Source organism: Gorilla gorilla, chromosome 13 (genome assembly GCF_029281585.2).
Source record: "Gorilla gorilla gorilla isolate KB3781 chromosome 13, NHGRI_mGorGor1-v2.1_pri, whole genome shotgun sequence".
NCBI lineage: Eukaryota > Metazoa > Chordata > Mammalia > Primates > Hominidae > Gorilla > Gorilla gorilla.
The window spans coordinates 89,525,694-89,594,384 of NC_073237.2; the positions used below are offsets into that span (position 1 = coordinate 89,525,694).

At 53.4% G+C, this 68,691-nt stretch overlaps 3 protein-coding genes and 1 long non-coding RNA gene across 12 annotated transcripts in view; 2 read left to right on the top strand and 2 right to left on the bottom strand.

Moving 5' to 3' along the window:
- Positions 1 to 1,135: 1,135 nt before the first annotated feature.
- On the top strand, positions 1,136 to 27,509 carry SUSD3 (sushi domain containing 3). 4 transcript variants are annotated; one of them, XM_055349899.2, is made up of 7 exons: positions 1,163 to 1,276; positions 10,532 to 10,581; positions 11,482 to 11,595; positions 18,195 to 18,383; positions 20,245 to 20,392; positions 21,867 to 21,998; positions 26,908 to 27,509. In XM_055349899.2, the coding sequence occupies exons 3-7, from the start codon at positions 11,547 to 11,549 to the stop codon at positions 27,116 to 27,118; spliced, it is 729 nt and encodes a 242-aa protein (XP_055205874.1). In that variant the 5' UTR covers positions 1,163 to 1,276; positions 10,532 to 10,581; positions 11,482 to 11,546; the 3' UTR covers positions 27,119 to 27,509. The 4 variants fall into 4 exon arrangements, with proteins under 4 accessions (XP_004048324.3, XP_055205877.1, XP_055205874.1 ...); XM_004048277.4 differs by lacking the exon at positions 10,532 to 10,581; XM_004048276.5 differs by lacking the exons at positions 10,532 to 10,581; positions 11,482 to 11,595 and having other exon boundaries at positions 1,136 to 1,276.
- Positions 27,510 to 33,839: 6,330 nt separating this feature from the next.
- LOC109028277 (uncharacterized) lies at positions 33,840 to 38,194 on the bottom strand. The gene is made up of 3 exons (XR_002007291.4): positions 37,729 to 38,194; positions 34,371 to 34,472; positions 33,840 to 34,078 (listed from the first exon to the last, which is right to left on the bottom strand). It is a non-coding gene; the product is annotated as an uncharacterized lncRNA (long non-coding RNA).
- A 362-nt stretch (positions 38,195 to 38,556) lies between these two features.
- CARD19 (caspase recruitment domain family member 19) lies at positions 38,557 to 55,675 on the top strand. 5 transcript variants are annotated; one of them, XM_004048278.4, is made up of 6 exons: positions 38,567 to 38,761; positions 50,080 to 50,222; positions 52,974 to 53,127; positions 54,285 to 54,344; positions 54,610 to 54,681; positions 55,384 to 55,675. In XM_004048278.4, the coding sequence occupies exons 1-6, from the start codon at positions 38,755 to 38,757 to the stop codon at positions 55,497 to 55,499; spliced, it is 552 nt and encodes a 183-aa protein (XP_004048326.1). In that variant the 5' UTR covers positions 38,567 to 38,754; the 3' UTR covers positions 55,500 to 55,675. The 5 variants fall into 5 exon arrangements, with proteins under 5 accessions (XP_055205880.1, XP_018889711.1, XP_018889713.2 ...); XM_019034167.4 differs by lacking the exon at positions 54,285 to 54,344; XM_019034166.3 differs by lacking the exons at positions 54,610 to 54,681; positions 55,384 to 55,675 and having other exon boundaries at positions 38,560 to 38,761; positions 54,285 to 54,603.
- An 8,249-nt stretch (positions 55,676 to 63,924) lies between these two features.
- NINJ1 (ninjurin 1) overlaps positions 63,925 to 68,691 on the bottom strand; it is a 13,206-nt gene continuing 8,439 nt past the window's right edge. For both annotated transcript variants that reach the window (XM_004048279.5, XM_031014766.3), the window contains 2 exons: positions 67,515 to 67,678; positions 63,925 to 64,659 (listed from right to left, as the gene is read on the bottom strand). In XM_004048279.5, coding sequence (XP_004048327.1) covers positions 67,524 to 67,678 — 155 coding nt within the window. In that variant the 3' untranslated portion in view covers positions 63,925 to 64,659; positions 67,515 to 67,523. The remainder of the gene's footprint in view (positions 64,660 to 67,514; positions 67,679 to 68,691) is intronic.

Consider the following 68,691-nt stretch of genomic DNA (forward strand, 5'->3'; position numbering starts at 1 on the left):
ATCAGGGGTGACGCCAACCCTGATGGCGAAAGGGGGAGGGCCCCTCACGTTTCACACTGAACCTCAGCTTTGGAGGGCTCGGAAAGCAGAGGCGGGGAGGGGCTGCCCTGCTGGAACCCTGCTTCATGGTCCACCTGAACATCCACTCTCTTCACGGTCACCTGCCAGGCACTCTGGAGCCAGCCTGGCCCACTTGGGCCACCTTCTGCGCTCCTGGAGGCATGCCTAAGCCAGCCGCACTGGGCTTCTGCTGCCACACATTGCCAAACCAGGGCCTTTGCACCTGCTGTTCCCTCTGCCAGGATTGCCTTTGCCAGCTCCACAGGAATAGGCATGGCTCAGGTGGCCTCCCACAAGCAGCCCAAGATCCAGGATGTCTGAGGCCTGACACCACACCCCACCCTTTGGTGGCTGCCTGGGCAGGGGGCTAAGCCTGGGTTGGGTGGGGTCAGAGGGAGAGAAAGAGCCCGGATCACAGCTCTGGGCCTGCTGCAAGTGGAGCTGGGTGGGAAGGGGAAGCCAGGAGAAGGGAGGCCTCCCGGTGTGTGTGGGCCCTGAAGACAGACCTCAGGGCTTTCAATCCTGTTTCCCCCAACCGGGGGCCCCTCAGTGAGAACCGAAGACAACAAGGGCACCCAGACCTCAGGGTGCCTCAGACGGCCTGGCCCAGTGAGAGACAGGGAAAGAAGGCTGGGTCCACACAGGACTCTGGGGGTGAGTGGGGTATGGGAGGGGCAGGCCGGGGAGGCGTTTTGCTGTTTGCTCTTTGGTACCGGCCGAATCCGGCACCCTGAGAAGGCAAAATCCTGCTCAAAAAATAAAAACACAGAAGCACATGGAAAAACCACACTAGGAGTGGAGGTGAGAACAGGAAGGGATGGGGGAAGGGTGTTGGGCAGAGGTAGCCACGCGTGCAACGCCCCGGAGTAGCAACACTTTCCGCTCAGCCTGCTGCCTTGGCCCGCTGGGTATTTGGTCTCCCCAGGGGCCCCCGACCCCCGCCCCCAGCCGGACCTTGGCCCCAGTCCAACGTGTGGGCGTGGTCTGTAAGTTGCATGGAACCGCCCCTGGGCGGGCGTGGAGGGCGGGGCCTCCCCGCCCCTCACCCAGGCCCAGGCCCAGGCCCCGCCCCCACAAGCCCGGCTCACTCCCCTGGCAGACCCCGCCAAGCGCCTCGGAGCGCGCAGGATGCGCTGGGCGGCCGCCACCCTCCGTGGCAAGGCGAGGCCCCGGGGGCGGGCCGGGGTCACCACGCCTGCCCCAGGGAACCGCACAGGTGAGGGCTGGGGCCGAGTGGCCGCGTGCGGGGCTCTGCGCCCATTTCACAGACGGGAAAGCCGAGGGGAGGGGGTCGCGGGGCCGCACAGCCGTGGGTGGGGGCCACAACAACGATCTGCCCCGAGGATGAACCTCCTCGACCCTCCGCCGGCCCAGCAGGCGCCCTAGCGGAGCCGAAGCCTGGCAGCGAGCAGTTCGAAACCAGGCGGCTGCACGCAGCAGCCCGCGCGCCCGTTCCCGAGTGGCCGCGGCGCCTTGGTCCCGGGCGTCTGCGGACAGCGCGGCCGGCCAAGCCTCTCCACGCCGCAGGGTCCGGGCCCCTCCGCGCCCCTCCGGGGGAAGTCGAAACCGGCCTCACCTGGCGGGCGGGCGGCACGGGGGCGGGAGGGGGGAGCCGGGAGCCCTCTCTGCGCCTGAGGGAGGTGTCATCTTCACGATTCCTTGGTGACCAGCGCAGCTCCACTTTACAGATGGAGAAACTGAGCCTGCGAGAGGGGAGTGGCTGTCCGAGGTCACCCTGTAGCCAGGCTTGGGATCGCCTCGGCTGTCTCGGAGGAGGCTCAGAGGCCTTTGGAAGGAAGAGAGGCTGCTTTTTATTTTACTTTTAAGTGTTTGAATTCAAGAATGTGCTTAAAGAGCTTTCTGCTCCCGTGCCCAAGTCTCCGGGGTTCGAATGCTGGCCTTGCTCCTTGAATGATTCTAAAGTCTAACCCTTTTAGAAACGGAACCAAACCGGAACTCTGGGTCTCAGATATCCCAAAAGCTTACTTCCGCGGCCACTGCCCACGAGCGTTAGGCCTGAGGGTCCTGGGCGTCTCAGGCATTGCGGGGCTAAGGCTCTGCGCAGGAGGAAGCTGAGGCCCGGAGTGGGGTGGGCTGGACCAGGTCACACTGTCAGGCTGCAGCCCCAGGGAACTGGCAGGAAGGTGGCAGGAGAATGGCTTCCTCTCACAGATGGGGAAACTGCGGCTCAGGGAGCTAATTCAACGAGCAGAGGTCCGCAGCTCAGCCAAGTGGGCGCTGAGACTCGTTCCTGGCGCTGGTGGATTTGGTTTATTTAGTTTGACTCTGGCAGCCTAATGTCCAGAGTCCCTAATTTGGTGTTGGGGTGATGAGCACTTTTGCTCCTGTGTTTGAGCAAGGCCTGCCCAGGGCCTGGTACTGCCTGAGGAGCCCCTTCTACTGGCACAACAGCCTGGGGGCGTGGGTGCCAGTGCCCTTTGGATAGCCTTGACTTGCCCAAGGTCAGCCCAAGGCCAGGGAGTATCTGGAGGCTCTGGCATATTTGCATACAAAATGCTGTTTGCCTTGGAATTTGTGCTGGGAATGGAGCTTAGTCTGGCACCCTGTGCTCTTGTTCATCCTGCCTGGCCCTGGCTCTGCCTCTGACCACCATGACCACTTCCCAGGCACTGGCCCCCTTGTTGGAGTTTTGGGTTAGGATCCCCCCCGTGACCTGGGGTGAGTCGCTGTACCTCTGTGCCTCAGTTTCCCCATGTGCCCCAGTTTCCCCACTGTATACCTGCCCCCAAGCTTGTGGACAGGCCCAGTGGAGCCCGGGGAGGGTACTTGTTCTGGTGCAGGGATGATGCCATCATCTGGACTCCATCACTCCCCTGCCATGTGACCTCAGTTTCTTGCTCTGTGAAATGTGCTGCGAAGTTAGAGGCTGGGGGTTGGGAGCCTTTGGAGAGGATTTGACACTAAAACACCACTGACCAGGAGTGGTGGCTCATGCCTGTAATCCCACACTTTGGGAAGCTGAGGCGGGCGGATTGCTTGAGTCCAGGAGCTCGAAACCAACCTGGGTAACATAGCAAGACCCCGTATCTACAAAAAATGCAAAAAAAAATTAGCTGAGCATGGTGGCATGCGCCTGTAGTCCCAGCTATTCGGGAGGCTGAAAGGTGGAAGGATTGCTTTAGTCCAGAGTTTGAGGCTACAGTGAGCTGTGATCACCTCACTGCACTCCACCCTGGGCAACAGAGCGAGATTCTGTCTCAAAACAAAACCAAAACCAAAAATATAGCACGGGGATGTGTGTTTTTCCTACCATCTTTAAAATGGGGCCATTACTACTGGTTTTCCTAGAGTGGATATGAAGAGCACAGTAGTGTGGACAGACTCGTCTTCCTGAGAGGCAGGAAGTGGTCTTCCCTCATCTCCCATGAGCGCCCTGGGAGAAGGGCAGGGCGCGGGGGAGACTAGCTCAGAATAGGAGTTTATCATGTTTGTTGTATGACTGGCCCCTGGCCCTGCTCCCAGGTCAGCCCCAGCACTCCCTGATCTGGGAGATTGTCCAGGAAAGCAGGGTTCCAGTGGCTGTAGGTAACCCCCCTGGCATCCCTGGAAGGGCCTTGGAGGAAGGGCCTGGAGAGGGGGTAGCAGGAGGCATGCTCTGCTGGTGCCTTCTTGGCTTCACCCCTGAGCTCCTGCCCCAGAACTGGACTGTGTCCATTTTACAGAGGAGAAACTGAGACCCCATGAATGCCTGTGTAAATCAAAGCAAGGCAGACACGCCCTGTGATGCCTGGCTATGGCCTCCTGCCACCCATTGGCATCGAAAGAGCTGCTGGTAGAAGGCATAGGTTCCCGGACCCTCGGTTTTCCACCAGGGATGTGGGAGTACATGTTCCTCATTTGGAATTAGCCCAGCTCTTTTCTGGAGGATTGTGTGCTTTCCACATCCTGAGGCCACCCTGCTGCTCAGCCTGGAGATGGAAGGCAGAAGTGGCTCTGAAGCCTGTGCCCACCCTCCATGTGGAGGTGGGCTCAGAGAGGGCAAGTGACTTACCTGAAGACACACAGCCAGGGCTGTGGGACACCCACATGTAGTGTTGGGGCCAGGCCTGTCCCCACTGCCAGGGTCTTGGGGGTCCTGTTCTCAAAGCACCTCTATGTGCAAAAGTCACCCCCTTTAAACTCTGAGAAATTCCTCCTGAAGGTTCCTGTTTCACATTTGGGGGAACTGAGACCCAGATTGAGGTCACACAGGGACTCACTGGCAGGTGGGGATCGAGTCTAGGTGAGACTGGGTTCAGCAGCCTGCCTCTATCACTCTCTCCCACAGCCTCAGCCAGCATAAAAGGGAACATAGTTACTTAATCCCATAGCAGGCGAGGTCAGGGTATAGGGGCTGTGTGGCGAATCCCAGGAGGGAGGATGGAAGGGCCGACCTGGGTTCCAAGGTTCCAGATAAAAGATTAACAAGTACGGATTGTTCTCAGACGCCCGGCTGGCCTCACAGGCTGGGAGGATGAGAACCCACCCGGTCAGGCTTGCCCCCCTCCGTACATAAGGCCAGGGAGGGAGGAAGTGCAGCTGCAGCAGGTGGCCAGGCAGAGGCGCAGGCGCGGCATGTGGGCTGAGGGCCGCTCAGGCATCACACAGGTGTGGCCCTGAGGTACCCATTGGTCCTCTCCACCTGCCCCTGAGCCGTGGGAGGGCCAGGCAGGGCCTCGTGTGTTTTTATTTTGTATCTTGTTTGCATCAAATCCATTTTCTGTTGTTTTTCCCTCTTCTTTAAGATTTACATGCAAAGGGATCTAAAGGGTGCCAGGTAAGAAATGCCCCAGCACTAGGCTGGCAGACCAAGGGCAGCCACAACCATGGGCTGGGGAACAGCAGGTGGGTAGGATGGGGCTGGAGGGCAGGACGGATCCAGAGAGGCAAGGCCTCTGCCTCCAGCTTTAGGGAACAGACATCCTCAAAGACAGCTGGGGTGTGGGGTCCTCTGCATGGGTCAGGCACAGGAGGGCCATCTGCAGGCAGCTGGGAGTTCATGAGTATTTGAAGCAGGGGAGGGGACAGGGGACAGATGGGATCTGCCTCTCATGCATCAGGCATGGGGAGGGGCTCAGGAGGTCAGTGAGGGGTGGCCCTGGGTTCCCTGGGAGTCCGGGAGTCTCTGTGTGAGCAGGACTTGGCTCTACAGTGGTTAGGGACAAGGGTGATCCACCAGCTCCATCCTCATGCCTTGGTGATTTCTTGGAATGTCCCTGGGAGTTGGGTGCAGGTAGAGACTTTGTAGACCATAGCTCCTGGCACTGTGCTGCCTGCCTGCCCCATCCTGGCTGTGAGTTCCCTGTGAATCCTACGGAATCCTGGCTGTGAGTTCACTGTGAATCCTATGGAAAGGGCTACCCCAAGGGGACAGGAGTCCAGCCTCCTACTCTTGGCACTGCCATCGTGTAGCCAGGGGCCTTGGGCAGGTTTGTGGGCCTCAGTTTCCTCATCTGGAAAATGGAACCAGCCCAGAGAAAGTGTTTCCTGGCCTCCCAGGCTCAGGAAAGGAGTACAGGAGACCCCACTGGTGCCTGGAGGGTTGAAGGTCCCCTGTATGCTGCAGACCTTGGGGATCAAGGGCTAAGGGCTGAAGTTTCCCTGGGTTCCATGGACCTTGGGGATTGAGGCCCAGGGCCCCAGTAGGGCTCATGTCCTGGGCTGCTCAAGCCCTGACCTAGGGAGTGATCCTGTGCACCAGATCCTGCTCCAAGATCTCCATAGGGCAGTCCTGCTCCTCCCAGACCCCAGGCGGGCAAGTCACCAGTTTTGCAGACGGGGAAGTTGAGGCTGAGCCAGGTGAGAAATTCAGGTCCAAGACCTGCTGCTGGGAAGGGTCTTGTCAGAATCAGACCCCAGGAACCTACTGGTTAGCCCTCCAGGAAGCCTGCCCACCCAACTGGGGGCTAAGAGGGGGCATTGCCGGTCAGTGGCTTCTCTTTCTGTGGCCCCTGCAGCAGGAGAGGCCACAGGAACATGACTTTGCCTCCCTGTGCCCTCTTAGCTGAGGGCTTAAAGGAGGTTGGACCTCTTGGCCACCCTGAGGAGGCAGGTCAGGGCTGTGAGCCTTGAGCAAGGACTCACCCTACCCTCCCTCCTACCAGTTACTTCCCCCAGACCCTCTGCTTGACTTATAAAGGAAAGCCATTCCAGCAGTGCACTTACATTAGGACCTGGGCATGAGACCCTTCTGGTCAGCTGGCTAGAAATGCAGGGTCTGATGCCAGGACTGCATTTAAGGCCCCCCAGCCCCACCAGGCACCATCCTTCTCTGCTCATGGACAGTTGGGCTGGCATCAATTTTACTGGGCTTGTACTCCAAATAGTTCTATACTTTTGTTTGAGTTTTAAATTTGACGGCGCATCCCGGACTTCTTGTAGGTCAGTGTTACCTCGCTGGCTGGTCCCCTTTCTTTGGTTGTGGGTGGTGACTTCACCTTTTTTTTTGAGACAGAGTCTCACTCTGTCAACCAGGCTAGAGTGCAGTGGCATGATCTTGGCTCACTGTGGCTTCTGCCTCCTGGTTCAAGCAATTCTCCTGCCTCAGCCTCCTAAGTAGCTGGGACTACAGGCGCACACCGCCACGCCCAGCTACTTTTTGTATTTTTAATAGAGACAGGGTTTCACCATGTTGGCCAGGATGGTCTTGATCTCCTGACCTTGTGATCTGCCCACCTTGGCCTCCCAAAGTGCTGGGAGTACAGGCGTGAGCCACTGCACCCAGCCGACTTCACCCTTTATCCCCCACGTCTGTGAGGCTCAATGATGCAGGCAGGACAGGCTCTGGGGATGCTGGGAAGGGGATGCTGGGAACAGCTTGCCTGCTGTTGATGACCACCTGCAGTTGCTGTCTGAGGACAAGAGCCCTCACTATAGCAGAACCTGGCGGCTGAGAACACAGGATGTGGCTTTTGGCAGATGAAGTGTAAACCAAGACAAGACCTTGGTCGACCTCAGACATAGCTAGGTGAGAGCCGACTGGTCAACCTCAGACATGGCTAGTCATGAGCTCCCCACAGGGCTCAGCACAACACACGGGCGGGCAGGGGGAGGAGCTGCTCCTTCTAAAACACACTTAGAGGAAGTCAGCTGTGGAGGTGGCCTTGCTGGGACGATCATCATTTCATCCAGTCCTCGCCCCACCCTGCCTGTTGTGGTATTTGTAGGTGGAGACACAGGCCCAGGGTGGAGAAGTGACTGGGGTCTTCTGGAAAGGCCGGGCCTACCCTCAAACCCAGGTCCTCTGGCTCCAGAGCTGGTCCTGGCTGCCTCGGGTGCATGGGAGGCCCTGGCGGTCACATCCGTCTTGTTTGAGAGAAAGCTATGTCCCCGCGGTGACACACAGTCTCAGTAGAATAAGTCCTAGGGATCAGCCCAGTGCCCAGACAGCTCAGCAGTGGTTAAATGTCTGGGTCCTGGATGGGGAGTGGTATGGCCACCCCTTCCCTGGGACCCCGGTGGGTGGGAAGGGGATGTGCCCAGGGGATCAGTTACATGTCAGCAGTGGGGATGCTCAAGGTCTTCCCCCAGCATTTTTCTTTTGAACGTGCAGCAGAGTTGAAAGAATTTTATGCCTGGACACGCACCAGCTTGATTCTACCCTTCGCATTTCGCTGTGCCTGCTTTCTCATATCTGTCTCCATCCCTTGGTCCACCCCTCCAGGCATCTCATTATTCTAATGAAGTTCTAGTTTTATTTTTAAAGAATGAATTCACGTTCATCCATTCATCCTCTCACTGGGCAGACACTCAACCAGGCGCTGTTGTGGGTGCTGGACACACTCACCCTCACCAACCTCCCCTCCCATCCGCCAACGGCTACTCCCAAACTTCTGGCTGGTGGGGCCTCCTCTCTGCAAGGGCCGCAGTGGGCTGGGAAGCCACAGAGGAATGCAGAAGTCGCAGCTCTAAATTAAGGACTGGGAAGTGTTGGCTGCCTGGCGGCCCTGGGGAAGGGGCCACGTGGCCAGCCCGTGGCTGCCCTGCTGTGTCTGCCAGGGCTCCAGAATCCCATAGCCACCTCCTTGGCCAGAAGGACAGTGCATATCCAGATCCCAAGATCCTGAAAAAGCAAAGTGGTCCCTGGCCCTTGGGGAGTGCTGATCACGACTCTTGCTTGTGAGGTGAGGCTGCCAGTCCTCCATTCCTTTGTTCTTGCATTCATTCATTCACTCATTCCTGCACTGATGTCTGCAGATATGGAGCATGGTAGTTGATGGAGAGCCCAACCCTGGAGACAGAATTCAAGTCCTAGCTGTGCCACTGGGAGCTAGGTGACCCAAGGCCAGCGAGAGTCAGCCCAGGGTTATAGGAAATAGCCCAGGCCAGGGGTTAGAGCTGTACACACAGGTATGCTCAGCGTCAGCTGTCATCCGCCCAGCATCCCTGGGAGGTTCTGCCTCCTGCTGATCTCAGTCCTGCCCACCCTGCCCTCCATCCACCTGAAGGGCAGGGCAGCTCCTCAGGCCCTCCCCACTCTGTGTACCGCCCCTAGAAATTGTGCACCCCTCCCCTGCAGCCTCCCCAATCTGGAGGGCTGATCTTTTTAACCCTGACAGAGATAAGAAGCAAAAAAAGTATCTTCAGTTGCTTTTTCTTTTTTTTGGAGATGGAGTCTCCCTCTGTCGCCCATGTTGGAGTGCAGTGGCATGATCTCAGTTCACTGCAACCTCCACCTCCCAGGTTCAAGGGATTCTTCTGTCTCAGCCTCTTGAGTAGCTGGGACTACAGGCGCACGCCACCATGCCCAGCTAATTTTTGTATTTTTAGTAGAGACAGGTTTTCACCATATTGGTCAGGCGGGTCTCAAACTCCTGACCTCATGATCCACCTGCCTCAGCCTCCCAAAATGCTGGGATTACAGGTGTGAGCCACCGTGCTCGGCCAGGTATCTTCAGTTTTAAATGTGTATTTCTTTAATTGACATATTTTCCCCCTGATTTTTTAAACAGCTTTACCGGGCCATAATTCACATACCATACAATTTACCTTTTTAAATCATAGAACTCAGTAGCTTTTGTACATTCACAGATATGTGCTACGATCACTCCAGTCAATTTTATTTTATTTTATTTTATTTTATTATTATTATTTTTTTTTTGAGATGGAGTCACTCTGTTGCCCTGGCTGGAGTACAGTGGCACAACCTTGGCTCACTGCAACCTCCGCCTCCCGGGTTCAAGCGATTCCCCTGCCTCAGCCTCCTGAGTAGCTGGATTACAGGCATGCACCACCACGCCCAGCTAATTTTTGTATTTTTAGTAGAGATGGGGTTTCACCGTGTTGGCCAGGCTGGTCTGGAACTCCTGACCTCAGGTGATCTGACCGCCTTGGCCTCCCAAAGTGCTGGGATTACAGGTGTGAGCCACCATACCCAGCCACTCCAGTCAATTTTATAATATTTTTAATCACTGCATAAGAAGATCCCATACCCCTTAGCAGCCATCTCCCAGTTTTCCCTTTCCCCCAGCTTCTGACAACCACTAATCTGCTTTCTGTCTCTGGATTTGCCTATTTTGGACATTTCATGTGAGTGTCATCATATGACATGTGACCTTTTGTGTCTGACTTCTTTCACTTAACACAGTGTTTTCAAGGTTTATCCATGTTGTAACATGGATCAGCACTTCATGCCTTTTGATGATTTAATAGTACTCTGTGGTGTGGATAAACCACATTTTGTTTATTCACTTATTGGTTGACAGACATTTAGGTGTTTCAGCTCTCTGGCCATTACAAATAATGCTGCTGTGAACATTCGTGTACCCATTTTTGTGTAGACAGGTATTTTCATTTCTCTTGGCTGATTACCTAGCAGTGGAATTACTGGATCATGTGGTAATTCTGTGCTTAACTGTTTGAAAAACCACCAGTTTTCCAAAGCTGTTGCACCATTTTGTTCCCAAACTAGTAGCATCTGAGGTGCCAGTTTCTCCACATTTTTCCTAACACTTCGTATTGTCTGTCTTTTTTTTTTTTTTTTTTCTTGAGACGAAGTCTTGCTCTGTCCCAGGCTGGAGTGCAGTAGCCTGATCTTGGCTGACTGCAACCTCCGCCTCCCAGGTTCAAGTGATACTCCTGCCTCAGCCTCTCAAGTAGCTGGGATTACAGGGGCCCACCACCACGCCTGACTAATTTTTGTAGTTTTAGTCGAGACAGAGTTTCACCCTGTTGGCCAGGGTGGTCTCAAACTCCTAACCTCAAGTGATCCACCCACCTCGGCCTCCCAAAGTCCTGGGATTACAGGCGTGAGCCACTGCACCCAGCCAGCCCTTGGTATTGCCTGTCTTTTTGACAGACTTCCTTGTGGTTTTGATTTGTATTTCCCTGAAGGTTAATAATTTTGAGAATCTTCTTGTGCTTATTGGCTGCTAACTTATCTTTTTCAGAGAAATGTCTGTTCAGATCCTTTGGCCATTTTTCAATTTTGTTGTCTTCTAATTGAATTGTAATAATTCTTTATATGTTCTAGACACATGCCTCTTATCAGATACATGATTTGCAAGTATTTTCTCCCTATTGGTAAGTTGTCTTTTCACTTTATTGAATGTCCTTTAAAGCACAAACATTTTTCATTTTGATGAAGTCCTGTTTTTATTTTTCTTTTGGTGTTTGTCTTTGGTGTTAGATCTAAGAAACCATTGCCTAAGTTCACAAAGATTTTCCCCTATGTTTTCTTCTAAGAGTTTCATAGTTTTAGCTCTTACTTTTAGGTCTTTGATTCATGTTAATTTTAGTATATGGTATGAGCTAGGGGTCCAGCTTCAGTTGTCCCAGCATCAGTTTGTTGAAAAACTATTCCTTTCCCATTGAATTGTCTTGGTACCCTTGTTGAAAATCATTTGACTATAAATGTAAGGGTTTACCTCTGCACTCTCAGTTCTATTCTGTTGGCCTTTATGTCTGTCCTCATGATAGTACCACACTGTTTTGATTACTCTAGCTTTGTAGTAAGTTTTGAAATTGGCAAGTGTGAACCCTCCAACTTTGTTCTTTTTCAAGAGTGTTTTGGCTATTCTAGGTCTTTTGCATTTCCATATGAGCTTTAGGATCAGCTTGTTGATTTCTGGAAAGAAAGCAGCTGGATTCTGATAGAGATTTTGTTGAATCTGTATATCAGTTTGGGGAATACAGTAGATTCAATGAATACAGTAGATTCAATGAATACAGTAGATACAGTGAATATAGTAGATACAATGTATCCAAGGGGGATACATTCCAGGACCCCTCAGTGCATGCCTGAAACTTCAGATACTATATATGTTGTTTTTTTCCTAAACACATGTACCTATGATAAGTTTAATTTATAAATTGTACAGAGTGAAAGATTAATGATAACTAGTAATGTTATACCAATTATAACAATATATTATAATAAGAGTAATGTGAATGTGGTCTCTCTCTCTCTAAATATCTTAATAGACGGTACTCACCCTTCTTGCGATGATGTGAGATGATAAAATGCCTACATGATGAGATGAAGTGAGATGAAAAACATAGGCCTTGTGATGGAATGGGAAATTCCAGAGATAATTTGTAAGTTTTACACTGTGAGCCGCTCTGAGTGTTGTGATGAAATCTCACCCATCCCGCTCCACCCCGCCTGGGATTGCTGTCAGTCACTTAGTAGCCCTCTGGGTTATCAGATCCCCTGATACTGCAGTGCTTGTGTTCAGGCAACTCTCATTTTACTTAATAATGGCCCAAAACACAACTGTTGTGAGGTACTGTTTTCTGATTGTGGAACCACCGGTAACTGAAACCATGGAAAGTGAAAACAAGGATAAGGACGGACTACCATAATGTGTTGCCATCGTAACAATATTAAGTCTTCTGATCCATGAGCATAGGATGTTTTCCCATTTATTTAGGTCTTTAATTTCTTTCAACAACGTTTTGTAGTTTTCAGAGTATGTGTTTTGCACTTCTGTTATTAAATTTATAACTAATTTATTCTTTTTGATGCTATTGTATAAAATGTTTTTCTTAATTTTCAATTTGCTCACTGCTACTGTACAGAAATACATTGACTTCTGTATGTTGACCTGGTATTCTACAACCTTGCTGAACTAATTTCTATTTATAATAGCTTTTAGTGGATTTCTGAGGCTTTTCTACATATATACGAAATCATGTCATCTAATGGAGATTGTTTTACTTCTTCCTTTTTTTTTCTTTTTTTTTGAGATGGAGTCTCACTTTGTTGCCCAGGCTGGAGTGCAGTGGTACGATTTTGGCTCACTGCAACCTCTGCTTCCTGGGATCAGGTGATTCTCCTGCCTCAGCCTCCCAAGTAGCTGGGATTACAGACATGTGCCACCCACACCCGGTTAATTTTTGATTTTACTGCAGATGGGGTTTCACCATGTTGGCCAGGCTGGTCTTGAACTCCTGACCTCAAGTGATCCACCTGCCTCGGCCTCCCAAAGTGCTGGGATTACAGGCATGAGCCACCATGCCTGGCCGAGCCATTTGTTTTTCTTTTCTAACTTACCCATTTTGCTGTGATTTTTGTCACTGGCTTATTAATATATAAGTGCTGTTTATGTAGAGAGGATGCAAATCTCCTATTACATATATGTTACAAATATAAGAATCTTAGACACCGCATCTAGTGGTGGCTCCCTCCCTGCTATCAGTGGGCATTTGGGCAGGTGAATCCACCTCTCTGAGCCTTATCTGTAATAATACAGATAAAGAATGTGGGGTGCTCTTGAACAGAATATTCCATCCATACATGCAGTGTTATTGTTAGTAGCTGTGCAAATGCTGAGGATCCATAGACAGGGAGCAGTCAGAATGGCCCTGCCCAGGCCAGAGGCTGGCCTTCCCCAGATACTGAAGGGGCAGAAAGGATGGGGGCAGCCCGGGGATAAAGAGCCAGGTGCCTGCGGTTGACCCTGGCGGAACCACAAACTGGCTGTGTGACCTCAGTGTCCCTGAGCCATGGTTTCTGGGGCTGCAGAATTGGGGAGACAGTTCTTCCAAGGACATCATGGCTCCTGCCCTCATGTGTACCAGGCACAACCACCTTCCAGATGCCTTGGCATTACACCTCATTTCCTCAGCACCCCAGTCCAAGGTGGGCACGACAGCTGTGCTGACTTTGAGGCCAGGGCAGGCTCCCTTGCCTGGGCCCCCAAATGTGTGTGGTGGAGGTGGACTAGGAGCCCCACAGGCTGGAACCCGTGTGTTTGTTTCTGTACTGTCACCCAACAGCTGCTGAAGCGCTCAGCACAGAGTAGAGCCTGGGCATTATTCTTCCTTCTATTATTGTTGCTGATATTCCTACCTTGGGGCCCCAAGTGGACCAGCCAGAATCCCAAGCGCTAAATAGGGCACTGGGCTGAGACGTGTTGCTGAAGCTTTGTACCAGATTTGAGCCAGTCCACTTAACAAATCCGCAAGAAAACAGTGGCCTAACTCCAGCTGGAGTTTATTGCTGTCTCTTCTTAGGATCCGAGAGGTTGGTCTGTCCTTTCACACGTCTACTATCTTTGCTCCCTGTATTAGTCAGAGTTCTCTAGAGGGACTGGACTAATAGCATAGATGTATATATAAAGGGGAGTTTATTAAGGAGTATTGACTCACACGATAACAAGGTGAAGTCCCACAATAGGCTGCCTGCAAGCTAAGGAGCAAGGAAGCCAGTCTGAGTCCTAAAACCTCAAAAGTAGGGAAGACAGTGCAGCCTTCAGTCTGTGGCAGAAGGCCCGACAGCCGTTGGCAAGCCACTGGTGTTAAGTCCAAGAATCCAAAAGCTGAAGAACTTGGAGTCTGATGTTCAAAGGCAGGAAGCATCCAGCATGGGAGAAAGATGAAGGCCAGAAGATTCAGCCAGTCTAGTCCTTCCACGTTCCTCTGCCTGCTTGTATTCTAGCCTCACTGGCAGCTGATTAGATAGTGCCCACCAGATTAAGGGTGGGTCTGCTTCTCCCAGTCCACCGACTCAAATGTTAATCTCCTTTGGCAACACCCTCACAGACACACCCAGTGACAGTACATTGCATCCTTCAATTCAATCAAGTTGACACTCAATATTAACCATCACACTCCCCAATGCAGAAGTGGCACGGTATCTATGCTCACACCTCATTGGCCAGGTTCAGTCACGTGACTGCTCCCTGGAGGGCAGGTTGGGAAATGTAGTTTTCAGTGGTGATCACATTTCCAGCTGCAACTCTGGGATGGGGAGAAGGGATACTAGAGGCAACCACAGCCAGGGGTGGGAACTAGAGTTGCAGCTGCCCAGGATGAGGTGAGATGGGGCAGATTCCACCCACTGGGCTTGGCCATCAGGTGGGGCTCCTGAAACAGTGTGCTGGGTCTCAGTTCCATCCCTACCACCTTCCCACTGAGTGACCTTGGGCATGCCACTGAGCTTTGCTGTGCCTCAGTTTCCCCATCTGTAAGGTAGGGGTAGACCACCCTTCTCATAGGGCTATAACGCAGTACAGCACCCATTAGGCCCCCAGTGTTGTTTGTGTTAGATCAGTCCCTCCCCCATCCCTCCCAGAAAAGTACACAAACCATAAGCCCCTCCCACACCTCTTCCCTTGCTAGCAAGTATCCTCAGGGCAGAAGCAGTGTAGCCGGACCCTCCCAAAGCGGTGGGGCATGTCTGCCTCAACCCCTCCTGAGGGCCACCCCTGCCTCCGCGCACTCGCCCTCAGCATCTCAGCTTGTTAAGGCCCTGGGGTCCTCGGTCATGCAGAGGCCAGGGGCAGGGGGACCACTGGGTGCTGCTGGGGAGTGGGTCAATGTGACCTGGCTAGCTGCAGCCAAATGCCATCCTTCACTGTCACTACCATGGCACAGAGCCTCTGGTAGCCTCCACTTTTGCCAGATCCCAGACCAGACTTCGGGGCCTGGCCTGAAGCCCAGCTCTGCTGATGCCCATTAATAGCCGTGGCACACATGGCTGGGGCAAGGGGTGGTGTGACCTCTCTGAGCCTCAGTTTCCCCCCAGATGGGCTTGTGAATTCAGATGTGGGGTAAGAAATGGAGTGATAAGTCTCGCAGATAAAGACCTTGCCTGGGCACACAGCCAGCCCACGTGACTGCTCCTGGGCGGATGTGAATAAATCTGGGGGATGGTATACAGCCTACCGCAGATGTCTTTGGTAAACATTTTAAAATTAGAGTCCACAGAGTTTGCTGGCCAATTGGTTGTGGATTGAGAAAGTAGGTTTCAAGGTTTAGGGCCCAAGCAACTGAAGGATGGAGGGACTGCTGATTTAAATTAAAGTTATAAGAGGAGAAGCCACATGGTGAGCAGGTTTGGGGAGCTCAGAAGCTTGGCTATGTCCCATCTCAGGCTCGGTGGGCAGTAGGACTTCCATTCCTGGCACACAGGGCATGGTCCTGGCTGGAGATGTAGCACACAGAGGACAGAGGAAGGTCGTAGCAGGTCAGTGTGGAATAATGGGGTCCCTCAGACTCTGCATGCCCCAGTTTTTGTCCCTGCCATCACCCCCATCTCTGGGTGTCAGTCCCTGCCTGTGCCGAGGGAGACAGGCACAGAGATGCTCAGGTGGCCCTTCACCACTGCTGCCTCTGGTCAGTATCTGCCTCTGCACACACCATGCATCAGCACGGCCTGCTGTCCCTGTTCTTTTTTTTTTTTTTTTTTTTTTGAGACGGAGTCTCGCTCTGTCGCCCAGGCTGGAGTGCAGTGGCGCAATCTCGGCTCACTGCAAGCTCCGCCTCCTGGGTTCACACCATTCTCCTGCCTCAGCCTCCCAAGTAGCTGGGACTACAGGCGCCCGCCACCACACCCGGCTAATTATTTTTATATTTTTAGTAGAGACGGGGTTTCACCATGTTAGCCAGGATGGTCTCAATCTCCTGACCTCGTGATCCGCCCGCCTCGGCCTCCCAAAGTGTTGGGATTACAGGCGTGAGCCACTGTGCCCGGCCTGTCCCTGTTCTTTACCTGTGATGCACCAGCGGTCCACTGTCAATGCCCAAAAATCAGGAAATACCAGATAAGCAGGAGGAAGAGCCTCTTGGATTTGGACACCAGGAGACCTGCTTGGTAATGTCCTTAGCAGTTTCACTGAACGTCCTTGAACCCCAGAGACAACTCAGACGCAGGGAACAGGGACACACACTGAGGCCCATCTGCACAATGGAACACTTCACTGCTGTGAAAAGTAACCAGCTGCTGATATATGCATAGCACGACTCAGGTGCATTGTGTGTGTGTGTCTGTGTGTGTATGAATGTGTGTGAAGTTAGACCAGAGCCTCCTTGTCTGGTTCTAAGTCTTCCCTGCAGCGTAAGAGCTGTGTGACTGCAAAAAGTGTCGTAAGACCCTCTGCCCAGTTTGCTCATCTGTCGATGGGGATAATGATGGTTCTCCCTGGGTAGGCTGCTATGCCGATAGATGATGGCACATGTAAGGTAGGTGCAATGGCATCCAGCCACAGTAATCTTCTCAGTCCCAGCTGTTGTCGTTATAATTTTATAAAAATTCTTGATTGCTGTTGCATCCAGAGCATCTCTGTGTCCTTATTTAAGAACATCACTGGCCGGGTGTGGTGGCTCACGTCTGTAATCCCAGCACTTTGGGAGGCCAAGGCGGGCGGATCACGAGGTCATCATGGCCAACATGGTGAAACCCTGTCTCTACTAAAAATACAAAAAATCAGCCAGGTGTGGTCGCACATGCCTGTAATCCCAGCTACTCGGGAGGGTGAGGCAGGAGAATTGCTTGAACCCAGGAGGTGGAGGTTGCTGTGAGCTGAGATCACGCCATTGCACACTCCAGCCTGGGCGACAGGGCAAGACTCTGACTCAAAAAAAAAAAAAAGAACATCACTGTAAGTGCTCTCTGGTATTTTAATGTCTGGATGGACCCGGGTGAGGGAATCATTCCCTCCTGCTGGAGGCGTGGGTTGTTTCAGCCTTTCACTATTACGTATGGTTCTGAGGTGGGCTTCTTCATAGAGAAATCTTGGCAGCAGATTCTTTTTTTTTTTTTTTTTTTTGAGATGGAGTCTCGCTCTGTTGCCAGGCTGGAGTGCAGTGATCTTGGCTCATTGCAACCTCCGACTCCCTGGTTCAGTCGATTCTCCTGCCTCAGCCTCCTGGGAGTAGCTGGAATTACAGGCACGTGCCACCATGCCCAGCTAATTTTTGTATTTTTAGTAGAGATGGGGTTTCACCATGTTGGCCAGGATGGTCTCAATCCCCCGACCTCATGATCCACCCGCCTCGGCCTCCCAAAGTGCTGGGATTACAAGCATGAGCCACCATGCCTGGCCAGCAGATTCTTATTTCCTGTGGCTAAAGGTTCATATGCAACATAGGGTGCTTATTGCATTTACCAAATGCTCTGCAGAAAGGTTGGATCTGTACCCCAGCCCGGGTACAGGGCTTCCCAGGCCCTGCCAACTTGCACACTGTTTTCTTTTTGCCTTTACCTCACCAATGCAGGAAAAATGAGCTCTCCCTTGAATCAACATTTCCTCAATTGCCTGTGGGTCTGCATTTTTCATGACTGTGGGCCACTGGTATCCTTGTGAATTGCTTGTTCACACATTAGAACTTGTTGGTTTTTTTTTAAACTGAATATTCAGTTTTCATTGATGTGTAAGACCTCTTCATAGATTAAGACTATCGAACCAACCTTTGACCTATGCTTTCCAAATATCCTTTCCCGAATTTTTCACCTGAGTTGGTTGTTTTCCATTATTAGGGAGCCTCAGAAGCTTTTGCTTTCTGCTTTGTATGCAGTCAAATCTGTTGATCTCTCTCTGTCCCTCTTTTTTTTTTTTTTGTTCTGATTTCTGCCTTTGGAGCTGTGTTTAGGTCATAATCAAAGGCCATGCCTTAGTGTCTCAGGGAGTGTCTCAGGGAAGGTATGTTTGCTTTTATTGTCTTCTAACACTTGTTTCTTTTTTTAACGCTCCAATCCTCAACATCTGGCATGTACTTCATGGAGGGATCCAGCTCTGCGTTGTCCCCCGGTCTGGATGACCCCATGTGACCTCTAGAGCATCCAATGGCCTTTGGAGCTGCACCCCACCCCTGTGCTCCCCAATGCTGTGCCAGCTCCTCACTCCAGGGTCCTGCCCAGCCCTGCCCTGCGTGCCCACCCCCCCATGCCTCATACCTGCCTCTCTCCCCAGGCACCTGCGCTAAGCTGCGGCTACCCCCGCAAGCAACCTTCCAAGTCCTTCGTGGCAATGGTGCTTCCGTGGGGACCGTGCTCATGTTCCGCTGCCCCTCTAACCACCAGATGGTGGGGTCTGGGCTCCTCACCTGCACCTGGAAGGGGAGCATCGCTGAGTGGTCTTCAGGGTCCCCAGTGTGCAAACGTAAGGACCCCTCTCTCAGCTCGGTGGCTCTGGGGGCGGGGGAAGGCCCCAAATCCTGTCATTGGGATGGTGTGGGTGGGGATGGCGTGGGTGTCTACTCACAAGCAGCTAGGCCAGTGTGTAGGGTCCCATTCCCAACACTGACAGCTTGCTTACATGTCAGCAGCCAGCTGTAGGCCCTCAGCCCTCCCAGTGCCATGTTGGCAGCACGGACCCAAAGCCTAGTAGCGGGCCTCCAATCCTGGCTCTGCTACCGACTCAGCCCCTCACCGCCAAGAGGCTGTGCATGCTCTCTGAGCCAGCACGTTTTCATCTGTTAAGCAGGAAACTATGTTTGTTCATTCATTCATTCATTCATGTACACGTGCACATGGCCAACTTTAATAGGATATTTCACGTATCAGGAATCTTAAGTACTGGCAACACGGAAGGTCATAACGTGCCTGGCCCTGGAGCTCCCAGTCTGTGGGAGGAGATGGTTTTCTGGTTGTATTTCTTGTACAGGTGTTGAAAGGTCCACAAGATAGTCCCTTTTCAGTGCCCAGCATGACATTTCCAAAATGAAGCAATGTGTGTTATGTTCATGTGTTTTGTGCATAAAAAGGGCTCAGAGTCAAAATAGTTTGGCAGATTCTGGGTTTTTATGCTGCAGGACTTCTCAGAGCCTTTCAAATGTTCATGTGCTAGGTGATTCTCTGAGGATGCGAGTGTTAGGATTAGATTCTGAAAGGCAGAAAACCCAAAATACTAGGATTAACTATGATGGAGCTCAACCTTCAGGGTGGGCAGGCAGATCTGTATAGGCTCCATGGCAGTGGGAGGCAGGTCCCTTCCCTGGCATGGCTCTGCTGGGCATGGCCTCAGCCTCATGATTCAAGGTGGCAGCAGCTGTGTTCCAGGCAGCTGTTATGGGGTGAGGGGCCCTGGGGCCAAAGGGCAGGCCCCAGTGTCTCAGGGAAGGTTCTTAGAAGTTGCCCCACATCACTTCTTATCTTCCACTGGCCAGAACATGGTCCTGTGACCACTGGGAAATGTAGTCTCCATTTTGGGTGGCCAGGATGCACTAGGGAGCATGGGAAATGGGGCAGGGGACAGGGCCATGTTCTCCATGTTACAGGGAGTAAACGGTGTTGCTCAAATTAGGATTCCGAGGCCTTTTTTAGCCAGAACATCCAGTAGAATCTGATGGAACTAGTTTTTGGAGCATAGCTGAGGTCACACAGCAGATACATAGTATTTTGGACCTTCCTGGAAAGTGACCTGAGAAGGCATGTAGGCCCCCTGAAGAATGTTGCCACCTTGGGGCATTGTGAAAACCCAGACCATGGGCTGGGCAAGGCCTCCTCAGCACTGTCTATTGTCACCTCCTCTCTGTGGCCCGCCCTTCCTTCATTCCTCAGGCAGGACTCCAGTGGGTAGGAGCCAGGGAGGCCATCACTCTGAACTCCCTGCCAGAACTTCTGTAATTGGCCACTCTGCAGACTTCTACATACCCTACAAAACCCTGCTCAAATACCCCCTTCAATTAGCCACTCTGCACACTCCTACACACCCTGGAAAACCCTGCTTAAATACCCCCTTTAAATAGCCACTCTGCATACTCCTACACACCCTGCTCAAATACCTGCTTCTTGGGGAGAGTCTTCTCTGATAGTCCCACCTCCAAATATAGTTTGCACAGATCTTTGCCTCAGCCCCCAGCACCTCACTGCCCCCTTACCATGCAACAGGGCTCACTGAGGGCTGCCCAGGCCCTGTCTACACCCAGGCCCTACCTGTACCACCCCTGAGACCCCCAACCCCTAGGCCAGGCAGATCTGGGCAAACCTCGCCCAGGAGCTGGTGGTTGTCTCCCACACAGTGGTGCCACCACACGAGACCTTTGGCTTCAAGGTGGCCGTGATCGCCTCCATTGTGAGCTGTGCCATCATCCTGCTCATGTCCATGGCCTTCCTCACCTGCTGCCTCCTCAAGTGCGTGAAGAAGAGTGAGTGGCGGCGCTCCAACAGGTATGGTGGCCTCATGATCTCAGGGTCCTCCCGGGGGGCGCCTCTTGGCACCATGGGAGGAGGAAAGGGCAGAGTGTTTCATGGGAACCCCGGCACTGCCCTCAGGGCACCCGTTCCTACCACAGCTGCTCTGGGCCTGCGTCTCCCCAAGTGCTGCTCCCGGCCCACGCAGCAGCCAGGGGCAGCATCACAGCTGGGGGGCATGTGGGCCCCCAAGGCCCTGCTCTTAGGCCAGGCTATGGGTTCACGGGGGATTATTTTATTTATTTATTTTTTTTGAGATGGAGTCTTGCTCTGTCACCCAGGCGACAGAGTACAGTAGCACGATCTCAGCTCACTGCAACCTCCGCCTCCTGGGTTAAAGCAATTCTCCTGCCTCAGCCTTCCTAGAAGCTGGGATTATAGGTATGTACGACCACACTCGGCTAATTTTTTGTATTTTTAGTGGAGATGGGGTTTCACCATGTTGGCTAGGCTGGTCTTGAACTCCTGACCTCCGGTGATCCGCCCAGTGATCTGCCTCCCAAAGAGGTGGGATTACAGGCGTGAGCCACCGCGCCCGGCCCGTTTTATTCTTAAACCTGCACACATATGCAGTATGTACTCTGCTGTTTTAACGGCCTGCAGGGCTGCCACACACGCCCCCTAAACCTTGAGAGGGAGTCACTGTCACTGCAGATGGAGGGCTGGTTAACCACAGCCCACCAGCGAAGTCCGGCTCTCTGTCAGGTTTTTTCCCCATGGTAATTTATTATTATTTTTTGTTTTTATTTTTTATTGTGGTAAAATATCAATACATAAAACTTAACTTTTTTTTTTTTGAGACGGATTCTCGCTCTGTCGCCCAGGCTGGAGTGCAGTGGCTCCATCTCAGCTCACTGCAAGCTCCACCTCCCGGGATCACGCCATTCTCCTGCCTCAGCCTCCCGAGTAGCTGGGACTACAAGCGCCCGTCACCATGCTCAGCTAATTTTTTTTTGTATTTTTAGTACAGACGGGGTTTCACCGTGTTAGCCAGGATGGTCTCGAGCTCCTGACCTCATGATCCACCTGCCACGGCCTCCCAAAGTGCTGGGATTACAGGCATGAGCCACTGCGCCTGGCCAAAACTTAACCTTTCTAACGTCTACAGTTCAGTGGCATTAAGTATGTTCACGATGTAGTGCAGCCATTAGCACTGTCCAGCCCTAGAACTTTCCACCACCTGTATTTGTAAATAAAGTTTTATTGGAACACAGCCATGTTCATTGTCTGCTGGTGTGTGGCTACTTTTGGGCTGCAATGGCAGAGTTTAGCTGTGGGAGAAATCATGTGTCTCACCGCACCAAAAACGTCCACTGCCCAGCTCGTTGAGAGGTTTGCCAGCCTGCACTGGTCCTGCAGACGGTGCCCCGGGCCTACATGGAGCCCGTTTCCACCACCGTCAGGGATACACCTGCATGCTCAGAGTCCTTCCTCCCAAACTCTCCTCCAGGTCAGCCCAGCTGTGGTCCCAGCTGAAAGATGAGGACTTGGAGACGGTGCAGGCTGCATACCTTGGCCTCAAGCACTTCAACAAACCCGTGAGCGGGCCCAGCCAGGCGCACGACAACCACAGCTTCACCACGTGAGCCCGGGTCTGGGTAGGGGACATGCTGGGGGACAAGGGGTCCAGCTTGGTCAGGTCCCGGGCCGCCTGCTGCTCCCACACGCCTAGCCCACCCAGAACCTTAACTCCCATCTCTAAAACAAGAGGCTGGTGGTCCTTGTAGCACTCTGTCTGGACTCTGACATTCTAGGACTCAGAACTGCCCCCAGCAGTGTTTTCATCTGGAGGGTCCACCCTCCAGGGAAGCTGAAGCTTCTACACACCTGTGTTCCCTCCACCCACACCCAGCAGGGCTCTGCACTGAGCTGCAGTCACTTGCTCTTCCTCCCGTGCTCTGTGCCTCTCCTTTCTCTCTCTCTTAGTACACACATACATTTTTTTGCCCTGAACCAATATAAGGACATTCTTTTTCTGAGTCCAGAAATTTAATACTGATTGGCCAGGCTTGGTGGCTCACACCTGTAATCCCAGCAGTTTGGGAGGCTGAGGTGGGAGGATCACCTGAGGTCAGGAGTTCGAGGCCAACATGGTGAAATCCCGTCTCTACTAAAAACACAAACATTACCTGGGTGTGGCGGAGTGTGCCTTTAATCCCAGCTACTTGGGAGGCAGAGACAGGAGAATCACTTGAACCCAGGAGGCGGAGCTTGCAGTGAGCCAAGGTTGTGCCACTGCACTCCAGCCTGGGCGACAGAGCGAGACTCCATCTCAAAAAAAAAAAAAAAAAAACCAACAGAAATCTAATATTGATTGCACGTGGCCTGTTGAGTGGAGAACGTCCATAATCACACACAGCACTCAGCCACCAGGTCTCTGGGCTCCTTAAACTGGTATGGGCCTTCAGTTTTTCATGGCATAGTCTTCTGAGGGTTCCAGGCCAGTGGTCGCATGCAGAGGCTCCTGTCTGCATCTGTCTGGTGTTTCTGTGTGACCAGGCCCGGCTCTGCATTTCTGGTGCAGGGCTACATGTGCAGATCACAGACATGGGCCAGGCTGCCCCCACAGGCCACATGGAATGGGGTCTCTTCGCTGAGGCGAAGCCCCCCAGGTCCCTCCACTGTCAGAGCCTGAGGAAGGGGCTCTGCAAGCGTCCCTCCACTGTCTCAGCGGCCTCTGACTTGTGGTCTCAGCGTGCAAGGCTGATCCTGCCAGATCCGCTCTTGCCTTGGGCATTACAGAATGGTGACTTTGTTAATTCTGTTGCACTTCTGACATTCCTTCTATCAGGGATGAGGATGAGCTGTTTTTTTCTTTCCTTTCTTTCGATTTTGTTTTGTTGTTTTAGCATCACATGAACTCATGAATATTCTTTTCTGAAACTTTTCCTTTGGGAAAAGTTCACAAATACACAAAAGTAGAATATTGTCACGGATCTCCTGTCCCTGCTTCCCATTCTCATGGTCACCAGCTAAGCCAGGCAACCTCATTCATGCCCCTTCCCCCACATTATTTTCAAGCACACTTTTTGTGGGCTCCAGTTCTTGGCAGTAGGAGCTCTGCCAAGCCATGGCCTGTGTCCTTCTGATCCATCCCCATCAGTCTGTGAGTGCTTCCTGCCTTGCACAAGATGTTCCAGGCCCATCTCATGCTTTCTGTGCCCATCTCTGCAGTTGGCCACTGCTCTGGGAGCCCTCTTTCTCTGGGTGGAGAACAGTGCTTAGACACCGGGGTCTGGGCGGGCATCCAGACAACATCATTGAGCTTGTGTTCCCTTCCTTCAGGCCCTCCCGCTGGAGTCTTTCGAGGCTGCAGTGCACTTGGTCCCAGCCCTCATGGCCTAACTGTATGACTAACAGCTCCATGCCTCGGTTTCCTCACCTGTAAAGTGAGGATTGCAGTAGCGCTCACCCTTTCAAGTTGTTGAGGTTACCTGAGTCCAGGTGTGTGCCTCTCTCGCCAGGCCCAGGGTGAGAGCTCATTGAATACTGGCTGTTACTGTTGTTGCCACTCTTACGACCTTATGCAGATGGGGAAACTGAGGCACAGGAGATGGTGGTCTCTGTGGCCCTGGGTTACACACACCGTGCTGGGTCTGGCCAACACTTGCAGGGAAGGAATTCACCTTTCTGTCTCCTTTCCTGGCGCTTCAGGTGTGTATTACATCAACAAGGATGTAGCCGAAATGCTGCCATTGATACTTCTGCACTTAGCAACACGTTCCAGGTCACCATGGTGGTCTGAAGGCCTCCAGGCTATCATTCGTTACAGCAGCCCGTTATTCCAAAGCTTCCTATATCTGCTAGACCCTCCCCTGTTGAGTGGTCAGGCGTGGTCAGTGTCTTTTTGCTTAGTGCTGTTTTTCTTTTTCAAGACCACAACTCTTGGGGCTGATCCTAGGAATCGATTGTTTAGGCCCAACAGTCTGAATATTTTATGACCACATTCTTTCCCTGGGAGCTCTGGTACAAGTGAATGTGGCCATATTTTTCTGGTAACTGCATCATCACTGAGTGCTGACCATTTGTTTATCATTTGTTTCTTACAGTAGCTACAAGTTGTGTGGGTAGTTTCCGTCAGCATTTCTTTGATTAATGTCGAGGAAGAATGTTTTCTCCAGCCTTGGCTCACCAGTGCCATTGCTGGCATGAGTCATTTTCTGTTTTCTCTGCTGAATTACCTTCTAATGTTTTGTTCCACGTGTCGTGGGAGGGCACCTGACCCATCAATTGGCTGTACATTTTTTAGGCCTCTTTCCCTTTTTTTTTTTTTTTTTTTTTTTTTTTGAGGTGGAGTCTTGCTCTGTCGTCCAGGCTGGAGTGCAGTGGCGCGATCTCGGCTCACTGCAAGCTCCGCCTCCCGGGTTCACGCCATTCTCCTGCCTCAGCCTCCCAAGTAGCTGGGACCACAGGTGTCTGCCACCACGCCCAGCTAATTTTTTGTATTTTTAGTAGAGACAGGGTTTCACTGTGTTAGCCAGGATGGTCTCGATCTCCTCACCTCGTGATCCGCCCACCTCGGCCTCCCAAAGTGCTGGGATTACAGGCGTGAGCCACCGTGCCTGACCCCCTTTCCTTTTTATTTTAGTTTTGTTGGGGCCATGGTGGCTAATGCCTTTCCTTTTGGGTAGTGAGATATCCAAAGCCACTTTCAGAGCTCCTCCATTGCCCCACCTGTGATCCCCACTCCCCATTACAGCACTGGGACCAGATCGTCCTGTGTCATAACTGGGAAAGTGCCCATGGAATGGGGGAAGGAACAATTGCCTCTCAAGGCAACATGGTGTCCAGGATGATGGCAGCCACAGCTGCTGCTGCTGCTGCCGCAGGGGCTTTGCTAGCCAGAGCATGATGCTGAGGGGCTCCCAGGGGTGCTGTTTGGGGCCACACTTCTGCCTGGTCCCAGCGCCACAGACACCGCCTCTTACACTGTGGGAACTTGCGCAGTGTGTGGTCGGACGTGTGCGTCCTGTCCAAGAGTGGCCACAGATCTGTGTACAGGGCTGTGTTCACCCCCTCTGGGGAGTGAGAGAGCCAGGGTGGGAGGGAGGCACCCTGACAGGGCCGTGAGAGGCTGGAGGAGGCCGGCTTAGGGGCCACTCTGATAGTCAGCTCAAGAGGCAGGAAGTGGTGGTGAGGCTGAGGGGGATTGGAAGGGGGACCCTTAGGGCAGAGCCCCTTCCCAGAGCTCTCTCACACATGGAGACCTCGAGCACTCAGCCCAGCTTCGTGGGGACTCAGAGAAGGCAGGTCCTGCCCAGGGCTACAAAGCCGATGGAGGCAGAGTTCCCTGAGTCCCCAGCCCTGGGCCCCGGGCTCCCAGGCAGGATCCTCGGGATATGCCTGTGCTGGGGCTGCCCACCCCTCAGGCAGGGCCCAGGCTGCCTCCATAGGTGGTAAATTGCCTTTAGCAAGGTGAGGTTTGCCTCTTGACCTTGTTTTTATTTCATAAGTACTTCTCAGCACTTGCAATGTGCCAGGCACTGTTCTGAACTCTTCCAAATATTAACTCTTTTCACCTAGGGGTGGGTACTACTTTTATCCCATTTTCCAGGTGAAGAACTAGGCAGGTTAAGAAACTTGTGTAGACTCCCACACAACCAGTAAGTGAGGCTGGGTGAAGTCAGTCTGGCTCCTGCCTCCCCAAAGCTGCCTTTCGTCTCCACCAGTTACTGATGCTTTCACTTACTCATTGCATAAGCAGATCATTTCTTAATTCCTACTACTTACTAGAGTTTTTCTGAGAATTAGTTGTGGGTGGGAGCCGTGATCCAGGAAGGCTTCCTGGAAGAGGTGATGCCGGAAGTGAAAGGACTAAGAGAGCCTGCTTTGGGAGGGGAGAGAGACAGCCTCTGAGGGGAGGAGAGGACATGCAAAGGGCTGGAGGTGGGAGCCGCCAGGCAGCCCACATGGAGCAGAGGCCAGTGTGTGTGTGGAGGCTGGAGATGGGACAGGGCCAGGGTCTGGTCAGCCTGGGGAATGGCTTGGTTTGTATCTGGGGGACTGGAGAGCCACAAGAGTACTGAGGGTGGAGCAGGTGGGTGATCCAGCTCCTGGCTACCAAAGAGGCAGGCCTGGCAGGAGGGAAGATGTCCTCCCCTTGACCTCCTGCTCCCCAGCGTCCCTTCTCTGCCTGGGACATCCCAGGCCCTGGCCAGACAGCTGGGTTCCTGGTGGTTTCTGCACACTCTGAATGAGCCCCAGGAAGTCCCTTCCCACACCTTAGGGGGGCAAGTGTCTGACTCCTGGGCCACGCCCTGGTTGTGTAGATGAAGGACCCACTTGCCAACAGGGCCCAGCAGGGAGATGGAGTGACCTCTGTGCACCTTAGGGTGCAGGGCAGCTCCCATCAGGAGGAAACGGGCTCCCCAGTGCTCAGGGGAGCAGTTGCCCCAGGCCCACTGGAGGGCCTGGGTACCTGGGAAGGTATGGAGTTGGGGATTAAACCCTATCCACATTCTTTTGCCAACTTATGCCTCCTCTCTCCACAGAGACCATGGTGAGAGCACCAGCAAGCTGGCCAGTGTGACCTGCAGCGTGGACAAGGACCCTGGGATCCCCAGAGCTCTGAGCCTCAGTGGCTCCTCCAGCTCACCCCAAGCCCAGGTGATGGTGCACATGGCGAACCCCAGACAGCCCCTGCCTGCCTGTGGGCTGGCCACAGGAATGCCACAACAGCCCGCAGCATATGCCCTAGGGTGACCACGCAGTGAGGCTGGTGCCCATGCTCCACACTGGGAGGCCAGGCTGACCCCACCAGCCAGTCAGCTACAACTCCACATCAGCTCCACATGCGCCCAGCTCGAGACTGATGAGTGGAATCAGCTTCCAGGTGTAGGGACCCCCTGAGGGGCCGAGCTGACATCCAAGGCTGAGGACCCCAGTGGGGAGTGTTCTGTTCCGACATATCCTGGCCGTAACGATTTTTATAGTTATGGACTACTTGAAACCACTACTGAGGGTAATTTACCAGCTGTGGCCTCCCACTAACTAGCATTCCTTTAAAGAGACTGGGAAATGTTTTAAGCAAATCTAGTTTTGTATAATAAAATAAGAAAATAGCAATAAACTTCTTTTCAGCAACTACAGAAAACTACCTCAGCATCTTCCTCCACAGGATGTACTGCTTCCAAGCAAGGACCCATGGAGGGTTCTGCATCTGTTGTCTGTAAAAGTGCAGTTGAGGGGTATGAAGTAAAACTAAATAATTATTTCTTTTTTTTTGAGACAGAGTCTCACTCTGTCGCCCAGGTTGGAGTGCAGTGGTGCAATCTCCGCTCACTGCAAGCTCCGCTTCCAGGTTCAAGCGATTCTCCCGCCTCAGCCTCCTGAGTAGCTGGGACTACAGGCGCCCACCACCATGCCCACCTAATTATTTGTATTTTTAGTAGAGATGGGGTTTCACCGTGTTAGCCAGGATGTCTCGATCTCCTGACCTCGTGATCCACCTGCTTCGGCCTCCCAAAGTGCTGGGATTACAGGCGTGAGCCACCGTGCCCAGCTAAATAATTATTTCTAATACTGAAAAATACAAAGGTAACAGTGGTTGGTTGATGTTAGAGTCAGCAGAGGAGACTTCCCTTTTTTTGTTTGTTTGTTTGTTTTCAGAGCTAGTTTCTGTTTAACTCTGAAGAAAAAAATCTGGTATTGGTTAGCGAGGAAGGAGTGTACTGAGGCATGACTGACCTGTCTTAGTCATGGGCAGTTCTCCTTGGCCAAGACAGGTCCATTCAGTCAGTCAGTGGGGCTTAAGATTTTATTTCACAGCCATAGCACCCCCACATGGCAGCCTCATGTGGCCTGGGCTTCCTCACAACATGGCAGCCGGCATTCAAGGTGGAGTTGCAATGTGAGCACCAGGTGGAGGCCATTTTGCCTTTCAGATCCCAGCCTCGAAAGTCATGCTGTGTCTGTTCACTGGGAGTCAAGGCTGCCTTCTAATCAAGGGGCAGAGAGGTGGACTCCACTGCTAGGTGGGAAGAGTGTTGACTGGTGAGAAGAGAATTGGCAGACACACTTTACGACCATCACAGTCACCTTTTTTTTTTTTTTTTCTGAGACAAGGTCTTACTCTATCGCCCAGGCTGGAGTGCAGTGGTGCGATCTTGGCTCACTGCAACCTCCGCCTCCTGGGTTCAAGGATCACAGTCACCTTTAACCCAATCACTTGTCAAAGCAATTTTATAAAAGGTGACTAATTTTGGTCGGGCACAGTGGCTCACGCCTGTAATCCCAGCACTTTGGGAGGCCAAGGAGGGCTGATCACCTGAGGTAAGGAGTGTGAAACCAGCCTGACCAATATGATGAAACCACGTCTCTACTAAAAGTACAAAGATTAGCTGGGCATGGAGGCATGCACCTGTAATCCCAGCTTCTTGGGAGGCTGAAACAGGAGAATCACTTGAACCCGGGAGGCGGGGGTTGCAGTGAGCTGAGATGGCGCCATTGCACTCCAGCCTGGGCAACAAGAGTGAAACTCTGTCTCCAAAAAAAAAAAAAAAAAAGACTAATTTCTTATTCTCCCAGCTTCACTCCCAGAGGGGTTATTTGTACTGCAGGCCTGTGTGTACATAGCCATGCCTACTGCAGGTGTGGTTTTAGACATTTCTACCTGCTGCTGTACCTCTTGTTTGCTTCTACTTAAAATGAACTCGGAGCTCATTCTGTAGCTCTCTGCCCTACCCTCTCTCTCAACTCTGAGCCCCACATTTGTCCTGGGCCAGTTAAAACTACACCTTCAGCCTCCCATAATTTGGGGTGTGACCTGTCTCTGGCCATTGAGAAAAGCCACTGGGTTTGCGCTTTGACCTCCCCTGCTTCCTGCCTGGAGCCCAGCAGCCATGTTGGGGCCATGAGGAAGAGAAGCCAAAGGTCAGGAGGAAGAAGCCCTTACTCTATATGGCTCCTTGCGGGCTGAAGCCACACTTGTCATGTCCCTTAGAACCAGATACTTTTGTGATTCACGCTACTCAGAGTCGTCCATCTGACAGGTGTCCCATGATTTATGTGACACATCCCCAGCCAAAGGATGCTTGGGTGGTTTCACATTTCTGGCCTTCACATTTCTAGACACCTTGATACTGGGATGCCATTTCCTTTGGGTGGATTTCTGGAGTGGGACTGTGAGGCCAGAGAGTGTGCCTGGTGGTTTCCTGTCAAGTGCTGGAGTATCTCAGGGCTTCTGTGGGCACACAGGGACACTGAGGCAGGGGAAGCGCAGATCCAGCCCTCACCAGGCCAGTGCAGCTTTCCTCTGCTGGGGCTCCTGACAGGCTCAGGAGAGCTCTCCTTGGCTTTGTTTTGTTTTGTTTTGTTTTTTGTTTTTTGAGATGGAGTCGCTCTCTCGCCCAGGCTGGAGTACAGTGGTGTGATCTCAGCTCACTACAAGCTCCGCCTCCCGGGTTCACGCCATTCTCCTGCCTCAGCCTCCCGAGTGGCTGGGACTACAGGCACCCGCCACCACGCCTGGCTAATTTTTTTGTATTTTTAGTAGAGACTGGGTTTCACCATGTTAGCCAGGATGGTCTCGATCTCCTGACCTCGTGATCCGCCCACCTCAGCCTCCCAAAGTGCTGGGATTACAGGCGTGAGCCACCCCACCCGGCCTTTCCTTGGCTTTTATGGGAGTGGGACATGGTGTCCCTTGGCTGCATGCCTCAGGGGACCTGTAGGCTAAGCAGCAGGTCAGGGTCAGGGCCTGGGGTGGCATGCTTGCCCACAGGCCCAGCGTGCCACTGCTTATCTGGATACCAGGGATATTGAATCACTTCTAGCTCCTTATAGGACTTAAGCAGCACCAAGGTTTGGTGCTGTTGACAAAAGGCTCCGGGCTCTCCTGTTCTAAGTTCTAGTCCCCATTCAGCCCTTTCTACCACTAACCCCCGTTGTGAAGCGGGACCAGGTAGGTGGAGGCTGTAGATCACCACCATGCAGGACGGGACAGGCCAGGTGGCTGGAGCTAAGGGGAGCCCAGAGGCCTCCCTTGAAATTTGAAGGGCCTGCAAAGGAAATGGGTGTTTTGTGCCCAGGTGGCTGACCCTGGGCTACTGGAGCACAGAACAGGAGAACTGGGGTGAAGGGCTCCAGCTCCCAGTAGCTGACAGTTACAGAAATGGGTGTCCGGATGGCCATGAAGGGGCTGCACTGGGCAGGGGGGCCAGAGGGGAGGAAATGATATGGGGCGTGGCAGGGCACAGCCATTGCCCAGGAGAGCTGTGGGGCATAAGCCCCTCACAGTGCAGCATGCTGGATCCCCCCACGTCTGCGCCATGGCCTAGGGGTCTCAGCTGGACCGAGAGATGGTACAGCTAGGGAGCAGAAAGCCGAGTACTCCCGCAGGCATGGTCTGACAATGCGTGTAAGAGGACTCGGCTCTCTGGGCCTCTAGGATTTTTCTGGGGAGATTTGGGGCCAGCTCCCCCTTCACCTTGCTCCCAAGGCAAGGAGCTGGCCCCAAATCTCCCCAAAAAACCCTAGACGCCCAATTCCCACTAGTACTGGGAACAAAGAAAAGGGACCACCAACCGCTCTGAATTTCCCGGACACACCCAGCTCACTCCCACTGAAGGCCTTAGCACACGCTGTTCCCTCTGCCTGGAATGCTTGGCCCTTGCTGGCCACATGGCACATTCCCACACTCACCTTCTCAGCTCAAAAACCAGTAACTTCTGTCCATCAGGACTAGTGAGGTTATGCTACTGAAACGAACAATCCCCTGAATCTCGGGGGTCAGACCACCAAGTTTATTTCCTTGGTCACCAGGGACCCCGGCTGGTGGAGAAGCCCCCATTCCAGCATGGGAGTCCACAGTCTCGTGGAAGGGGAAGAGGATACAATCCACAGTCTCATGGCCTCTGTGCTAGGCCCAGGATGGAAGAGGATACAAGGGTAGGGGGTGCTTGCACCAGCAATAAAATGCTCTGGCCTGGAGGGAGCACACATCACTTCTGTTCATAATGTGTTGATCAGACTAAGCCACACCACAAAGTCACCAGGGGTTCACTCTCCAGGGGTGGTAAAGGAGTGGGGAAACAGCCATGAGCAACATCCAGGCTACGATGGCATCCTTCTTGTCGCTTCAAGACCACTGAGGCCTGGTTCAGCTGTCTTTCAAATTCGGTGTTGGTGAGACCCATGTTTTTCAGTTGAGATGAAAGCTAAGTTATCGAAGAAACATGAGTCAGCCTTAAATACAGGAATAGTGCCATTCTGATAACCAGAAGTGGCTGAAAAGTTAGAAAATTGGCTTAAGGTGTCAAAAGAAGACATCTTTATTCAGTAGAATGTAAGTGATTGGGGAAAAAAATCGTGTCTCCTGAACCAATTCCTGAGCAACTTGGTTACCTATGTGTTTCATTTTTCTATCACTGTATAGTGAATCACTACAAAACTCTGGCTAAAAGCGGCAGCCGCCGCCATGTTATCCTGCTTGCTCCTGGTTCTGTGGGCTTGCTTTCTCCTTAGCTAGGTGGTTCTGGCTTGTGCCTCTCACATGCGGTTGCAGTCAGACAGTGGCCAAGGCAGAATCTCCCAGACGCGTGTTCACTCACTGGGTTTCAAGAGTAAGCACCCCAAGAGACAGCAAGTGGGAGCTGCCGGCTCCTTAAGGCCTGGGCCTAACACGATGTTCTATTGGTCAGGCACTCCCAGAGCTCAGATTTGGATGCCCCTAGACATCTCACACTCAGCATGGACAGAGGAGAACTCAGTTTTCCTCCCTCCTTCCCTGCCCCCAGGCCAGAGCCCTTCCCTTTCTCTCAGGCCCCACAGCCAATCCTCCGGCAAGTCCTTTGGCGCATCCTCAAACTTCATCCAGAATCCGCACCTCCTCCCCACCTCAGAGCTGTGGGAGGGAGAAGCACCCTCGCGCCGGTTCAGGCCTCTCACCTGGACCGTGAAAGTAGCCTCCTCATGGTCTCCCTCCAGCCAAGTCCCCGACCAGAGTCAACTTACACACAGCTGCCAGAAAGTTTGTTTTGTAAATTATGGCAGAATACACAAAAAGTTCACCTTTTCCTTTGAGACAGTCTTGCTCTGTCACTCAGGCTGGAGTACAGTGGCATGATCATAGCTCACTGCCACCTTGACCTCCATGGCTCAAGGGATCTCACCTCAGCCTCCGAAGTAGCTAGGACTACAGACAAGTGCCACCACGCCCAGCTAACTTTTTTACTTTTTTTTTTTGGTACAGACAGGGTCTCACTGTGTTGCCCAGGCTGATCTTGAACTCCTGGCCTCAAGTGAACCTCCTGCTTTGGCCTTGCACAGTGCTGAGGTTACAGGTGTGATTACCATTGTAATCATTTTAGGTAAACAGGTCAGTGGCATTAAGTGCATTCGCGTTGCTGTGCAACTGTCGCCACCGTCGATCTCTAGAACTTTTTCATCTTCCCAGACTGAAACTCTGTCCCCATGGAACACTAATTCCCCATTCCCTCCTCCCTCCAGTGCCTGGCAGCCACCATCCAGTCTTCTGTTTCTATGAATTTGACTAATTTAGATACCTCACATAAGTGGAGTCCCGCAGTATTTGTCTTTTTGTAACTAGACTGTTTCACTTTGCATGATGTCCTCAGGGTTCACCCTTGTTGTAGAATGGGTCAGAATTTCCTTCCTTTTTAAGGCTGATTAAGGCCACATTTTGTGTATCCTTTCACCGGTTTTTTTTTTTTTTTTTTTTTTTTTGAGATGGAGTCTCACTCCATCGCCCAGGCTTGAGTGCAGTGGCATGATCTTGGCTCACTGCAACCTCCGCCTCCCGGGTTCAAGTGATCCTCCTTCCTCAGCCTCCTGAATAGCTGGGACTACAGGCACCTGCCACCACGCCTGGCTAGTTTTTGTATTTTTACTAGAGATGGGGTTTCACCATGTTGGCCAGGCTGGTCTCAAACTCCTGACCTCAAGTGATCCACTCACCTCGGCCTCCCACAGTGCTGGGATTACAGACGTGAGCCACTTCACCCAGCCTATCCATTCATCTCTTGATGGACACTTGGGTTGTATCCACCTCTTGGCTACTGTGAATCAGTGTACAGATAACCTCTTTTGAGACCTTGCTTTTAGTTATTTTGTGTATACAGAGGGTTGTTAAAATATGTAAATCAGAGCAAATCACCATGCCCTTCCCCCAGCTTACAGCCCCCAAACCATGGGCTCCCAGCCACCTGGCCTGCATGACCCTGCCTAATATGCCCAGTCACTCCCTGTTATTGTTCCCCTTACTCCACTCCAGCCACAATATCACAATGGTTGTCTCTCAGGCACAGCAAGTTCATTTCTACCTCGGGGCTCCCGCCTGCCCTGTTTCATCTGGAACACTTCCCCAGCTATCATCTAGCTTCCGCAGTGCAGCAAGGCCTCTGCTCAGATGTCTAGTACATTAGTTATTTATTGCCGTGGAACTGATTACCCCAAAACATGGGAGTTCAAACACAACAATCGTCATTTATTCTCTTTCACTTGGTGGGTCAAGAATTTGGGCTTTGCAGGGTGATTCTGACTTAGGGTTTCTTATGCCACTGCAGTCAGATGTCAGCCAGGGTTGCAGTCTCATCTGAAGTCTCTATTGGGGCTTAGGATCCACTTCCAAGATGATTCACTCTCTCACAGTGAGTCACTGCTGGTTGTTGGCTGGGGGCCTAGTTCCTCTCCACACAGGGCTCTCTGCAAGGCAGGTTGAGCATCCTTACAATATGGTAGCTGATTCGCCCCAGAACAAGCTATCTGAAGATGCAAAGGCTGAAACCATGATGCCTCTGTGACCCAGCCTCAGAAGTCACACTGTCACCCCTGCCACACTTCACTGGCCATACAGACCAGCCTGATTGACTGTGGGAGGAGACTACACAAGGGCATGACCTGGAATGTGAGGATTGCTGGGGCCACCTTGGAGGCTGGCAACCTCACAGGCATCCTCCGCCTCTTTCTTTGCCTGACTCATCTCCCTAGCTCTTACCAGATCAACATGCAGATGTGTGTTTGTGTCCTCTGGTAACAGGGAAGCTCCATGGGGGGGTGGAGCTTCCAGTCTTCCTTGTGATCCAGCTCTGGGTTGGACCTATGTTTAGGAGATATTTGTTGAACGAATTAATGAGTGACTGAATGGATAAATGATGGTCCCTGACCATGTGAGAATATGGGAGGAGAATGTCCTTGCTCCTCGGTGTTCAGGCCCTTCATCACCTACCATCACCTCTTGGCCTGGTTACAGTCAGCTTCAGCCATGAAGGTCTCCCACAGCCCATGGGGGCCTCATGCCTCCTGCCCTGGCCTAGGAACACCCGGTCTTCAGCATCAGCCTCTCAGGGAGGCCACCCTGTCATCTTTATAGCATCTGTCCTTGCCCTCCTATCCTTAACCCTAATCATCAATAGAACTATCTGTGTGCATTCATTAAGTGCCTCCTGCATGCCAGCCTTTGTGGAGAGAACACTGCAGCACAGATGATGGTCAGTGGAGAAGCCATCATAGGGCAAGGCTAGCACTCTGAAGAACAGAGACGGGGGGTGGGGTGCAGTGGCGAGTGACGTGGTCCAGAAGGGCCAGACTCCAAGGGGGGGTGAGGATGCTAGGCACGGAGCTGGGAAGAGCATTCTGGGTGGTCACAGCACACATGAAGATTTGTAAATGGCAGAGGTGGCTGCTGGAGGAACTGGAAGGCTATGAGCCCGGGGTGAGGGAGGAGGACGGTCAGACTCAGTGTTATGACCCCTGTGGCCACTATGTGGGTACTGGGCCATGGGGACAGGGATGGGGCAGGGAACCAGTGAGACGTGAGAAGGCAGCTGCCACCTTCCAGGCAAGAGATAACAGGGCTGGCGGTCACTGAGGTGGGAGCAGGGCTGGGCTTGGAAGGCAGAGCCCACAGGGGCAGGGTGCAGGTGAGCAGAGGCCTGAGGAATGGCTGGCCCTATGAAAACCAGGGGGAGTGCCCCCACCCAACCCAGTGCAAAGAACCCCTGTGGAAATTAGCTTTGCCTGTATAATTTTAAAATTGTGCCTGCTTTCTAATGAGATCAAGCATGTGATGGCAAGAAAATCTGAAAGAAGCAAATAGTAAGGTGGAGGCCGTTCAGAGGAGTGGGTGTGTGTGTGTGTGTGTCAGGACTCTGGCTTCTGTGACGTTGACAAAGATTCTGTGCTTGACAAACTTTAGCCAGGGTCCTGAACTTTCTCCTTGGCCCATCTGTGAACTTCCTTGTAAAATCCAGTTTCAACAAAGAATCCTCCTAATGAGTTTGGCAAGAACTCCCCACCCTGGATACTTGATCACCTTTGATACCCAATCAGGGTCCTTACCCCCACCATCCCCTGGGTGAGGTCTCGTAAGCCCAGGCTGTCTTTGCAAGAATTCTGTCAGCCGGAATCCCCTTCACCCTGATGTTTCCTCTTCCTAATTTTCCATCCTCAAAGCCCTCTCCTGTCCCAAGTGTCCTTGCTGTATTTGGAATTGAGCCCAGTTCTCTGCTGATGTCTCTCTTCCCCTATCACAAGAGTCCCGAATAAAAATCTGTTTCTACATCTGTAACCACAGTCCAGCTCTGGTTTTTCTTTGATAGTGTCCAAGGGCGGGGCTTCCTGTCACACCTCACTTCACTCCTTCTAAGGGGCCTCTCCACCTTCCCAAGAACTCACTTTCCATTTGGGGTCCGGGCAGCCACAGCTGGCAAGAGCTAGCCCGGAGGGAGGATGCGTGTGCTATGCCTGGGGGAGGGGGAATGCCCAGGACCTGCCCTTTGACCATGGGGTGCCCGTGCCTGCTTGCAGCCCCCGTGGTGGGCATCCAGGCTGTACACCCCTGGCTGCACCAGCAGCTGCCCTGCTTTCTGCCGTGGCCTTCCATCTCATAGGGTTGGAGGGCACATCCCAGAGGGCACAGGGCTTTCAGTCCCTGCATGCAAGCTTGGGTTCAAGTAAATCCTTTTCAAACCCTCAGGTGGCTGAGGAACAGTGACCTGTACTTGGGAGCCCACATCTGGCTGCTAGACTTTGGGCAAGGGGCTTCATGCTCCAAACCTGTTTCCCTGTTCATCACATGGCCAGGGGCAGTCCTGAGGGTGCAGGAGTGGATGTGAAGGTGGGATGCTACCTTTCCCAAAAGGGGCTGGGGTCAAGGTTCCCTGAAGGTGGGCAGTGCCTGGAGCCCCTGCAGTCCCCACTGTGTCCCCCTTCCACTCCGTCGCCACCCTTATGGCTCTGACATAACTCAGGGGCAGAAGTGTCTGCAAAATATACCCAGAGAAGTAAGTACTAGACGCCATAACAGTGTGATGGATGCAGAAGAATTGGGGTCAGGCTGCATCCCACTGGGGCAAAAGAGGCCCTCTGGGTCCTCCAGGGGAGCACCTGGAGCCCAGAGCCAGCCTGGACTCACCCAGGCACACAAGCAGATGAGAGGCCTGCAGGGACCCACAGGCTGGGCCACTACCCTCCTTCCCTGGGACGGCCCTGTACATGGGCCTGGGGCTGGCTGGGTCTGATGGCAGCCTGGCCTCCTGGGGAGCATGGACGGGGCTCACCTTCAGTGTTTGGGGACAGGGGTGGCTGCTGTATAGTGACCATGACTGGGCCCCAAGAATTTTGAGGTTTCCAGGTGACAACTGCACCCATTCTCCTGATGCCCCCTATGCCGGCCCTGATGGGAGGTCATGGCACAGGGGAGAACTGAGGCAAAGAGACAGACGGCGCATGGACTGCAGGGACCACTGTGCTGTCCGAGAAGGGGACACTGAGTTGGGCCCCCATTCCGGGTCAGGCTCTGGCATCTCAAATTAGAGCTGCTATGGGGGAACGGCCCACACAGGCAGGGAAGGAAAGAGGAAGGGAAACTGCTGCTGCTGGCTGGGAGAGTGCTGCTATTCCTTCCTTCACGGGTCTCCACTTCCTGGCTGGGGCCCAATGCATTCACATCATGTGGGGCTAGGGGCTTCTTGTGGCGGTCTCCGGAGCTGGAAAGGCCAGGCCTACGAGAGGGAAAGCAGGAGGGAAAGCGGGAGGGAAGTGGAGTTGGCCCAAGGTCACTCATTTTACAGTCCAGGAAACTGAGGCTCAGGCAGGTTAAGTGACCTCTCTAGTTAGGGTCACACTGTCAAGCTAGTGTCTTCTTTTGAAGGTGGGGGACTGGGGTCCCCCAAGAAGGTGTTCCCCCCCCCCCGCCGAGCGAGGTCACACCGTTGAGTCCTTCTCCCCTGGATTTGGGAAAGCATCACTGGGCACTGCCTCCTTTGGCTGGTCCCTGTGGCGTACTGGACGCCCACCGGCCTTTTGCCCCAGGCCTGGCCCTGTACTCCCCAGGGCCTGACTTTCTGTATGACCTTGGATCAGTCACGTCCCCTCTGTTTCAGTTTTCTCATCCAAGGGGTGGGGCGCGAGGCCGGGGGCGGGGCGGTGGACTGAGCCGGCCGGCGGGCCACCTGGATCCCGACTCCGCCACTCAACGCGGCAGGGCCCGGAAGGGCGGGCCCAAGACGGGCGGGGCTCCGGGCAGGAGCAGGCGCCTCCAGGGAGGCGCGCGGCGGCCGTAGCTGAGGCCGCCTTGAGGGCAGGACTTGGACGCGGGCAGGGCTCGAGTGAGAGGCGGGGTTTAAGGCCGCTGTGACGGCGTTATAGACGCCGGCGGGACCGGGGCCCAGCGAGGGGAGGGACTCTGGGCCCCTCGCGGCGTCTTAACTGACGCTGGGAGGGGCGGGAGTCCGGTGGCGCCCGCCCACGCCCGCTGTGGCAGGGTAGAGCAGGAAGGGGCGGGGCTCAGGGCCCCTGAGGCGCGGAGGCCGACGCCGGAGGGGGGCGGGGCTCGAGTAAGGGGCGGGGCCCAGGGCTCCCGGAGGCTCGGAAGCCGACGCCGGAGGAGGCAGGGCCCGAGTGAGAGGCGGGGCCCGGGGAGGGGGGGTTCCTTGTGGCTCGGAAGCCGTCGTCGGAGGGGGCGGGGTTCAGGTGCAGGGCGGGGCTCAGAACTCCGGGAGGCGCGGAAGCCGACGCCGGAGGGGGCGGGGCTCGAGTGAGGGGCAAGGCTCCAGGATCCTCGCAGCGGCCTATCCCAGGACGGCAAGGGGGCGGGACTCGAGTGAGAGGGGCGGAGTTTAGAGCCCTGGCGGAGGCGTAGTGGGCGCGGTAGGGGCGGGGCCTAACGGTAGGGGGCGGGGCTCGTCGAAGGGCGGGGTTTAGAGTCCCCGAGGCTACACAGCCAAAGCCGGGGGGCTGGCCTAGCCAAAAGGGGCGGGCGAGCACGGCCCGCGGGCGGCGTTCGCTGGAGCTGGTGGACCGGGCGGCTGGCTGACCGAGGGGCGGACGCGCGGCGGGGCAGACCGCTGGGGACTGCGGGCGGCGCTGTGTCCGTCGCCATGACAGGTGGGCACGGGGCCGGCTGGGCGGCAGGGATGCGGGCGCCCTGGATGGGTGGCCCGGCCCGGGGGTCCGGCTGCCTTGCGAGTCGCCTGCAGGCCGCGCCTGGGCAGCGGGGGCCGAGTGACCTTGGCCCGTCAGCTGCCGCTAGTGCGCGAGTGCACCCCCGCGAAGTGGTGGGTGTCCCGGGGCTTCTCCCCGGGGGGGCCATGCCAGCCGAGGCGGTGCCGGGCATGATGGGTGGTGGCCAGGTGCGGGGCCCGAAGAGGGCGGGGGCTACAAGGCAGCTCCAGGGTGGGGCTGCACAGCCGCGGTCTGGGCTCAGCCACTGCCAATGTGTGTGTGTCCCGTGGTGGGGAATTTGGTCTGAAAGAGTGGGAGCTGGTAGAAATGACACCGGAGAGAATTCACAGCGGTCCTGCTGTGATTCTGGCCACGGAAACAACGCTCCATTCTTGCAACCACCCCAACGAGGTCGCGGGACAGGCGATGCGTTCCTCGGCGGCATGTGATTCCTGTGGGACTCTTGGAGTCTCCCAGACTCCTTCGGTGGTCCACGACGCTCTTGCCCCTGTTTAGTTCTAAGGGAATCGGGGACAGCGACTGGACCCCCCAAGGTTGTTGTGCTCCACGCTAGTGGCCCCAGCCCAGCCTTCCTCCGCAGGGCCTCTCTGGTCTGGGGACCTGCCCACCATCCTCCTGATCCCAAACAGGGTGACTCTGCTCTGTGGACCTTTCCCTGTTGGAGAAGCCCCATGAGGGTGATGGGCTGGTAAAGGACCCCATAGCAGCCCGGCCAGGGAGTATGGAGGTTTCCAGAAGCTACATTTCATTCTTACTGTTCTGTTTCATGGAGCAGAATTGGCTCAGGAGCTCAGGGTAGCCCCAGAAGTCCCTAGTCCTCTCTCGGTGCTCGCTCTCTTGAGTCTCAGCCTAGGTCCTGCGCACAAATAGGATCTCATGGGCTGGAAACTGATGACTTCCAGGACACCAGGCCAGAAGAGACTTCCAGCCTAGGCCACAAGAGACCCCAGCTGCCACCTGCTCCCCTTTGTCCTCCCTTCTAACTCTTCTTATTTGTGGCTCTCATTTCTGAGCACTTACTGTGCATTGGACCCTGTGTTGGGTGATTCCTGTTTGAAAATGATCAGATGGGGACACCTGGAATATCTCGTCTGTGTACAGATGGGGAAACAAAGTCTTAAATTGTGCCCTGCCCAGGCTGGGATTCCCTAATTCCCTTAGTGAGTTCATCAGAATGCGTGGGACACAACTCAGAGCTGTGTTGGTCTCCAGGGAGCCCTGTCCCAGGGACTGGGTGTTGGCAGAGCCTGAGGCCTTGCTGTCCATTAAGGAGCCTTCCTGCACAAAGGGACCTTGTCCCTTGCTGCCTGTCAGGGAAGCTTCCTTGCATAAGGACCCTGGAGCTGGGAAACCACATCAGGCAGGGGTCCCTGAAGGCTCTGACTGTAGGCCTCACCTTGTCCAGTGTATGCCTCCTACCTGCTATGTCTGCTCACTGGGCCTGGAGACATTCCCTCACAACCCTTAGGTTTTGGGATGGGGAACCAAGGCCCATGGAGCACAGCTCTGGGAGGGTCATATGGACAGCCCTGCGAGGCTGCAGACCCATAGTCCCAGGCTCACTGCCTCCGTGCACCAACTGGGGTCCTGCCTTGCGCCAGCCCTCGCTGTGAGCAGCGCATGTGAGCCAGTGCCTGCAGAACGCTGAGGAGGTGTCTGCGTGGGGCAGGTGCTTGACAAGTTACCTCCTGGGCTGTGCCGGGGAGTGAGCAGTTTTAGTTGGGCTGAGCACTGAGAGAAGGGGTTTCCTGGAAGAAATTCGGGAGAGGAGGTTGATGCCCAAGTGTCTGGACTCCAATTGGTTGGGGATGACAGGAACTCAGGAAGGCCTTTTGCACGTAGGACAGCAAGGTGAACATGAATTAACCAGGTGGAAACCAAGGAACAGGTATTCTCAGCCTGGGGCGAAGGTCCCAGACAGGATGGTGCTGTTGGGGACTGCCAGGCAGGAAGTCTTGTGGGCCTAGAGGGCCCGGTGAGAGTGGGTGGGGCCAGCTCCCACGGGGCCTTGAATGCCAGGCTGAGGGCATCAGTCTGGGCTGATAAGAAGGTTCATATTGGGGTGGTTGAGTGGGGGGTCCATAGTCCTGGTGCCAGCCTGGCAAGAAGGAAGGGGATGTAGGGTGTGGTGAAGGCTTGCCGGGTCTGTGCCAGAGCGAGCCATCTTCCTTTGTCCTGTAAAAACAGTTCGGGGACTTGTTTATCGGGAGCTGGCACCGAGATGGTTTCCCTTCTTGTGCCTCTTCTGGCTTCCAAGTGCTGCCTGTTTGTGTGCACAACTCGCAACCACAGGAAGCACAGGACCCCCAAGCCGCAGAGCCCGGCTTCAGCCCCCGGACCGTGCGGCCTGTGCCAGCTGACTCACGGCTCACGGTGACTCATGGCTCTGCAGCAGCGGAGGCTCCGCCTGGTTAGCGGCTTGCAGGGCAGGAGGAAGCCACTACAGGATGCTGGCCATGGTCCACCTACAGCCCTTGCCCCTGGGTCTTGGACCATACATTGCAGAACTTTTTTTTTTTTTTTTTTGAGACAGAGTCTCATTCTGCTACCCAGGCTGGAGTGCAGTGGTGCAATCTTGGCTCACTGCAACCTCTGCCTCCCGGGTTCAAGCAATTCTTCTGCCTTAGCCTCCTGAGTAGCTGGCTCAGCCTTCTGAGTAGCTGGGAATACAGGTGTGTGCCAGCACGACCAGCTAATTTTTTTTGTATTTTTAGTAGAGATGGGGTTTCACCATGTTGGCCAGGCTGGTCTTGAACTCCTGACCTCATGATCCATCTGCCTTGGCCTCCCAAAGTGCTGGGATTATAGGCGTGAGCCACCGCGTCCGGCCTGCAGAACTCTTTAGTGAGCACCTACTGGGTGCTCAGCCAAGTGGGCAATGCTGGAGAGGACAGCCTTGGGCGTGCTTTTGGTCTGGCAGGGAGTAGACTGCTGTAGCTGATTACAGTGAATTTCCATGTTAATTAGAGAGGCAGAACGTCTGAATATCAAGAGGTGGTCCTCAACACGGCTGTGCCTGGGCCTGGATCTTGATCTGTCACTTCATATCTGGTTGCAGTCTTGGGCAGGTACCTTATCTTCTCACTGTGCCTTAGTTTCCCTACCTGAAAATGGGGCTGGTGGTTGTCCTTATGTTGCAGAGCTGTTGGAAGGATGAAGGTCGTAGGTGACGTAGGGCTCACAGAGTGCCAGACATATGGGATTGCTCTGTGAATTTTGGCTAATTCATCTTAGTTATTTAACGAGAGGGCTGCAGGCACTGGACCCAGACTGCCCAGCTGGGCCTGTCCATGTGGCCTTGGCAGGTCACTTGATGTCCATGTGCTCAGCTTCCTCACCATGATGGGGCTGCTGGCAAGTCCGCATAGGCTGCTGTGGGACTCAGTGCAGGTGAGGGCTGAGCCAACCTTTCCAGCCCCCAGCCATCTGCCTCCCTGCACGGCCCACGGTGAGTGGCTTCAGCCAGATGATGGAGTGGCTGATGGCCTCAATGTGGGCATCATCAGGGGCCCTGTGAACCAGGATGGCCCCCCTATTGTTCTCTGGAGGGCACGTATCTCCGGGGTTAAGGATACGTTTGTGGGTTTGCTTGGTGAATGCCAGCCCGCACCCCTACACTGTGAGCCCCTGGAGGATGGATCTGCCCATCACCGTGGTCCCCAGCCCGGCACAGGGCGAGCGTACTGAGACGGGCTGTTCTCACCTGGGCCTCAGTCTGTAGGGTCTGCACAGGGCCCCACGGAGCATGGCTGCTTTTGGGGCGGGTCCACATTCTGGGGTGCAGAAAGACCAGCCAGGAGGAAGTGGCAACTGGAAAGAGACATGACAAAGTAAAACAATCTGTTGAGTCTGTGCCTCAAGGAGGAAACCCAAGAGGGGGCCCCACTGTGTTCAACATGACGACACTGTTTTTGTTTTTGGTTTTTTCTTTGAGACAGAGTCTCACTGTTGCCTGGCCTGGAGTGCAGTGGTGCACTCTCGGCTCACTGCAACCTCCGCCTCCCAGGTTAAACGATTCACCTGCCTTGGCCTCCCAAAGTGCTGGGATGACAGGCGTGAGCCACCGCGCCCAACCTTCATTTCTTTTTAGCACTGAATAATATTCGTTGTATGGATAAACCAGAGTTTATCCATTTACATTTTTTTGTGAGAAAATATACGGAAACATAACATTTACCTTCTTACCCATTTTTCAGTGTACACTTCAGTGATACTAAATACACTCACAGTGTTGTGTAGTCATCACCACTGGCCATTTCCAGAACTTCTTTATCATCCCAAACAGAAATTTTGTACCCGTTAAACAATAACTCCCCTTTCTCCTTCTGCCCACACCTCCTGGTAATCTCTATTCTATTTTCTGTCTCTATGAATTTGACCCCTCTAAGTACTTCATATAATTGGAATCATATATTTGTCCGTTTGTGCCTTGTTTATTGCACTTAGCATAATGTTTTCAAGGTTCGTCCATGTTGTAACATCCACATATCATAATTTCCTTCCTTTTTAGGGCTGAGTAATATTCCATTGTACATAGGTATATACCACATTTTGATAATTCATTCGTCTTTTGGTGAACATTTGCACTGTTTCCATCTTTTGGCTATTTTGAATAGTGCTGCTATGAAAACCAGTGTGCAAGTATCCATTTGAGTTCCTGCATTTATTTATTTATTTATTTATTTGAGACAGAGTCTCACTTTGTTGCCCAGGCTGGAGTACAGTGGTGTGATCTTGGCTTAGTGCAACCTCCGCCTCCTGGGTTCAAGTGATTCTCGTGCCTCAGCCCCCTGAGTAGCTGGCACTACAGGCGAGTGCCACCACGCCTGGCTAGCTTTTTGAATTTTTAGTAGAGACGGGGCTTCGCCATGTTGGCCATGCTGGTCTTGAGCTTCTGACCCCAAGCGATCTGCCCACCTCAGCCTCCCAAAGTGCTGGGATGACAGGTGTGAGCCACCACCCCCGACTGAGTTCCTGCTTTTTGTTTTCTAGGGTACATACCTAGAAGTAGAATTTCTGGATCACACGGTAATTCTTTTTTTTTTTTTTTTTGAGACGGAGTCTCACTGTTGCCCAGGCTGGAGTGCAGTGGCATGATCTTGGCTCACTGCAACCTCTACCGCCCGGGTTGAAGCGATTCTCCTGCCTCAGCCTCCCAAGTAGCTGGTATTACAGGTGCCCGCCATCACACCCGGCTAATTTTTGTATTTTTAGTAGAGACCGGGTTTCACCATGTTAGCCAGGATGGTCTCGATCTCCTGACTGCATGATCTGACTGCCTCTGCCTCCCAAAGTGCTGGGATTACAGGTGTGAGCCACCGTGCCGGCCATCACATGATAATTCTATGTTTAGATTTTTGAGGACCTGCTATACTGTTTTTTTCCACAGTGGCTGCACTATTTTACATTTTCACCACTAATGCCGAAGAGTTTGAATTTCTCCATATCCTCACCAACATTTGTTATATTAATATATAGCTATCCTAATGAGTACGAAGTGATATCTCATTGTGGTTTTTATTTGAATTTCCTTAATGACTAATGATCAGCATTTTTTTTTTTTTTTTTATTTGAGACCAAGTCTCGCTCTGTTTCCCAGACTGGAGTGCAGTGGCGCGATCTCGGCTAACTGTAACTTCCACCTCCTGGGTTCAAGTGATTCTCCTGCCTCAGCCTCCCAAGTAGTTGGGATTACAGACACGCACCACCATGCCCGACTAATTTTTGTACTTTTAGTAGAGACAGGGTTTCTCCATGTTGGCCAGGCTGGTCTCGAACTCCTGACCTTAGGTGACCTCAGGTGATCTGCCCCTCTTAGCCTCCCAAAGTGCTGGGATTACAGGTGTGAGCCACTGCACCTGGCCTGATGACCATTTTTTTGTGTGCTTGATGGCTAGTTGTATATTTTCTTTAGAGAAATGTCTATTCAAGTTCTTTGCCTATTTTTGAATTGGGTTCTCTGTGTCTTTTGCTGTTCAGTTGTAGGAGTTCTTTATGGAGTATGGATACTAATTCCTTATGAGATATATGCGTTGCAAATATTTCTTTCATTTATGTGAACTGTTTTTTCACTTTCTTTTCTTCCACTCTTTTAATTAAAAATAGGGTTTAATTCTAGACTCTCTTATTCTATGCCAGTGACCCATATGTCTGTCTTTATGATAGTACCACATTGTTTTCATTATTGTATATTTTTACACTAAGTTTGGAAAGCAGGAAATATGAGTCCTCCAACCCTGTTGTTGTTTTTTTTTTTTTTTAAGATTTTTGTTGTTGGCTATACAGGTATCTTGAAATTCTATATGAGTTTTGGGGTGGGTTTTTCTATTTCTGCAAAAAACACTTAAGATTTTGATAGGGATTGCATCGAATCTGTAGATTGCTCTGGGTAGTGCTTGCAGCAATGTTTTGTGGCTTTCAGTGTACAAGATTTTTGCCTTCTTGATTAAATTTTTTCCTAAGTATTTTATTCTTTTCAATGCTATTATAAATTGAGTCGTTTTCTTAATTTTTGGATTGTTCATTGTTAATATGTAGAGATGAAATATTTTTGTGTGTTGATTTTGTATCTTGCAACCTTGCTGCATGCTTTTAATTAGCTCTGACTTTAAAGAAAAAGATTTTAGGGTTTTCTATATATAAAATCATGTCATCTGTGAACAGAGAAAATTTTACACTTCTTCCTTTACAATTTGGATGCCTTTTATTCCCTTTTCCTTTTTTTGCCTAATTGCTCTGGTTAGAACTGCTAGTACTATGTTGAATAGAAGTGGTAAGAGCAGACATCTTTATCTTGTTCCTGATCTTAAAGAAGAAGCTTTCGGTCTTTCACCGTTAAGGTATGATGTTAGCTGTGGGCTTTTCATATAAAAATGTCCTTCAATATATGAGGTGGGATGGTTCCAGGAATCCCCTCAAAATAATCTGAGGATGTTCAAATCCCTTATATAAAGTGCTATAATATTTGCACCTATACACATCCTTCCGTATATTTTAAATTATCTCTAGGTTACTTATAATACCTAACACAATGTAAATGCTATGTAAATCGTTGTTGTACTGTATTTTTAAAACTTGTATTTTTTTGGTTGTATTGTTATTTTGTATTGCTTTTCCCCAAATATTTTATATCTGCTGTAGATTTAATCCCTGGCTATGGAAACTGCAGAGATAGAGTGCCAACTCTATGGCCTTTATCATGTTGATGAAATTTCCTTCTGTATTAGTCCATTTTGTGCTGCTATAACAGAACACTTGAAACTGGGGAATTTATAATGAGCAGAAATTTATAGGCTCATGCTTCTAGAGTTTTGGAAGTCCAAGATCAGGGAGCCAGCATCTGGTAAGGGTCTTCTTGCTGTGTTATCCCATGGTGGAAGGCAGAAGGGCTAGAGAGAATGAGAGGGAGCAAGAGAGGAAGAAAACAAATTTGAAACTTCAAGCCCTTTTATAATTGGCATTAATCCCTTCATGACAGTAGAGCCACCATGACCTACATACCTCCCATTAGGCTCTATCTCTCAGTACTGTTACTTTGAGGATTAGGTTTCCAATACATGCTTGTTGACACATTCAAACCATAGCATCTTCTAGACCTAATTAATTGAATATTTATATCAAGAAAGAATGATGACATTTATCAAATGCTTTTTCTATGTCAACTGAAATGGCCATGTATTTTTTCCTTCATTCTATTAATGTGGTATATTTCATTGATTGATTTTTGATTTGTACATGTTAAACCATCCTTGTATTCCAGGAATAAATCAATGTATACTTCTTTTAATATGCTGCTGAATTTGATTAGCTGGATTTTATTGATTTTTCCATCAATATTCATAAAGAGTATTGGTCTGTAGTGTTCTTTTCCATTTTTCTTTTTTCACAGAGACAAGGTCTTGCTGTATTGCCCAAGTGTGGTCTTGAATTCCTGGCATCAAGTGACTCTTCTGCCTCTGTCTCCCAAAGTGGTTTTCTTTTCTTGAAGTGACTTTGTCTGGTTTTGGTATCAGGGTAAAGCTGACCTCATAGAATTAGTTATGAAGTGTTCTCTCGTCTTCAGTTTTTTTTGTAAGTTTGAGAAGGATTGGTATTAGTTCTTCTTTAAATGTATGGTAGAATTAACCAGCAAAGCTATCTGGTCCTGAGCTTTTCTTTCTTGGGACATTTTTGATTACTGATTTAATCTTACTAGTTATTGGTCAGATTTTCTATTTCTTCACAGTTCCGTTTCGGTAGATTGTGTTTGTAGGAATGTTTTCATTTTATTTACGTTATCCAATTTGTTGGTATACAAATGTTCATAGTATTCTCTTATATTCCTTTTTATTTCTGTAAAGTTCATGGTAATGTCCTCACTTTTATTCCTGATACTAGTAATTTGGGTCTTCTCTTGTTTTTCTTTGTCAGTCTAGCTAGTTTTGTCATTTTTATTGATGTTATCAAAGAATCAACTTTGGTTTTCTTGATTTTTCCCCACTGTTTTTCGATTCTCTATTTCATTTGTCTTCACTCTAATCTTGATTATATCCTTCCTTCTGTGAGCTTTGGGTTTAGTTTGCTCTTCAAGCTCTCTGGTCTTTACTTTTTCCTTTTCTCATTCCTTAAGGTGTAATGTTAGGTTACTGATTTAAGATTTTTTTAATATATGCATTTGCAACTATAATTTTCCCTCTCAGCATTGTTTTTGCTGCATCCCTTAGGTTTTAGCGTGGTGTAGGGTGTGTGTGTGTGTGTGTGTGTGTGTGCATGCGTGCATGTGTGCGTGTGTGTGTGTGTGTGTGTTTCTGCCTTTCTCATGTTACCTCCTAATTTACCTCATGATTTCTCTTTTGACCCATTGGTTTTTTGTTTGTTTGTTTGAGACAGAGTCTTGCCCTGTCACCCAGGCTGGAGTGCAGTGGCACAAATTCAGCTCACTACAACCTCTACCTCCCAGGTTCAAGGAATTCTCGTGCCTCAGCCTCCCAGGTAGCTGGGATTACAAGCGTGCGCCAACATGCCCGGCTAAGTTTTGTATTTTTAGTAGAGATGGGGTTTTGCCATGTTGGCCAGGCTGGTCTCAAACTTCTGGCCTCAAGTGATCTGCCTGCCTCAGCTTCCCAAAGTGCTGTGATTACAGGTGTGAGCCACCATGCCTGGCCCCACTGGCTGTTTAATTTTCACATATTTGTGAGTTTTTTTAGTTTTCTATTATTGATTTCTGGTTTCATTCTATGTGATCAGAAAATATTTTTTATATGATTTCAACCTTTTTGAATATATTAAAGCTTATTTTGTGGCTACAAACTTGTTTTGTGCCCTATCTTGGGGAATGTTTCATGTGCACTTGATAAAAATCTCTCTTCTTTATTGTGGGATGGAGTGTTCTGTGTATGTCTGCCAGGTATAATTGGCTTACGGTGTTGTTGAAGTCCTGTTTCCTCATTTATCTTCTGTCTAGTGGTTCTGTCTCTTACTGAAAGTGGTGTTTTGAAGTCTCCAAATATTATTATAGAGATATCTATTTCTCCCTTCAATTCTGCCAGTGTTTGCTTCATATATTTTGAAGCTCTGATATTTGGTGCATATATGTTTATAACTGTTACATATTATTGATGAATTTATCCTTTTATTAATACATAATGTACTTTTTAATCTCTTGTAATAGTTTTTGACTTATAGTCTATTTTGTCTGATATTAGTATACTTACCTCATCTCTCTTTTGTTTACTATTTGTATGGGATTTTTTTTACATCCTTTCATTTTCAACTTCTTTGTGTCTTTAGATCTAAAGTGAGTCTTTTGTAGACAGCACTTAGTTGTATCATATTTTAAAAATCCACTCTGCCAATCTATGCCTTTTGATAGGAAAATTTGGCTGGGTGCGGTGGCTTACACCTGTATTCCCAGCACTTTGGGAGGCTGAGGTAGGCAGATCACCTGAGGTCAGGAGTTTGACACCAGCCTGGCCAACATGGTGAAACCCCATCTCTACTAAAAAAAAAAAGAAAGAAAAAAAAAAAACCAGCTGGGTGTTGTGGCACATGCCTGTAATCCCAGGAAGAATTGCTTGAACCCAGGAGGCGGAGGTTGCAGTGAGCTGAGATTGGGCCACTGCACTCCAGCTTGGGTGACAGAGCAAGACTCTTATCTCAAAAAAAAAAAAAAAAGAAAGAAAGTTTAACCTATTTGCATTTGAAGTAATTGCTGATAAGGAATGTATTACTACTGCCATTTTGCTATTTGTTTCCTGTATGTCTTGTAGCTTTTTTGACCCTCATTTATTCTATTACTGCCTTCTTTTGTGTTTTGTTGATATTTTATAGTAACACATTTAGAGTCCCTTCTCAGTTTCTTTTGTGTTATATTCTATAAATATTTTCTTTGTGTACATGGGGAAACAGGACAAGCTGCCACAAGTATGTAAGGTGATGCACTTGTTCAGTCCCTGTGGGGGTCCTGTGCCCCATCCTCTCCATGCCCTTCCGTCATCACTCCACCGCTCAGCCTTAAACATCTGCCATTGTAAGAAACATTCTTAATGGAAAAGGTGGTACAATGATATTTTAATGGTGATTCTGGAAAAAAAAAAAGGCAAATGAAAAGCATTTCTAGCCCTCTGGAAGAACTCACTGGTTTACTGTTGGTAGAAGCTTCTTAAGGCCTTGCAGACACACTGTGTCCCATGGTGATCTCAGCACGGGCCACCCTGAGCCCTGTGTCCCTGTATCTGTGCCACTGTGAAGATCTGCAGAGCGCACATCTGGGCATTCTTGATCTCAAACTCCTGAGCTCAAGTGATCCACCCACCTCAGCCTCCCAAAATGTTGGTATTACGGATGTGAGCCATAGCAACTGGTCTGAGCCACCGTGCCTGGCCCTGGGCATTCTGAGCCACCTGTGCCACCTGTACCTTCCCCAGAACTGAGCTATTTCCTGATGGCCCTGCAGGTGGCCCATGAAAAGTAGATTCTTCGCCCCTCTGAGTTTGTTTTCTGTGATAAGCTCTGTGAAAGTGGGTTTCCACCACAACCCCTCACTTCCATCTTCTGGAGAGGCAGGTTGGCAGGCCAGGGGCAGCTCTCAGCTGGGCAACGCGCACCACACAGGCTGGGATGGCTGTGATTCTGCAGGTTCACCCTCCTGGTGGGCACCCACCTTGGGGGTGATGCCTTCCTGTGGTCAGTGTCAGTACGAGGCTGTCGTCTCTGGTCCCCTTGGGCTGTGCTGGCTCATGCCCCTGTGCTATCTGTTTTAGATCAGACCTATTGTGACCGCCTGGTGCAGGACACACCTTTCCTGACAGGCCACGGGCGCTTGAGTGAGCAGCAGGTGGACAGGATCATCCTCCAGCTGAACCGTTACTACCCACAGATCCTTACCAACAAGGAGGCGGAAAAGGTGCTGAGGAGGTGAGGGGGGTGCCCGAGACACTGCTCAGTTTCCCTTCCTTTCTGGGCTGGGAGAAGCTGGTGACCAGCCCTGGGTCATTCTCTCATGGGATGACACACTAGGTATGTCAGGATTCAGAGGTGACACATCTGGACCTGGCTACTAAGGCTGCCTGAGCTACAAACTGGCCCTTTGGGGTGAGCCCAAACAGGCCCGGAACATCAGCTCTCTGTGCCTCGGTTTCTTCATATGTCATTGGGTCTGCTGTCCCCTTCCCGAGTTGCTGGGAGGTTACAGGAGATAACATGTGACAATACATGAAGGACACGACAGTATAAGATATGGAGGGAGGCGAGAAAGAGGGCAGGAGGGAGGGGTGAGGAGGGAGGAGGCAGAGGGAGAGCCGAAGTGGGATGGGGAACAGAGGATGGGCCTGGCCCACCCCAGTGCCACAGGGCTTTGCACTCTGCATCTTCCGAAGGTTCAAAGCGGGCAAACAATTGCTTCCTTTTCTCTAATTTCTATATTACTGTACGAGGCTGGAAAGCCCAGCATGTCACAGGTAGGCAGCCGAGCTTCTAGGAAGGCAGATGCTGACCCACCCCACAGCCGCGCCCCAGTCTGCCCCTCTCAGCAGTGCTGAGCGGGCTGGTCCCCTCAGAACCCCAGCCTCCCCATGTGTGGAGTGGACACCGAGAGCCCCTGCCTGGCAGGTGTGGTGAGGACTGACTGAGCTGAGCCGGGTAAATGCCTGCCCGAGAGCCCTTGTCGCCAGATGGCCCTGTAGCCCTGTGGGCAGCCACGCTCATCACCCCATCTCACAGAGGTGGTCCGAAGGCTCAAGAGGCAGCCACTTGCCCAGGGCCACTCATTTCAGGAGTGTCAGGCCACATCTTGAGTTCATCCTATTATTTGGGAAAGTGCCCAGGGCCAGTGGCTGTCACTCTGTCACATGGCCCTGGCCTCTCAGAGCTGCAGAGCTGGGCACACCAGGGTGGCTCTGCTGGAGATGGCATTTGAGATGCAATTCCTGCGCTCTGTCTTGGGAGGTCTGTTCTGCTCCATCACCCCAGTGCCAGGTGGCCCTGAGGGGACATTGGATGAGAGAGTTAGCCACACCCTGCTGACCCTACCCACATCTGTGGCTCTGGCGCCCCTACTGAGCCACCTGTTCCTTGACAGGTGCCACGTGCAGGGCTATCCTGAGGGTTGGGGCATCTCCTGGAACAATGAGGTTGGCCCACGACAGAACAGGAGTCAACACGGGCCCTGCTACTGGCTCAGGTGCTTCTTCCGTTTTGAAGGTGGTACAGTAATTTTAAAAGTTAGGAGCTCAAATCCAAATCTCTTATTATTGCAATTGAAGTCTAATGCATGTTCACTTTTAAAAAGTTTAGAAAGTTTCAGACGTTTATACAAGAAAAAGCACATTCCTTCCTCACAGACACCATAGCTCCTGCCACCCATCTGCCTGCCATTTTCACACTGCCATGGTTTAACTCCAGTTCCCTGTGGCTGTGTAGAATGATATGCTGCCACCAGGTGGCAGCACCAGGCCACAGACTCCAGGTCCTGGAGGTCAAGGCCCAGTGGCCTGTCCACTGACCTTGAGAACCACACATTTCTCTGTCATACACATCAAAAGAGCCAAAACTTTTGTCTTTTTTTTTTTTTTTTTTTTGAGATGGAGTCTCTGTCACCCAGGCTGGCGTGCAGTGGCGTGATCTCGGCTCAGTGCAACCTCTGCCTCCCAGTTTCAAGCAATCCTCTGGCCTCAGCCTCCCAAGAAGCTGGGATTAAACATGCACCATCATGCCCAGTTAATTTTTTGTACTTTTAGTAGAGATGGGGTTTTACCATGTTGGCCAGGCTGGTGTCAAACTCCTGACCTGGAACTCCTGATCCGCCTGCCTTAGCCTCCCAAAGTGCTGGGATTATAGGCATGAGCCATCGCGCCTGGCTTCAACTTACTTCTTTAAAACTTGAATCACATTCTGTAGACTGAAAAATAACAGAAGTTAGCACTTATACCATCACTTCATTAATTCCCTGTCACAGCCTACCATGAGGGTTCATTATCCCTTTTTTACAAATGAAGAAACCAAGTCTCTGAGGGGTGGAGTAGCTGGCTAAGGTCACACAGGAAGCCACACTATGTCCCAACACTTGGAATGATGTCACCAGCCCTGTGCTTTCTTTTTTTTGAGATGGAGTCTTGCTCTGTCGCCCAGGCTGGAGTGCAGTGGCACGATCTTAGCTCACTGCAAGCTCCGCCTCCCGGGTTCATACCATTCTCCTGCCTCAGCCTCCCGAGTAGCTGGGACTACAGGTGCCCACCACCACAGCTGGCTAAGTTTTTTGTATTTTTAGTAGAGTCGGGGGTTTCACCGTGTTAGCCAGGATGGTCTCGATCTCCTGACCTCGTGATCTGCCTGCCTCAGCCTCCCAAAGTGCTGGGATTACAGGCATGAGCCACCGCACCCGGCCAGCCCTGTGCTTTCTTTGTGACCGCTCCCAGCCTGTTTCCCAACCTCCCACCCCACAGGGAGTATGAGGAGTAGCAGTGATGCCTGTGACAGAGGCAATGCCAGGCACTATGTGGTGTGGGTAAGGGGCAGGTTGTCACAGGAGCTGCCATCCAGCAGGTGTCCTGACACCCAACAGGGAAGCTGAGGCTGGGGGCCTGACCTTGGTGCCCTGCCCTGACCCACAGCCAGCCCCCCTGGCCTGATCTTCCCTGGCACCCCCTTGTACCCTCAGTTCCGGAACCCCAAGGCATCCTTGCGTGTGCGGCTCTGTGACCTCCTGAGCCACCTGCAGCGGAGCGGTGAGCGGGACTGCCAGGAGTTCTACCGAGCCCTGTATATCCATGCCCAGCCCCTGCACAGCCGCCTGCCCAGCCGCCACGCTCTGCGTAAGTTCCACATCACCAACCATGCATGCTTGGTGCTGGCCCGGGGAGGGCACCCCAGCCTGCCGTTGATGGCATGGATGTCCTCCATGACCACCCAAGTCTGCTGCAGCCCAGGCCTGGCATCCCCTCTCGCCTCAGCCCCTCCCCAGAGGCCACCCTCTGGCCCCGAGGGGAGAGTGTGGCAGGCACAGGCAGTGCAGATGTTGGTCTCTGTCTCCCACTTTCTCCCCCTTCCTCCGTCTCTCTCTCATGGCAGTTTTCACACAGCATGGGGCATCTTGTACGTCCACTCTTGCCCTTCCTTTTCTAACCTCATTCCACGGGGATCCCTTCACGTCTGTGTGGACAGCAGCCTTATTCCCACAGCTGCATGGCGCTCCTAGGCGGTCCCAGCTGGAATTACCCAACCCCATGACGGACCCTTTCATTGCAGCGATCTGCACACGTGTGGGTGTTTCCATAGGGCATTGTCAGGCACGGATGGCTGGTCCGAAGCACGTGCATTTCAGTTTTGAGGCTCCTGTCCTCAGGCAGTGTGGACTCAGGCCCTGGGAGTCATGTGGATGCCAGTAGCCTGGGCCCACAGAGCTGCCGGGACGTGGGGGGCATATCAAGTTGAAGATGGCAACTCTGATCTGACGCCTCTGGGCTCAGGGCCCCTGGAGGAGGGGCTACTGCCCCTTGCCCTTAGACAACAGGACCAGAGACCAGAGGGACTGGGCGGCTTGTCCCAGGCTACTGGGCTGTGGTCTCTGACCCCCTGGAGGCCTCCCCACGCCTCACAGAACACAGTGCAGACGGTGGGCGGGGAGAGCTCGAGGGGAGGCCCAGCCCTGCAGGTGGGACTGGCTCTCCCTCTCCAGCCACGAGTATGCCACAGGGGGCTTTCAAAACCAGGCAGGGCCAAGCCTTGGCCCCACTGGAGGTAGAGCACCTTCTGTGGCTCCCGGGTGCCTTTAGGCCCGTCCAGGAGTTGGACCAGAGGAGAAGACCCAGACTGTGCATAGTTCCCTGAGGAGGGCTAGCCTCAGGTGCCACAGCCTGGTTCGGCCTGGCGGCCCCAGGAGGCAGCAGCAACCTTGGGCTTCCTGCGGGGTGACTACCTTGTTCTCCGGCCCTGCCCGTTGACTAACTATGCTCTGTGGTTTTGTTTCCAGAGAACTCAGATTGCACAGAGCTAGACTCGGGCAGCCAGAGCGGCGAGCTGAGTAACAGGGGTAACACCTCCCTGCTGCCCCTCCCTCTCTCTCCCTCTCTCTTTACCCTCCCCAAGGCTCCATCTCCGCCTCAGGGGCTTCTCCACCCCAAGTCTGGCTCCATTCCTGGCCTTCTGTTGGTGACAGACCCCCTAAGGTGCTCGTTTGGGGGCTCTTCAGGCAGCACCTCAGCCTGGCACCCCCACTCCCCTGCGCAGCCCCCGGGCCTCAGGACCCCACCCCTCTGAGGCCCAGGGGAGCCCTGTTCACGCTGGTTTCTCCCCAGGACCCATGAGCTTCCTGGCTGGCCTGGGCCTTGCTGTGGGACTGGCCCTGCTCCTGTACTGCTATCCGCCAGGTGGGTGCAAGCGGATCCTCATGGGGCTGGGCCTGCTTCCCCTCTGCCACCAAGCCAGGGCCCCAGACCCTGCCCAATTTGGGACCCCTTGGCCTCTCCGTACCTCAGTGTCCACACCTGTGCAGTGGGATGGTGTCACCTCGCAGGGCTCCTGAGAAAGGGGATGTGAGGAGGCTCCCAGCGTCCACTGGCCCCTGCCACCCTTGGGAACCAGAGAATGATGACCTCTAGCGGGAGGAGGGGTGCAGCCAGGACTCTGGGTGTTACAAAGCCCTGCCACATCTGTGACCTTGAACCATGTGGGGCCCTTGAGCAGGTCACGTGCCCCAGGGCCTTGGGTCTCTCCAGCAGCCACAGGCCTGATGCACAGGAACCTTCCAGGGCCCCTCTACTGGCACCCAGCCTGGCCTGCCCCGTCTCCCTTTTCTGTGATGCCTGAGTTTGTTGTGCTGGAAGGCTTACTGGGTGCGGGGACACAGGCACACATGGCAGGACTCAAAGGCCCGTGGGTCACTCGGGTGGGAGCTGGGGGCTCTGGAATCTGCCCTAATTCTTGTCTTTTCAACTCAAGCTGAGACCATGACTGGGAGGGAGCACCCTGTCCCAGTGCCCGTTCCCAACCACCCCCGCAGGAGGGATGGAAACACAGAATTCACCTCTGGGACTGGTTCTTGAGCTTTTGCCTCCCCTTTTGTCTTCTAGACCCCAAGGGCCTGCCAGGGACCCGGCGCGTCCTCGGTTTCTCACCTGTCATCATCGACAGACATGTCAGCCGCTACCTGCTGGCCTTCCTGGCAGATGACCTAGGGGGGCTCTGACAGACCCCGGACCCAGGGCCTCACCTGCCACTCAACCAAAGAGTCCTCGAGCCGGCCCGCCAAGGGGACTGCTGCTTCTTTTTCTAAATGCATATTTTTCATTATTTATAATTTGTGTAAAAAACACACCTTCACCTTACAAGGTGCTGACCATATTAAATGTTCAAGTTCTCTCAGCCTGCCTCATTCCTCAGTCTCAGGAGTGTTTCAGAGATGACTGCAGCTATGGCTGCTCCAGCTGGGGCTGGCCCTGGTATTCCCAGCATCCCCACATCCAGCTGCTGGCACAGACCCCCAGACAGGACGCCCTCCACATGGACTCACCTGCCTCGGATAAGCCCCCAGGCACTGCCTCCCCACCTCAGATATCCCCCACACTGCCCCCTCCTCACACCTGTGACACACACACACACACACACACCCAGCTGCTGAGCCTGGACCGGAGGAGACCTGATTCCCTCCCCTTGTCAGCTCCTCCCCCAAGCCTTTTTGTGGGGAAATGAGAATATTTGTCAACCCACAGAATCATCATGAGTTTGCATTTTCCAGGGGGTTTCTGGAGGCACCCAGGCTTTGCCCCAGAAGGTGCTGGGAACCCCTAATGCTGGGGCGATGCCACTGGCAGGGCGAGGCTATGGGCGCAGCTCCTGGAGGGACCCTGCTCAGTCGCAGGGTCCCAGCGCATGTGACAGTGGGAACCAGGCTGCCAGTGGAGTATGGAGCTCCAGGACATGACGTCCCATTACCATGCAGCCCTGCTGCTTGGGTCATCACAGTGCCTGCCCCTTCAGGGAACTGAGGGCCAGGGGGCAAGGAAAGCCAGTGCCTCAGAGCCCTCCCACCTGCCAGGCTGCCACGCGCCCACTGAGTGGGGTGGCCGGGGGACAGCCCTAGCTGCCCTCTCCCTCCTCCACCCTGAGCCACAGGGCCAGGGCCTGTGCTCCAGTCTCAGCCCCTTTGCCTACCTGTGAAATGGGATCCCTCCCTCGGGACTCCTCCTTGAGCCTGCGCTCTGTCACAGCACCCCCTCCCCCTCAGAAATCCTTTTAGGAATTTACCACCTTGCTCCAGATGCCTCTAATGCCTGGGTAAAGGAGACACACACTTAGTGAAGGTGACAGGTGTCTGGGTGAAGGGTGTAGACAGGTGTGACTTGCCCCTGGAGGGTGAAGGAGGGGTCTCCAGGGACAGTAACATTCTATGACTGCGTCAGCTGAAGGCAGGAAACCTCCGAGGCAGGCAGGGCGCAGGCCAGTGTGTGGCCTGGGCAAGTCCTAGGTGGCCCCACCTGAGGCCGTGGAGGATACACGCACCTCCTCAGGGCTGCCTGACATGACCTGAGGCCCTGACTCCCCAGGCCGTGTGGGCAGGGTGTCATTCCTCAGTGAGGGGCTGCCTGGCCCGAGGACTGCTGACTCCCCGTCCATCTGTGTGCACCCACCGCCTTGCCCCGAGGCCCATGTCAGCCAGGTCCTGAGCCCCACTGTCCTTGGACTGCCCTCCCAGCGCCCAGCTACCCCCAGCTCCATCCCTGACCAACTGGACTCAAGCCTGGGGCTGAGTCTGTGACATCCTCAACCACCAGCCAGGCCCACTCTTGCATCTGCCGCCTCCCGCCTGGTGGTTGCCCCACCCTTTGAGGCTGGAACCTGGAGGAGGGAGAATGATAGGCGCCCATGTCTGCACCTCAGCCGCCCATCAGGCCCAGCTCTGCTAACCACTGGGCCAACCAGTTCCTGTGACCAGCAGTGAACTAGGTCCCCAGGGGAGGGGAAGGCACCCTTGGGCACATGAGGCCCTCCTGGCTGCCCTGAGTCTCCGCTTCCACACTACACCCACAGATGGCCGTGTCCTGCGCCTCCACACCTGTGCTGCAGGTGTTCAGGCAAAAACCGTGCTGCTCCCTCGGCTTGGGACTCCTTACCAGCCCCTCTCATCAACTCATCCTTCAGGAATGCCACTTCCTCCAGGAAGCCCTCATGATATCCCAGTAAGAAGAGCAGTTTCCTCCAAGCTACCACACCTGAACATGGGATGTTGTTCTCACATCCAGAACTGTGCAGGAGCTGGTAGGAGATGCTGGGGTCGAGGGAACTCCCATTACCAAAGCTTTGGTGTGAGGGAGGGGTTGTGGGAGAGCTGGAGGTGAAATGCAGAGGATTGTGAGGGAGAGTGAGTGAAGGAAAGAGGGGTAGTGAGGAAGGGGGTGTGGATGAGGGAGGGAGATGAAGGAAGGGGAATGAGGGGGTGTGTGAGGTAGGTGAGGAAGGAGATGAGGGAGGGGGTGAGGTAGGGGTGGGGGAGGGGGTGAAGGAGGGGTGAGGGAGAAGTGAGGGAGGGGTGAGGGGGGTGAAGGCGGTAGGTGAAAGGGGGTGAGGGAGGGGTGAGGGGGGTGAAGGCGGTAGGTGAAAGGGGGTGAGGGAGAGGTGAGGGAAGGAGTTGGGGGGAGGGAGGGGTGAGAGAGGGAGCGAGGGAGAAGGTGAGGAGGGGTGAGAGAGGGTTAGGGAGAGGTAAGGGAGGGGTAAGGGAGGGGGTGAGGGAGGGGTAAGGGAGGTGATGAGGGAGGAGTGAGGGAGGGGATGAGGGAGGAGTGAGGGAGGGGATAAGGGAGGGGTGAGAGAGGGGGTGAAGGAGGGGTGAGGGAGGGGTGAGGGAGGGGGTGAGGGAGGGGTGGGGGAGGGGGTGAGGGAGGGGTGGGGGGGTGAGAGACGGGTGAAGGAGGGAGGTGGAAGTGGGTGAGGGAGAGGTGAGGGAAGGAGTTGAGGGAGGAGAGAGTGAAGGAGAGGGTGAAGGAGAGTGAAGGAGGGCATGGGGGGGTGAGGGAGGGGTGAAGGAGGGAGGTGACAGGGGGTGAGGGAGAGGTGAGGGAAGGAATTGAGGGAGGAGGGAGGGAGTGAGGGAGGGGTGAGGGTGGGGGTGAGGAAGGGGTGAGGGAGGGGTGTTGGGGGACCTAGTGTGGAACCCAGGAGTATATTTGTCACAGGTCAGCAAGGACACAGGGCACTTGAGCTCAGAGGCCGGAAGTATAGCTGGTCTTGCACAATCCACGGTACCGGTCTGGGAGAAATGACCCTGCTGACTACAAACACAGGCTGGGTTTTGGGGGTGCTGACGCAGCTTTGTTGTGCTGCTGCTTCCAGTTCTGCCGGCTCAGTGCCTTGTGACCGGGGCCGGCGGCTCCTCCATAGAGGGCTCACAGGGGTCCTGCCCACTCAGTGCCTCTCACACCTCTGCACAAACCCTGGGTCTCAGCAGCCACAGGGTTCTGGCCTTCCTTGGGTGAGCCCTGGACACCCACCCTCATGCAGACAGGTTCAGAATCTGGGAGGGGGTCCAGCCTTTTGTGCGCCCTACTGTCCCCCACACCTGAGGGGCACTCGGGAGACAGAGTACTGGGGGCATGCTGTTGTCACCACGGCCTGCTGGGGTCATGTCACAGCCCAGAGCCTTGGTCCCCCCAGCTGTAACGTTAGCATGAGAATGGGGACTCTGGCAGTGGAGGAACACCCACCCTCCCGCAGCCTGGCTGGGCAAGTGCTGGATGGGGGTTGCAGTGGGACCCCAAATCTTGATCAGATCTGGGGAGGGGACCCTAGCACTACCTTGCAGGGGGGTGAGGGACCAGGGGTGGGTCTCCACAGAACCTACTGCAGCCACAGGTGTGGAGGGAGTGGGCTACACTGGCCTAAAACTGGCCTGAAGACAGCTGATGGGAGAACCCGGCTGTTCACTGGCTGGAAGGACGAGGACGTGCTGGGCTGGGGGCCACAGAGGCTGCAGCTGGTGGGGCAGCTTCCTGCGGTCACAACAGGTCAACAGCACCTGGAGTTAGTGTTTCCTCTAAAGTAAAGTATTTGAGAGAAAGAGAGGAAAAATATGAAAGCATTCGGACCTCTAATTTATTATTATTTTTTTTGAGATGGAGTCTGGCTCTTGTCGCCTAGGCTGGAGTACAGTGGGGCGATCTTGGCTCATGCAAGCTCCGCCTCCCAGGTTCACACCATTCTCCTGCCTCAGCCTTCCGAGTAGCTGGGACTACAGGCACCTGCCACCACGGCCAGCTATTTTTTTTTTTTTTTTTTTTTTTTTTTAGTAAAGAAGGGGTTCCACTGTGTTAGCCAGGATGGTCTCGATCTCCTGACCTAGTGATCCTCTCGTCTCAGCCTCCCAAAATGGTGGGATTACAGGCATGAGCCACCGCGCCCGGCCCTTTTTTTTTTTGAGTCTTGCCCTGTCTCCCAGGCTGGAGTGCAGTGGTGCAAGCTTGGCTCACTGCAACCTCCACCTCCCAGGTTCAAATGATTCTCCTGCCTCCGCTTCCTGAGTAGCTGGGATTACAGGCGCCCACCACCACACCCGGCTTATTTTTGTATTTTAATAGAGACGGGGGTTTCACCATGTTGGCGAGGCTGGTCTCGAACTCCTGACCTCGTGATCTGCCCACCTTGGCCTCCCAAAGTGCTGGGATTACTGGCATGAGCCACCGTGCCTGACCCTTTTTTTTTTTTTTTTTTTGATACAGAAATCTCTTACTCTGTTGCCAAGGCTGCAGTGCAGTGGTGCGATCTCAGTTTGCTGCAACCTGCACCTCCCGGGTTCAAGCAATTCTCGTGCCTCAGCCTCCTGAGTAGCTGGGATTACAGGCATGTGCCACCATGCCCAGCTAATTTTTTTGTAGTTTTAGTAGAGACAGGGTTTTGCCATGTTGTCCAGGCTGGTCATGAACTCCTGAGCTCAGGTGATCCACCTGTCTAGGCATCCCAAAGTGCTAGGATTACAGGCGTGAGCCACCACGCTGGGCCCAGTCCTATGATTGTTAAGAATAATGCAGTGCCAAAAAAAAAAAAAAAAGAATAATGCAGTGAAGAAACAGGCACTCCACTCTGATTGAACACGGGTGGAAGAGGAGGCCCTAGGAAACGGAGGGGAGGGCTGGGCGTAGGGTGTGGCGTGGGTTCTGTCACAAATGGCCAATACACCCAGAATCAGGTGCTCTTCCCTGCCTGGCCGTACCAGGCCTGGGCCCAGCACCTTGAATGGAGGTCCAGTTGCCTCCCCACTCATCTGACATGAGCTGCCCTCATCCTTACTCTGCACATGTGGAATGAATGGGCCAGGTCCTTCAAGGATGAACCAGACAGAAAGCACTGCCCTGGGAGAGGGAGCCTGTAGATCCAACAAGACTTAGAAGACACTTCCAGTGCTTTTAGGTGGGCAGGAATAAGCAGTGTCAAGGACACGCACAGGGCACCTAAGCCATGAAGAGACCTGAGCAAGGGATCCCTGTAAGGGAGTGAGGGGCCGAGACTGGGCTTCGGGCTGGCACAGCGGTACCTCTTCACCTTGGAACAACCCACTGAGATCTATGCCTGCCTTCACATCTATCTTCTATCCATCATCTATCGAGCTATCCATATGTCATCTATTTCTCATCTGTCAATCTTTTCATCTTTTACTCTTTTCCATCAAATACAACAGCTTCTATCAATCATCTCTATCTAATCATCTAATCTGACAATCCAGCATATATCATCTATTATCTATCTAATCTATCTAATCATCTAATCTATCTGACCATCCATCATCTATCTATCTAATCTATCTAATCTATCTGACCATCCATCCATCATCCGTCCATCCGTCAGTCCATCCATCCATCCAACCATCCATCCATCCATCCATCCATCCATCCATCCATCCACGTATCTACCATCTATCAATCTATCTAATAATCTGTCTGTTATAGGAAAGAGGTTAAGAAACCCTCCCATCACACTCTGCCCAGTTGGTCATCTCCAGCTCTATGCGACTGCCCCTACCTGCCCCCGCACCTCACTGCTTCCCCAACACCAGCCCAGCTCACAGGACTTGTGCACAGGCTTCCTTGCCCTCAAACCTTCTTCCCAGACTTCTGCATGGCCCCTCGCCATCATCCCAGGTCACCTACTGACCTCCCTGCCCATTCCTCCTGAGGTCCCTGTGTGTCCCTCCATGTCCCACCCACCACCCAACTTCGTGGGTGCATCTTGTTCACTTTCCAGGTCCCCCATGAGAACAGAGCTGAATCCACGGGCAGGACTGGCTGGAGTGGATACATCAGGTCCCAGGACCCCATAGGCGCTGTCAAACCTTCCCAGAATGTAGCTTGGCTCTGAGCAGCTCCTGGGCCTGTTTTTTGTCTGTCCCTTGGCTGCTGTGACATGTGCACAGGGCCTAGCACATACAGGCAAGTGAGTGGGTTCTGCCCCAGACATTTACTGAGCACCTACTATATGCTGGACAGTGCTGAGGACACAGGCTGCAGATAGGTGATGGCATCTGGTAGGAGAACCAGGTCAGACAAAGGATCCTTAAGTAGGAGAAGCACAGACAGGGATGTGGGTGCCAAGCCATGCCCCCAGCTCCAGCAGAGCCCCTTGGCCCTCAGGAGACCCAGCGGGCAGAACACTCATTCTCGGAGTGCCTGCCCTGGACTTGGGCTGGACTCAGACTCCAGCTCCAGGGGAGAGTCCACCTGGCCGCACTGTCTCTGGCAACATGGACAGTGACTCTATCCCAAGGCACCAGAGCCTAAATTGTAATGGGGCCAAGACAGTGATCAGGGAGGGGCGGCATCAGACTGGTCAGGACAGCCTCTGGAGTAACCTTAGAGCTAAGCCCCGGCCAGCCGACGGGGGCCTGGAAGGATGCTCTTCAGGGGGGCAGCAGCACAGGCTGAGGACTGAGATGGGAACCCCAGAAGTCAGGGTCAGAGCTGGTGGAGTGGTTGGTGAATAAGCCTGGGAGTTGGTGGGCAGGGAGATTGGGGGCGGCCAGCATGGGCGTCTGAGTAGGGAAGGCCACCTGGGCATTGGGACCGCAGGGGGTCAGGGCGCACACATCCAACTGGGGATGGCCCAGGGCCCAGCACAGTCATCTGGGTTCACCCCTCCGCCTCGGTCCCAGTGAACTTCCTCTCCTGGCCAAAGGAGGAGCTAAGACATGTGTTGGCCAACATCCGGCTGCTGGTGTGTGAGGCCAGGCACACGGGGGGCCCTCCCTCCTGCCTGGCTGCCAGCCAGCCCACACTGCAGGCCACGGCCAAATCAGGGACCAAGCGCTGGGCGGCATGCATCTGAGTCAGCCCTGGCCACGCAACCTGCGGCCAATGCTACAGTGCCTCCTGTCAAGAGCACATTTCGCACCCACCATATACCTTCGCAGCTTCCTTTTCAACTCAGCACATCTCAGAACTCATTCCCATATCAACTACTTTTCAAACCCTCTATGGGACAAACACAAAAGCGGAGAGAGCAGTGCCACGAGCTCAGCTTCTCGGCATCCACGCGGTCCACCTACTCAGTAGTTGCTGTTGTTTTCCCCCGGGAGTGCTTTAGAGCAGAGCCCAGTTAGACCCCCTCACTCAGGAGTGCTTCTGCTTTCTGTCACTTCAGCAATGGGGCTATGCAGACCTGATGTCAGCCCAGACACAGGACTGCAGGGTGGGGGCCACTCATCCATCCGAGGAACGGGAGCTGGAGCCACCCCAAGTCACGGGGCTCAGCCCAGATGGGGACAGAAGAAAAGTGATGAGGAAGTAAGTGGGGGCCTCGGCAGTGCTGGAGGCCTTGCCCCCTCCCCTGTGCCCCTGGAAGGCTGCTTGGAGGAGTAAAGGGCAGAGGCTGGCAGGAGATGCACAGGTACCTCACCTGGAGGGGCCAGGTCGGGGGACCCACAGCAGGGACGCAGAGGCAGTGCGGGATGGTGGATGGGGCAGGCTGGCCCCACTCCCACCTCAGGCCACCAGATGCTCCACATCCAGGGAGATGAGGGGCTGGGGCTGGGAGGGGCGATGGGGAGAACAGAATGGGTAGTGGGGGGTTGGGGAAGGATGGGGGACCAAGGAGAAGAGAGTGAAGCGCCAGACACTGGCGGCCCGGGAGCCAGGTTTCCACTGGGTGAGGGGTCCTGTGGGGCAGGTGGGCCCTGAGAGTCCAGGGCCTGGTCCCGGCATGGCTCCCAGCTCCCCTGTGCCCAGAGAATGTCCCCGCTGACCACAGGCATCACTGGACACCACTGCGGGGAAGCAGCAACTTCAAACTTGGTAGAGGAGAGACTCAGGGGCAGCACCTCAAGGCCTGTCCACAGGCGGGGACAGGAAACAGTGCTGGAAACATGTGAGGGGGAAAACGACGCTGCTCCCCACCTGACCCTGCCTGGGTCAGAGGTCACTAGGGGCTGCTGATGCCAATGACCTCAGGCTTCCACCTCTGTGCCTCCAAACCTCACCCCAGGAGATGTCAGGAGCCAAAGAGCTCCCCAAGCCAAGATTCTGGAGAAGGCGGCCCTGGCCAGAACCGTGTGCTTCTGACGCCCCTGCAGGGCAGCTGGAAAGGGGACAGGGAGGCCAAGGCCGGTCCAGCCCCGGGAACAGGGAGATGGCATGTGGAGCCCGACAAAGAGCATGGGCTTTATTGTTCATTCATGATTAGAAAAGTGGGTGCTGGGATCCCCATGGAGGGGGCTGGGCTCTGCCCGGTCACTGCTGGTGCAGGGTATATACAAGGTCTATGGCCCTCACAGGCCTGACTGGCTCCCTCTTGATGGCCACCAAGCCCAGGCACTTAAGACCAGAGCCAGTGGCCATCCGTAGGGCCAAAGGCAGTTCTGGCTGTGCAGGGTCCCTGGGTTAGGAAGTGGACAGAGGCTGGGGTCACCAGGGCAACCCGGACAGGGCCCACGGGAGGCAGGGACGCTGGTGCTTTGGGAGAGGGAGAGACATCTCCTTGTCCTTCTGGAATGTCCTGAGACAGAGGCTGGCCCTGGTCACTCATCCAGCCCATCCACGGACCTGCTGTGTGTCCTTGAGTGGGTCGAGACCCTTCTCTGGGCACAGGTCTCTGCAGCTGTCCAGTTCTGACCCTCTGGGCTATTGTGGCCAGCCCCCATGTGCCAGGAGGGAGCTGCCTCCTGGGAACAGCTGCTGAGAGACAAGAGTGGCCTCCTGCGTGGTGCTTGGCTGCAGTCAGAGCAAGGGCTGGTCCGGGGACATGGTGCAGATGAGGCCAGCCTGGGCTCTGGCAGTCTGGGTAGTGCCATGTGCAGGGAGGTGGACACCTCACAGGTATGGCGACTCCTGGGGTCGGGCAGCTGAGTTGCAGGGCAGGCAGCATCCAGGGTCCTGGAAAGGAGACAGAGGAGAGGCTCTGAGCCTGGAAGGAGGGAGAGGAGAGGGTCTGAGCCCGGAAGGAGGGAGAGGAGAGGCTCTGAGCCCGGAAGGAGGGAGAGGAGAGGGTCTGAGCCCGGAAGGAGGGAGAGGAGAGGGTCTGAGCCCGGAAGGAGGGAGAGGAGAGGGTCTGAGCCTGGAAGGAGGGAGAGGAGAGGCTCTGAGCCCGGAAGGCTGGAGAGGAGAGGGTCTGAGCCCGGAAGGAGGGAGAGGAGAGGGTCTGAGCCCGGAAGGAGGGAGAGGAGAGGGTCTGAGCCCGGAAGGAGGGAGAGGAGAGGCTCTGAGCCTGGAAGGAGGGAGAGGAGAGGCTCTGAGCCTGGGAAGGAGGGAGAGGAGAGGGTCTGAGCCTGGAAGGAGGGAGAGGAGAGGGTCTGAGCCTGGGAAGGAGGGAGAGGAGAGGCTCTGAGCCAGGCTGTGACAAGCCCCAAGTGTCAGGGCCATTTGCACACCCAGACTCAGGAAGAAGAGCCTGATTCTGACATGAGAGGTGTCAAAGTACTCCATGCCTCAGTTTCCCCTCTGAAAATGGAATGAATATAGCATGGCTGGGTTACTGCCAGGACTTAGAGGCCTGGCCCAGCATGGGGGGCTCGGGTTGGGCAGCTGTGACCATAGCCACCCACGAAGCCTGAGACCTCTCTGACTGCTCCACGCAGGACACACAGCAGCTTTGGCCTCCGAGCCTCTGAGGACAGCCTTAAGGTCCACTGCTGGGTCCCCACGTGGCCCACAGACGCAGCACCCTCTTCCCGGCAGGCAGATAACTCATGCTTGGGAGAGTTAGGGACTGCATTCAGCACACACAGCAGGTGATTAATAAATGGCCTGGCCACATGCCCAAGCCAGGGAGCAGCTGACATCTAGGTGTTCTGGAAGAGGACAACTTAACTACAAACTGGAGGCAGCATCTGGACAGTGACTCGGACCCCACATGGGGCCGCCCAGATCCAGGTCCTTTCAGAAGGGTGACTTCAGGCTCCACGGCCGGGACATTGGGGGCTGGCGTGATCCCACTGGGGGAATGGCCATGGGTGTGGTAGGGGAGCTTGAGAGGCCATGGGCCACTACGAGCAGCGGTCACTCGTTGGCCCCCGTGTGGGGAGGGGTGAGGCCAGGTGGATGCAGGGTGCTCCCAACCCAGCTGCTGGCCCCAGCGCCCCACCTCATCCTCACTATGCCCTCTTGGGGAATTTTTTTTTTTTTTTCCTGAGATGGAGTCTCACACTGTTGCCCAGGCTGGAGTGCAATGGTGTGATCTCAGTTCACTGCAATCTCCACCTTCCAGGTTCAAGCGATTCTCCTGCCTCACCCTCCTGAGTAGCTGGGATTACAGGCATGCGCCATCACGCCTGGCTAATTTTGTATTTTTAGCAGAGACAGGGTATCTATCTCCATGTTGGTCAGGCTGGTCTCAAGCTCCCGACCTCAGGTGATCCGCTTGCCTCAGCCCCCCAAAGTGCTGGGATTACAGGCGTGAGCCACCGCGCCTGGCCTGGGGAAATTTTTATATATCCTTGACACACAGGCGCTCTGCCCCAAGAGCACTGCTCCTGTCTACTCTGCCAGGGGCCACCACTGGTGGAGAGATGGCCACCTGCCAGGAGTGCCCACCCCTCCCTTAGCAACTCACCTCCACCTCTGCTACAAACCGGAGGGGTGACCCCTAGGCCTAAGGTCGCGGGGACTGTGGTGTGTGGCCCTGGCCTGGCTGCATGGACTGTAGTGTGTGCACCATGTGGCCCTGGCCATGGCTGCATCCCAGGCCTTCCTGTGGATCCTGCTCCCAGGCTGTGTCACTGGGCAGACGCTCACCCTCTCTGAGCAAGGACACAGGGAGAGGCTGTATGTGGTGTGAGAAGTCTTCCTACACTGGGTGCCTCGTCCTGTAGAGACAGCCTCAGTCTGCATCCTGCACACAGCCAGGGTCCAGCCTAAGGCAGGCAGCTAACAGATTCTGCGAGGCCCGGCAAGGGGCAGACTTGAAGAGTCACAAGGGCTCCACGTGACAAGATCCTGAATCCCACCGTCCTGGTCAGAGTGGCACAGTGAGGTGGGCATGTCAGGCAGGCGGTCATACCAAGGTCCCTTTTTCTCAGACGAGGGCTGGGAGGAAGCTTCACCTGCTAAGTGGAGCTGATAAGGGGTGCAGAGCCCCTGACTTATCAAGAGAAGCCGGAAATCTTTGGGTTCTGGGTGTTTTTTGAGACAGAGTCTCACTCTGTCGCTCAGGCTGGAGTGCAGTAGTACGATCTTAGCTCACTGCAACCTCTGCCTCCTGGGTTCAAGCGATTCTCCTGCCTCAGCCTCCTGAGTAGCTGGGACTACAGGGATGTGCCACCATGCCTGGCCACTTTTTGTATTTTTAGTAGAGACGGGGTTTCACCCTGTTGGCGAGGCTGGTCTCGAACTCCTGACCTCAAGTGATCTGCCCGCCTCAGCCTCCCAAAGTGCTGAGATTACCGGCATGAGCCACCGCGCCTGACCCAGAAATCTTTTTTTTTTTTTTTCGGACAGACATTCTGAATGTATAGAAATCTTACGTTTAAGTGAGTTCTCCAGGATGTTCAAATGGTGGCTCCTACACACATTCCATCTAAACACTGTCACCACAGGACCCCAGGTGGCCAGCACCAGTGGCAGGGCTGGCCTCAAGGCAGTGGCCAGGCATTGGCCTTGTAGATGTGGACGAGGATGCCCATGGCCTAAGAAGGTGTCCAAGGCTGGCCGGCCAGGGACTCACCACACTGCAAGAGCCTCCAACAGCGAGCAACCCCAGGACTGCAGGCCTCGCGCCCCATCTCCCAGCTCACCTGGGTGTCCTACTGCTGGGGTGCCATGTCCATCAAGGGCTTCTGGACCCCGAAGGCCGTGATGAAGATGTTGACTACCACGATGATGAACACCAGGCCCGTGGCCAGGTTGTTGAGGAAGTCCAGCTTGGCGTGCTTGGCCGGGTTGTTAAGGTCGTACTTGACTGTGGGCAAGAGAGGAGTGGATGGTGCCAAGGGCAGCCCAGACGCAGCGCCCCAGCCTGGGACAGTGGAAGGGGACCCACCCCAGCGGTCAAGCTGTCCTGGGACATTACAGGGCCCTCAGTCGCATTTAGGATGAGTTTTGTCGCCCAGAGAAAAATACGTCTGTTTTGCTGAAACATGGACAACAGTGCCCCTGGCTTGGGCAACCCCACGGTCTATGACCCCACCTTCTGTAGCCCCCATATTTTCCTTATACGAATTGAAGCTATGGACGTCAACCAAAGGCCAGGTTTGGGCAAATGCACTGAGCCCTTTGCATGCCTTAATCTAGTGATTCCTGCCACAAGCTGCAGTTCTATTATGATGCCTGTTTTATAAGTGAGGCCCGGGAGGTTCAGCCACTTGCCCAAGGTTACGCAGCCATGAAGAGGACCCTGGGCCCAGAAGGTGAGGACTGGCATGACTGAGGCCATCTCATGGCATGGGTCAACAAGAACCCGGTGAAACACCTGCCCTAATGCCCACAGGCCAGGCCCTGACCCCACTCTGTGCTCTTTCAAAGTGCAGGGTGGGGCCAGGCACAGTGGTTCATACCTGTAATCCCAGCACTTTGGGAGGCCGAGACAGGAGGATCACGTGAGCCCAGGAGTTTGAGACCAGCCTGGGCAGCATAGCAAGACCCCGTGTCTACCAAAAATAAAAAAATTAGCTGGCATGATGGCATATAGCTGTGGTCCAGCCTACCTGGGAGGCTGAGGCAGAAGGCTCGCTTGAGCCTGGGAGGTTGAGACTGCAGTGAGCTGTGATCAAGACACAGCAAGACCCGGTTTCAAAAACAAAACAAAACAAAACAAAACAAAACAAAACAAAACAAAACAAGGCCGAGCGTGGTGACTCATGCCTGTAATCCCAGTATTTTGGGAGACTGAGGCTGTTGGATCACTTGAGCTCAAAAATTCGACTGGGCAACATGGCGTAACCTCATCTCTACAAAAAATACAAAAATTAGCCG

Bases quoted from the DNA above. Each gene is read 5' to 3' on its own strand.
- SUSD3 (XM_004048276.5), top strand. From the start codon at position 1,189: ATGCGCTGGGCGGCCGCCACCCTCCGTGGCAAGGCGAGGCCCCGGGGG. The intron at 18,384-20,244 runs GTAAGGACCCCT...TCTCCCACACAG, and splicing joins AGGGTCCCCAGTGTGCAAAC to TGGTGCCACCACACGAGACC. The intron at 20,393-21,866 runs GTATGGTGGCCT...ACTCTCCTCCAG, and splicing joins GAGTGGCGGCGCTCCAACAG to GTCAGCCCAGCTGTGGTCCC.
- CARD19 (XM_055349905.2), top strand. The intron at 50,223-52,973 runs GTGCTGAGGAGG...TTGTACCCTCAG, and splicing joins CCAACAAGGAGGCGGAAAAG to TTCCGGAACCCCAAGGCATC.